Source organism: Elgaria multicarinata, chromosome 18 (genome assembly GCF_023053635.1).
Source record: "Elgaria multicarinata webbii isolate HBS135686 ecotype San Diego chromosome 18, rElgMul1.1.pri, whole genome shotgun sequence".
Taxonomy (NCBI): domain Eukaryota; kingdom Metazoa; phylum Chordata; class Lepidosauria; order Squamata; family Anguidae; genus Elgaria; species Elgaria multicarinata.
In genome coordinates, this window is record NC_086188.1 from 11321202 (window position 1) to 11392901 (window position 71700).

Below are 71700 nucleotides of genomic sequence, written 5' to 3' on the forward strand. Positions count from 1 at the left end.
GTTAATGTCTTAATCACCGTTTCAGACATCTTTCCTATGCCGGCTTGCCCATCTTGCTCGTTTTACTCACTCAAGTGGTCCCATTAAGGCCAATTACATTTCACACTGGGAGGTCTCAGACATCTGGGCCGTGTCGGCAATGAGGGACCGTCGTGGGTGGGTGGGGGTAGCTGCTTGCAGAATGGGAGATGAGAAGGTGCAGCCATTTTTTCCCTTCTCCCAGCCTTACAGCTCAGTGTCGCAACCTCTAGTACTTTGGGGGCCATCAAATCTGTCAGCTTCACTCTCTCCTGCATTCAAATGTTGTAGATCTCAAGTTCTTTCTCTCTCAAATATGAAGCCCTTTGCAAATTTCGGTAAATTGCAACCAAAACGGACTGAAATCCCATATTTGCCCATCTTCACTGGCCAAATTCAATAGGTAAGCTATTCCCACCACCAAGAGGACCAATTTTCTTAGGCAGCTCCCAGGGCCCAAATCCAACAGTGGGCTCACTAGTGCTGATGTCTCCTTTGCTCCTCCCACCCTATCCCCCCACATGGCACACACCAGGCCGTTGAATCTGTGTGCCGCCATTTTGAAATCCCCTCAAAATATCCTGAAATGGTGTTATGTTGGAGGCTGCCAGGCCAAGAGGGTCCAGCAGAATGTGCACCATGACGTTGTCATTTTTAAGGGTGTAATCTTCTGTAAACTGCCCAGAGAGCTTTGGCTTTTGGCTGGTATAGAAACACAATCAATAAAAAGAAAGAAAGAAAGAAAATTTGGAAATTGAAACACGGAACAATGGAGGATTCCTAAAGTGCATATCAGTTGCATTTTGGAAATGAGGGCACAGAATCTGGAGATCCAAAATCTCCAAGGGGGAAATCAGAAAAATTCAGATATATCCCAAATAATGCCTGACGGAATCTCAGAAATGAAGGGATAGGGGTTGAGTGGAATATCTAAGACACACCTTGGATAGCTCCTTTTGAGTTCTGACCGCTTCCGATTGAAACCCGGAACAGATTTACCACCCCACTGATATCTGGGCCACCAGCCTCCACTGCTTCTTTTCCAACGGGCACGTTGAACAAATCAGACTATTCCCAGTTGATTTGACTTTTCCGTGTGTTCAGTCACAAGTTCATTCTATTCAATTTCCACATAGCATCTGCTTTAAAATACACACACAAAACACAAACACTTCAAAAACATAATGGTATTCAATTTGCTGTCGTGTGCCCTTTTGACTGCCCCTAATGTAAGCATTTTTGTATAGAATTTTTACGCTGCAAGGAAGCAAACTTTGTACCATAGATGGGGAAAGGGTGAGCTTTCCTTAGGTATGGTCGGAGCGGGGGGACGCAACCTCGTAATTTTAGAATCCACTTTACCATTCCCACAAAGCTAAACGTCAAAGTTAAACATCATGGAGCAATATCCAACTGTGTCATTCCGCTAGAGCAAATGATGTTGTCCTAGCAGAAACCAGGCTCCGAACTATGCACAAGGGGAGGACCCAACTAAAGTTATGCTTGTGTAAGTGTGGTCATGCAAGCAGTTGGCAAGGCAGATGCTCAAGGGGATGAACAACAGAAAGAGACGGCACAGCTATGTGAGTGTGCAGAACGTCAGTGTTCAATACTGCCCCATGTATGCACACATGCTTCCAAAACACCTGAAAAAGCGTTAGTTTAAAGCTTCCCAGTTTGGCTGAGATTGCCGCTGCTCATTGCATCTTGCTCATCAACTGTGGGAAACCAACATTTTAGGGCGTTTTTCGATGAGCAAACATAGGCCCTTTCTACACCTAAGGATTATCCCAGGCAAATGGAGGGGTCGTCCCTGCCTGCTCCCGGGATCCCCTGTGGGTTATTTGGATGCTCAGGGATGATCCCGGGATGATCCCGGTGAAAAAGGCAGGTGTAGAAACAGCTGTAGATGCAGAAACCATTACCATCAACACAGGCCACAGCTAGACCTAAGGTTTATCCTGGGATCATCCAGGGTTCGCCCCTGCCTGAGCACTGGATCCCCTGTGTGTCACCTAGATGAACAGGTTTGACCCCTGGACGATCCAGGGATAAACCTTAGGTCTAGCTATGGCCATAGTGTGTGTGTCTTTATGTGTAAGTCTGCAACCTTCTCGCTGCCTCCTGGAAAAGGTTGGAAGAAAAGATAAATGCAGTGGCTTCACCATAATCCAGATACTATGAGTACGCATAATTTCTTACAGTGATGGGCACATGAAAGCCACACACCGCCAATGGTTGCATCACCATTATCAACACTGGAACCGGCCTATATACGTATGTGGGGCTGGTGGGGGGTGGGGGGTTTGAGATCCAAACATATATACTTGCATGCAGGCTGTTGTCCTTCTCTTCCCCAACCCCCACACTTCCAATAACTGAAAAGTAGAAAGATCCCATTTCTTTTAAGGTAATGGTGCTCCCTGCTGGCCTATATGGAGCGGGACACGCTTTGGATGAGAGAACTGACTTCAGAACCTAGATGTTCTTTCCGGGAGAAGTATAAAGTGTTGGTTATCACCTTTAAAGCCCTATATGGTTTGGGTCCAGGCTACCTGCGGGATGGCCTTCTCCCATACAATCCGCCCCGCACACTCAGGTCCTCTGGGAAGAATTTCCTTCAGCCCACCAAAACTAGGCTGACAGGTATTACTCAGAGGACCTTCTCTTCTGCTGTTCCCAGACTGTGGAAAGGCCTGCAGGAGGAGATTTATCAATTTAACAGTCTTTTAGCATTTAAGAAAGCTATAAAGACAGATCTCTTCTGGCAGGCCTATCCTGTGGAATTTTAGGATGCTTTTAAGATGCTTTTAGTGTGTTTTTAGGAAGTTTTAACAATGTATACTGTGTTTTGATTAATATTTTATGTATTTTATACTTGTTTCTCCCCCCACCCTCGATCAGGATGGAGAGGTGGGTTAGAAATAAATTTATTATTATTATTATTATTATTATTATTATTATTATTATTATTATTATTTAAAAATAATAATAACTGCATTCATTTTCTAAATGCAAAGACAAATCAACAGACAAGAACAGAAAATTGCATCATGTTTAAGTCTATTTGTCTCCCCTTTTATTTCACAGGCAAAAATATGGGTGGCATACCCGTTGGCTGGTTGGAGATTTTCTTTGTGATTCTTTATCATCCCAAATTACACCTCGGCCAAATCTACACCTCGTGCCAAATCATTATGATCCCAGCAGGGTAACGCTATAACCCTCTTGTGCGTTTATATCTTGCAGGACACACAACGACATTTGTTGCAGTGTTTTGGATAATATGGAGTGAAAAGCAGAAAATAATGGTATATAGAATGCGTAACATGACCCAACAATTATCAGTGCACTTCAATACCACTATAAAGCAGTTGTGCTCGTTGCTTTTGCCATAACCTGATGCAAGGCTTCAATAAATGCCCCTGAATCAGATTGTGCTATGTTGTATTTAAAAAATCAACTGTTTTCACTTTGCCTTTAACTAGTTTAACATCCATTTTTCTGCCATGGCTCTTTGCCACAGCGCTGTATACCCAAACATCAAAGTTAAAAGTTTTCCAGCTTTTCCACCAGCAATCCAATACACACCCTACACCCTGCAGAAAGGAGCAAATTCAGGCTTTATGCAGATACGTTTCCTATCAGCTTGGATCACACAGTTTTTAGGGAGCATTCCTATACATTTTTAGACAGTCCTACAACTCCCAGCATGCTCCAGACAGCAAATCTCATGCCTTCACTTATTTATGCTCATGCAGCCAGATGTAGTTAAACAGTGTGAGATAGCCTTCTCTGATGATGTGTGCTTAAAAGCATTAATACAGTAAGTTGATTTGAATGTCATTCCAAACTGCCTCTAGCCTGCATTTATTGCCACCAATACCAATGGTTGCACTGCCACGCTTTCTCTCTATAAAGCAACTCTGCCGTAAATCACACCAGACTTCTCAACACAGAGGAGGCCCTGCAGGTCATTTGTGGAATGTCTCCACGTAAAATTTCTAAAGTGGGCCTTCTCCGTGGCACTGCCGACTCTCTGGAAAACCCTCCCCCCTGCAGAAAATGTGTTACAATGTCTCCTGAAAATGCACGTGTCCAACCAGGTTTTCTCTGGCTTCTAAATTAATTGCTATCAGTCATACGCTGAGCCATTTTACTAGTCCTTGTACTGGTTTGCATTACTACTGCAGTTGAAATTGTTCTTAATAGTGTCTTTTAAATGTGTGGTTTTTAAATATTTATATGTGAATCTCTTAGGGATTGGCCCGCTTGCATTGGCTGCCTGTATGTTTCCGAGCCCAATTCAAGGTGCTGGTTTTAATCTATAAAGCCTCACATGGCTTGGGACCACAATACCTGACAGAACGCCTCTCCCGACATGAGCCTACCCGTACAGTATGCTCAACATCTAAGGTCTTCAACATCTAAGAAGCTTGGAGAATGGCAACAAGGGAGAGGGACTTTTTAGTGGTGGCCCCCCAATTGTGGAATGATCTCCCCAACGAGGCTCGCCTGGCACCAACATTGTTATCTTTTTAGCGCCAGGTCAAGACTTTTCTCTTCTCCCAGGCATTTAACAGCATTTAAAAGCATATGCTGAGTTTTTTAACTGACCCCAGTATAGCTGTTTTAAACGGACATGTTTTTATTTGTATTTTATGCTTTTTAGGGTTTTAAATTTTGTATATTTGTTTTTAATGTTCACTGTTTATAACTTTTGTAAACCGCTCCAGAGAGCTTCAGCTATGGGGCGGTATATAAACATAAATAATAATAATAATAATAATAATAATAATAATAATAATAATAATAATAATAATGCAGTATTTACATATGACTAATAAATAAATACATAAATAAAACAAACACCCAAGCAAATAGGTTCTGGATAGTGACTCTAATTCCCATTGTGTGCGGATAGATGAAGTAGTCCAAAACAAAAGCTTTTGAACACAAGCATGCGCTGTCCGTAGGTTCCCACCTATTCCATCTGCCAGAGCTGCGCATCTTACATCTTCTTTTCCTTCCTTTGGAGGTTCAGCTGACACCGCTGCTGAAAGGCAGGTTGTTTTGAAAGCGACGGGACGGATCCTTGTGAGTGCCTAGCTTTGAAGGGTTGATGACAGTCGTGGCTATGCAGGAAGCTAGCTTACTTCTCAAGTCTATGGGTCGAGATATCCCATTTGAAAAGTACAACCAGGAAAAAGCCAGGTTCTCTCTGATCTCTTGCAGTGTGTGTCTTGGAATGTCCGCGCGTCTTATAAATGTGGAATTCGCTAATTGGTTTTCTTAGAATATTTATGTTCAGACATGGGCTGCAATCCTATACCCACATACCTGACCATTCGCTCCGTTGGACTCAATGCAGCCTACTTCTGAGTAGGCAAGTGTAAGATTGCATTGGAGGGAGGAACTGCTTCTTAGGGCTCATCTACACCAAGCAGATATTCCACTATGAAAGTGGTATGAAAGCGGTATATAAAAGGCAGGAGCCACACGACTGCTTTATAGCGGTATTGAAGTGCACTGACAACTGTTGGGGCCCATTGACATATACCATATACTGCTGTCATACCACTTTCATAGTGTTATATCCTGCTTGGTGTAGTAGTTGTGTCATGGGCCCCACCAGTTGCCAGTGCACTTCGGTACCACTATAAAGCAGTAGTGAAGATCCTGCAGTGTACTTCAATACCGCTATAAAGCAGTCGTGTGACTCCTGCCTTTTATATACCACTTTCATACCGCTTTCATAGTGGAATATCCTGCTTGGTGTAGATGAGCCCTTAAACTATAGCCATTAGTTTGGGTCAAAGGTAGGGAACTTGGTGACCTCCAGATGTTTGGACTACAACTCCCATAAGCCCCAGCCAGCATGGCCAAGGGTTAGGGATTACGGAACCTGTGGTTTAGGTAAATGCTGCCAGTTCAGATTTCCTGAGAAAGAAGACCTTTTCCCAACACTTTGAGCAGGGGGATTGTTCGTGGCAACCATGAGTAAGTTGGCCACGCATGACTCACACCCCAAAAAAGAGAGGACAACAATTTGCATCACATTTACCAAGGTGACCTGGGAGTCCACCTGTTGAGTCTGCTGTACAGGTGCTTACTGTCGATGGGCAATCGTCCTTACAGTTCTTTCTCTTTAAACTGAAATTGGACAGGACAGCCCTTCAAATAGAAGACGGTCCTCAGTGGGGGGGGGAAAGGACACATGAGCCCTTAATCATGGATGCTTCAGAAACGGGTTTCCACCTCCCCTCACCCATTTGTGGCATAGTTATGGCCTACACAGGTGCTTTCTTTCCAACAAGCCTTCAATTAGCTCCTGGCCTCTGGTTATAAATTAAGCCAATAAAAGAGCCTGGAAAATAAACAGAAACGGATCTCTGCCGGCCACCTCCCGCCCTCCACTGCTCCATTCAGATCTAGTGAAGTGGCAAGAGACAATTCTGTTCGAAACAGCTCAGGACTTTGTGCTTCGCTGGCCTCACAAGAGGGCATTTACCTGGCCGATATACTCATTTTGCTGACCAGGTCACTGGGGACACGTCGGAGGGTGGCTGGGGTCTTGAAGGTCAATCCGAGGTGACTCTCCGCACCTTTGCCTACAGCACGGCCGCTTAGCTCCACATAATTTACAGCTCGTCTCATGAAACGTGTCCCAGTTAGGAGCGAAAATAGAATTTTAAGTCACGGAGGTTAAGCAAGCAACGTTATTGGGGTGTGTTTTTTTATTACAGAGGCTTTGGCCTACCCCAAATGTCATGAGAGATACATATCACCCAATAGGCCCAAGCCATACTATCACCTCACGTTTTGAACATGAAAACAAACAGTAGCCAGGCCTCAGGACCAAGTTCTATTCCCTCCACAGAAACTCACCATTACAGCTGGCGGGTAGTCATGGCCAACTGAATGAGTGTATTCCTTCATACAGCCAAACACAGGCAGGAAGAATGGGCTTGGTAGAAGGGGTCACCATGTGTCCCCTTTTACAAAGGGCATTCCTCTATTTGAAGGAGAGCCAGAGAACTGGCTTCTGTTCTGAAGGCATCTTTAAGGCTTGTACGATCCAAGTCCAGTTTAAAGATAAAGAACCATCCTGAATCCAGTTTACATCTACAACAATCATAGGGACCTAAGTAGAAACGTGTGGTACAAATGCTTTCAATAAACATGTAGACATTGGTGATCCGGTGGACATTGTCTACTTGGACTTCCAAAATGCTTTTGATAAAGACCCTCAACAAAGACTCCTGAGCAAACTTAGCAGTCATGGAATAAGAGGAGAGGTCCTCTTATGGGTCAAGAACTGGTTAAACAACATAGAATCATAGAATAGTAGAGTTGGAAGGGCCCTATAAGGCCATCGAGTCCAACCCCCTGCTCAATGCAAAATAAATGCTAAATTCTCCCAATGGAGGGAAGTAAATAAGGGGTCCCACAGGGATGTATATTGGTGGGAGATTCAGAACAGATAAAAGGAAGTACTTCTTCACGCAGTGCATAGTTAAAATATGGAATTTACCACCACAAGATGTAGTGATGGCCACCAATTTGGATGGGCTTAAAAGGGGGTTGAATAAATTCCTGGAGGAGAAGGCAATCCATGGCTACTAATCCCAATGGCTATATGCTACCACCGATATGAGAGGCAGTAAGCCTATGTACACCATTCACTGGGGAACATGGGCAGGAGGGTCTGTTGCACCGTATCCTGCTTATGGGTCCCTGGTCGACAGCTGGTTGGCCACTGTGCGAACAGAATGCTAGACTAGATGGATCCAACATGGCTCTTCTTATGTTCTTCATAAAACCAACAGAAATCACCAAACAACTAACTACTGTAACCATATGTGCTTCTCTCCAATTAGCTAGGACGTTCTGGGGTCTTTTCTTCTATTGAAAGTATACCTTCCGTGGGGCCTACTCAAGCTTTGAACGACTTGTCAGCCAACGCGCTCGACGGCAATTTGCCTGGAGGATGCAGCCGTCCAGCCTGACAACTGCTTTGTCCCAACATGACGGATGGCCGCAGGGCCTTCAGTCCAGCTATTGTCCGCTTGGCTGTGGCCCTCGCCTCGGCGATCTTTATCTCTTCATCGTCCATTCAGTGCCTTTAGAAAAGGTGACCGTTGGCCGAGTGTATTCTGCCTCCAGTCTATTGTATTTTCTCTGCAGAGGAATCTTCCGTGCTGGGCCAGGCCAACGGCTGCTTGCCGTTCCGTGATGCCTGAGGAAGAGCTCTCCTGTTTACCGATGTCTGTGGGGCATTCTGGTCTTATCTGTTAGGGGAAGGCAGGAATGAAGGGCTCTTTTCCTTTGCCAAACAATTGCCTGCATGGTCGGTGGGGAAGCCCTCACATAATTACAATTCTTCGGCTATCGCACACCTATCTTATACATTGGCTATCCATCACCGTCAGTTAGGCCTTGTATTGTTTTCGTAATTAACTAGGCAAACCGCAAGGACATTTTCAGGGTATTTCAGCCGTACAGGAGAGACAAAAGAAGACTTGGACAATATTGGTCTGTTTCTTCCACCTCTTCTTCTACCTCCTCCTAACCCGCCCCTTTCTTTTCTAGCATTCTCTCTCTTTTTCCAAAGTCCTAATTCTAAGGTTCACTCCTGTTAGCTTCTTGAAACAAGCAATGATTGTCAAAGCTGCAATCAAATGAAAACGGACGTTCACGAAGAGTTGATCCGCTGAAGAGCATTGGCTAACCTCTCCCATACCTCTGACCCACACTCATAGTCAATGTATTCATATCCTGCATTTTCCACAATGCGTTTTGCGTTCATAGCGGTTCAACATTTCTAGGCCACCCAGCTGTTGGAAAGTCCAGTGTGACTTAGAGCAGAGTTGCCTCTTATAGAGAAAGCGTAGCAACACAGCATTTAGCGTTAGAGGCCAGAAAAAAGAAAGAAAACCTCACCTGTTTAAAAGAAGTTCAAACCGCTTCGTTAGTGCTTTGATACACATCGTCAGAGAAGAATATCTAACACTGTTAATTACATGCACACCCTAACACAGGGTGTGTGAATGAAAGCGAATGAAGGCATGAGATATGGTTACTTGCTTCCACTCTGGAGAGACCACATGGCGCTTGCTGCAAAGGAAGAGAACGAGAAAGGAGGAGGAGGAGGAGGAGGAGGAGGAGGAGGAGGAGGAGGAGGAGTAAGGAAATGTTCAGACCAGAGAAGGGATGAAGACAACAAGCAACACATTCTCTATTGCCCTCTAGTTTCTGGAAACATGTGGTCCTGCTCCTATTACCCAACACCATTAACCCACACTCTCTTGGTAGTTCACAAAACGAAACTGATCTCTGAATTACCCCGCCCCGCCCTCGTGGATTTTCTGTACTTCTGCCTCTGTCTTGTGGGCATACATTGCCATTTTGGCTCCAGATGGACAGGCACTTGGGGAATTGAGTTGGCTGTAAGGAGACATGGTATCAAATCCCTCTCCATTCTTGCCCTGCTTCAGCCAAGAGCAGAAGCCTCCAATGGTTAGCTAAGGTCCAGGGAGGCTACCAGAAGGAGGGCCTTCTCTGCTGTGGCACCCCGGCTATACAATGAGCTCCCTAGAGTGGTTCGCCTGACAGCTACGTTATACTCTTTTAGAAGCCAGGTGACCTTTTTATTTTCTTACTATTTTAGCATCTTACCATCTTAGTGGTTTCACTTTGCTGTCTTAGATTGCTATTTTGAAATCTCTGCATTCTGCTTGGTTTTATTCTTGGTTTTGGTCTGGTTGCAATTTTATATTGTGTTTCTATATTGTGGTTTAAGTTTTATACTTTACAGCTTTAATTTTGGTGAACCACCCAGAGAGCTTCAGCTATTGGGCAGTACCGCAATGCAATAAATAAATAAATAAATAAATAAATAAAATTTGAATGGGCACACACATTTTGCACCCAAATGGAGACAGGCGTCTCCCCAATCCTGACCATGTCATCACATTTGACTGAAAGATCATGTGACTAGAGCAAGGGTGGTAGCTCATTGGCAGAGCACTCTGGTTTGCTTGCAGAAGGTCCCCGGTTTGATCCCCGGTGTGTCCAGTTAGGGGTGTGAAATCGTCCTGGTCCACATAAATCAGCCTTCTCCAACCTGGTGCCCATGGCAGGCTGCTGGGAGTGATGGGAGTTGTACTCCAACACATATAGAGAGTCCCAACTCATTGGAAGCTGATGTAGACAAGACTGAGCTAGGAAGACCAGTGGTTTGATTCAAGATGAGATGGTCTCCTACGTTCCCATCAGGGCCCGTCCGTGAGCATGTACACATGGATGCATGCACATAAATGCAAATCCCGATCCAAATTGGCAGCTCCTGGATCTCAGAACTATTATTTTCCTCCCAGATTTGGAACTACACCATGTAACAGGGGGCAGCGGTCTTCCCCCCTCCCCGTCTCCTTTCTCAGCCCGCTCTCGACGCTGAAACTTTTCTTTTTCTGTGTCACGTTTGGTGACTTTTTGCTTATTTTTCTGTAGTCGGGAGAGATGCCATGAAGCCGGAGCTGGGCCCTTCCACCCATTAATCAAACGCGGCTAACGCTCTGCAGGGAGACACAAAACCTCTGTGTGTTTTTCTCCCCGATTTCTGAAGCAAGGTCAGCGGGAGGCCGGGGTGGGGAGCAGAGGCCTGGCCCAAAGAACCTCCCCACCCCACCCCAGTTAGATTCACATTTTATTCAGAAGCCTATTTATCAAAGTCAGATGTGATGCCCCCACCCCTGTTTAAATTGTGCTTGCCTCAAGTTGCTCATGCTCCGTCACACAACCGGATAGATTGCATATGTCACGCCTTCCAAGGCTGTCCACCATGAAATATGTGCTCCTCTTTTCCTACAGCTTTCCCCAATCTGGCTCCTTCCAGAGGTTTGGGACTAAGACTCCCATCATCCCCAGCCAGCATGGGCGATGGTCAGGGATTATGGGAGTTGGAATCCAAAACATCTGGAGGCCACCCGCTTGGGAAAGGGCAATTTAATATGAAGCAAACATTGTGGAAGACCCAAAATAAAATCCCCACCACACCGCATCCAGAAAAAAGAGAACCTATCCTGATGACATACTTCTTTTTGTCTATCCTGAATCGCCCAACATTTAGCTGAATTGGATGACCCAGGTTCTAGTATTACGAGGGCAGGAGAAAAATGAATGGGCTTACATTAGGGTAGATTTCAGTTGAATACCAGGACAAAGTTCTTGGCAGTAAGAGCAGTTCAACAGCAGGACCGTGTCCTGCTTGTGGGTCCCTGCTCAACAGTTGGTTGGCCACTGTGGAAACAGAGTGCTGGACTAGATGGCCCCTTGGTCTGTTCTAGTATAGCTCTTCTTATGACTAGATGGACCCTTGGTCTGATCCAGCATGGCTCTTCCTATGACTAGATGGACCCTTGGTCTGATCCAGCATGGCTCTTCCTATGACTAGATGGACCATTGGTCTGATCTAGCATGGCTCTTATGACTAGATGGACCCTTGGTCTGATCCAGCATAATCCTTCTTATGTTCTTATGGGCACACACTTGATTTTTCCCAAGATGCTCCTAACACAACCTTGGAGTTCAGCTTGCCTTGTTTCCCTTGTGCGATTGTGATCTGTTTAACTTCATTCAAAGGGGGAAAGTGTGGCTCTTCCTATGACTAGATGGACCCTTGGTCTGATCCAGCATGGCTCTTCCTATGACTAGATGGACCCTTGGTCTGATCCAGCATGGCTCTTCCTATGACTAGATGGACCATTGGTCTGATCCAGCATGGCTCTTCCTATGACTAGATGGACGCTTGGTCTGATCCAGCATGGCTCTTCCTATGACTAGATGGACCCTTGGTCTGATCCAGCATGGCTCTTCCTATGACTAGATGGACCCTTGGTCTGATCCAGCATGGCTCTTCCTATGACTAGATGGACCCTTGGTCTGATCCAGCATGGCTCTTCCTATGACTAGATGGACCCTTGGTCTGATCCAGCATGGCTCTTTTTATGACTAGATGGACGCTTGGTCTGATCCAGCATGGCTCTTCCTATGACTAGATGGACCCTTGGTCTGATCCAGCATGGCTCTTTTTATGACTAGATGGACCATTGGTCTGATCCAGCATGGCTCTTCCTATGACTAGATGGACCCTTGGTCTGATCCAGCATGGCTCTTCCTATGACTAGATGGACCATTGGTCTGATCCAGCATGGCTCTTCCTATGACTAGATGGACGCTTGGTCTGATCCAGCATGGCTCTTCCTATGACTAGATGGACCCTTGGTCTGATCCAGCATGGCTCTTCCTATGACTAGATGGACCCTTGGTCTGATCCAGCATGGCTCTTCCTATGACTAGATGGACCCTTGGTCTGATCCAGCATGGCTCTTCCTATGACTAGATGGACCCTTGGTCTGATCCAGCATGGCTCTTTTTATGACTAGATGGACGCTTGGTCTGATCCAGCATGGCTCTTCCTATGACTAGATGGACCCTTGGTCTGATCCAGCATGGCTCTTTTTATGACTAGATGGACCATTGGTCTGATCCAGCATGGCTCTTCCTATGACTAGATGGACCCTTGGTCTGATCCAGCATGGCTCTTTTTATGACTAGATGGACCATTGGTCTGATCCAGCATGGCTCTTCCTATGACTAGATGGACCCTTGGTCTGATCCAGCATGGCTCTTCTTATAACTACATGGACCCTTGGTCTGATCTAGCATGGCTCTTATGACTAGATGGACCCTTGATCTGATCTAGCATGGCTCTTATGACTAGATGGACCCTTGGTCTGATCCAGCATAATCCTTCTTATGTTCTTATGGGCACACACTTGATTTTTATAATTCCCAAGATGCTCCTAACACAACCTTAGAGTTCAGCTTGCCTTGTTTCCCTTGTGCGATTGTGATCTGTTTAACTTCATTCAAAGGGGGAAAGTGTGCATTTCAAGCACATAATGCACATCTTTCTAAAACAGAATGAATAGTTGTAAACTTTCCCTCTATCGAGTGTGAAAGATGTGCATTTTCAAAGGAAATTTGCATTTTAAAAGTGTAGAATGTTTTGAGGTGCACATTGGAAAATGCAAGCTCTTTGTGTATGGGGGGGGGGGGGAGTGCTCCTGCATGCATCCACATTCACAATTGTGAACAGGACACACCCGCATGGTTTGCAGAAACAAACAAAATGTATATACATCCCTGTTTGACAATGTAGCAAATGACCTAGAGGTCTACTGATGGGATCTCCCTCACTGGAGGTCTTCTAACGGGAGAAGGATTTGGTGCATTCAACAAGGCATTGGACAAGATGGCCTACAGGGCCCTGTCCAATAAGTCTGTGATTTCTCAGCTGGGCAACATATCTGGTACTGGTTTAAATTTGTAATGTGAACATGCCCCTAGCATAGAGGGCATGGGGGAAATGTCCAGGGGTTTAGTGTTTACTGGCTGAAAGGGACACAAGTTGCTAACTAAGGATGTTAACTTACAAGCAGGGAAATGGCATGTTTAGCCTGGAGAAGAGAAGATTGAGGGGAGACATGATAGCATTCTTCAAATACTTAAAAGGTTGTCACACAGAGGAGGGCCAGGATCTCTTCTCGATCCTCCCAGAGTGCAGGACACGGAATAACGGGCTCAAGTTAAAGGAAGCCAGATTCCAGCTAAACATCAGGAAAAACTTCCTGACTGTTAGAGCAGTGCAACGGTGGAATGAGTTACCTAGGGAGGTTGTGGGCTCTCCCACACTAGAGGCCTTCAAGAGGCAGCTGGACAACCATCTGTCGGGGATGCTTTAGGGTGGATTCCTGCATTGAGCAGGGGGTTGGACTAGATGGCCTTGCAGACCCCTTCCAACTCTGCTATTCTATGATTCTATGATTCTATTAGAGGAAAGTTTCAAAAATGTGTTATATTAGGGAAATTGCTTGCAAACCTGTTTATATTAGGCAAAAAATGCATGTGTTGGGAGAAATGTACATAACAACTGTCATGAATTTTCTTGGAATTTTAAAAAAGACGTTGCAACTTTGGGAATGAACTGAATTTAAGACTGGAAATCTCAAAGTGAGAACTGGATTTAAGATTGGAAAAATGGGGGGTGGGGGTGGGAATGAGAGAATCCAAAATGGAGACATTTGTCCATCCCTACTTTACCAGTCACAAATATGCCATGTTGCGACAGAAAAGATGGTTCACTCTCTGAGAGTGTAATTGTCGCGAAATACGGGGTTTAACCCCAAGGCTGTTATTATAAAATAATGCCCAGTGCTTGGTAGCTGTTCATTTATCACACCCATCAGTGAAATGTAAGCATTTGTAATCCATCTCCTCTGTCTGCTAGTAGGGAAAAATCCAGACAGCCAATAATAAAATATAAAAATTGTCATGTGAAAGGTACAAAACAAGCCCTTCACTTCATTGACTGGCTTTGGCACAGAAGGGATTATGGTTTTTCATATAAGAGGACCATTGTCCTGGAAATAAAATCTCCATTTCACCTTTCTTTTCTGGCCATGATCAATAGAACGAAATTAAAGTCCATCCTGGGAAGAAGGAGGGTGGAGGACCCAGTTTGCTAAGACTGTGTTGAAAGATCAGGTAATACAGAAAGGAAAGCTCAGGTGAGGTTTGAGCGCCATCTCTTGGACACAGCAAGGAAGTGCTAAGAAGAGGATCCAACTTAAGACTCCCAGTAAAGCTTTCAGACGCTCAACCCGCATGGAAGAAAAACTCACAAAATAAACAGAACAAGGGCAGTTCAATCACAAGAGGCAAAGCTAGTTTTACACCACAAATGGTCCTGGGAGAGTCTGATCACCGCACAATTAACTAGGGTTAAAATGTGATGTGAATAAATTTCTCCCTCTTCACAGTTCAGGTGTGCTGAGATAGAGGCCTTAGCTAGACCTACCTGAAAGTCCCGGGCAGAGGAGGGGAGATCTCCCGTTCTGATTAATGAGAGATCACTGTCCCGTTTATACGTAAGGAGCGACGACCTCAGGAAGAGAGGTGTCACGCCCGCCATTTTTTTTTTAAATAAAAATAATTAAAAAATAAAAATCCGCCCCAGGATATAGCCTGGTCTAGCTAAGGCCAGAGAGAGGGAGGGAAGGAAGACCTCTAAATTCACTGAACTTCAAACAGGAAGAGTTGCTGATATTATTTTTTATATAGTGCAACAAGTTGGTTCCCAATGAACACAGATGATGAAGAAAAATCTAATGAAAGCTTTACCTTAACTAAAGGTGTACAGAGACTTTTAAATGTTACTTTGTGAAACTGAACAGCTGGGGACTTCCTTTCTGAGTAAGAACTAATCTTGACTGGGTTACTTTTAACTGTATGTGTCTCTTAATCCCTTCATGATTTGTTTACAGGTCATATGATACTGGCATATCATTGTACTTCGGCCTGCATCTATCTTTATAAAGGTTTACAGAGACTTTTGGGGGGGTGTTCACATTTCGTTTTGCTCCAACTTGCAATTAAATATGTTTGTTTGATTATACTTGATGTTTTTGATATTAAAATAAAACTTCATAGCACATTTTTTATAAACTCCCAACTCTGAATGGTGGTGAAAAACGCTATTTGTGGAATCTGCATGTCAAGAGCTTTTCAATGAAGTATGTTTTATGAGAATCGGTCAACAGGAAGGCAGTCAAAAAGGATCGATTAACTAACTCCTGAATGAATCCTATACATGCCTACTCAAAAGAAAGTCCCATTGGCCCCATTCAGAAGACACCTTAAACCACAGCTTTAGCCATAGTGGTTAAGCCAGAAAGCCAGGCTGTGTTCAGAAGACCCCTTAAACCATGGCTTTAACCATGGTGAATAAAGCAAAAGGCCTTGTTCACCATGGTTAAAGCCATGGTTTAAGGAGTCTTCTGAACACGGCCTGGCTTTCTGGCTTAATCACCCCAGTTAAAGCCATGGTTTAAGGGGTCTTCTGAACAGGCCCATTGAGTTTAATTGGGCTTACTCTGAGATAAGTCGGCTAAGATTTCCAGCCATATGGTCTCTTTCCTTCTGTGTTTTTCACAGCAGCCCAGAAAGAAAGAAAAACCTTTCTCCACCATTGGCCCAATTCAATATGATGCCTTCCTGGCACCTTTTCTAACCCCCCTTGGACCATAGACAGCCTCCATGACTCGAGCATGAATCACCCCATGGCCTAGAATAGTTTGAAAGTCCCGACAAGGCAGCATAGCCATAAATCTTCATGGCTGCACTTCTCCACTCGTCTCAATGCACACAGGGCACATCGTCTGTCATGCTTCTCTGGCTATGACAGGTCAGGCAGGAAGGGCTGCTGATTTGAAAACTACTAATTCAGTCACTCAGGTAGGTGTGATTTATCCTTTAATTTTGCAATGAGCGAAAGAATGAAGGATTCACAAAGGGGTGGATTCAGTCATTCATTGATTTATTTTGAGAGAGAAAGATCCTAAGTAAAATAACAAAAAATACTTTCCCCCCTAACCTCTGACATTTCGCAGATGATAGAAGAGTGGCATTTGTAAAGCTCCCATCCTTATTCCAAGACTTATTGCTCATTGCTGAAGGCTGAACAAGGTCTGCTGTATTCATTGATTTGGCCATGGCTCAACTTACTCTGTTTTGATATCCAAGAAGGTGTAGGGTGAAAATATGTTGGAAAAACACAATTTTCTTACTGTCTGTCATTGGCGGTACAAAATGGCAAGCTGAGTGCCGGGTGATGCCTTAAGTGTGTGTACGGCTGCATTTACAAGGATACCTGCTAGAGACAAGATGCAGCCACCTTATCCTTCTAAAGCAGGGGCAGGTAACCTGTTGCAAGGGATCAGTTCAGGCCTTGGGCAAGAGTGGTTTGTCCCTGCCCTATGTGGCAGTCTACTGGGCTGGGTGGGAGAGGCAGAAAAAGAAGGTGCTGGAGGAAGACAATAAGAAAGGGTGGCAGAGGGAGAGTGAAAAGAGGTGGCACAGAGAGAGGGAGAGGGAGGGTGGCTGAGAAAGAAAAATGAGAAATGGATGGCAGAAAGAGAAATGGATGGCAGAAAGAAAGAGAATGAGGGAGGGAGGGAGGGAGGGAGGGAGGGAGGGAGGGAGGGAGAGAAGAGGGAGAGAGGAGGAGAGGGAGAGGGAGAAGAGGGTAGCTGAGAAAGAAAAATGAGTGTATGAGAGAGAGAGAAATGGGTGGTAGAGAGAGAGAGAAGGGGGAGAGAGAGAAGGGGGCAAAAGAGAGAGGGGGGAGGATCTCACGATATGCTGATAGCGAGATCCTCCGCCTGAGTTCACACACGGTGCATGACATCCAGGGAGGAAGGAGGACATTGCGCCCACCATTTTTTTAAAAAGAAGGCAAGACCTGGAGTTCACCTGTGCTCCAGTGCAAAAGTAAGTGTCTTTTTTTAAAAAAAAGCGCTGACCCTGCTCCCCTCCCCCACCCACCCCGATGGGCACAGAGCGCTTGAAGAGCTCCATGCCTGGTTCCCAGCTCCTCGCATTTACTCATGAGGATCTAGAACGAAACCGGGACGGACGCCCACACCTCCCGTGGTCTGGGGGGGGCATGGTAGGGAGAGAGGAGAGAGAGAGAAGCGGGTGTCAGAAAGAAAGAGAATGAGAAGGAGTAACAGAGAAAGAGAGAAGGAATGGAAGAAAGAATGTGGGGAGAGAGGGAGAGAGAGGGGGAGAGAGAAGTGGGTGGCAGAAAGAGAGAATGAGAAGGGGTGACAGAGAGAGAGTGAGGAAGGATGGCAGAAAAAAGTGGAGAGAGAGAGAGAGAGAGAAGGGGTGGCAGAGAGAGAGTGAGAAAGGATAGCAGAAAAAAGCGGAGAGAGAGAGAGAGAGAAGGGGTGGCAGAGAGAGTGAGAAAGGATGGCAGAAAAAAGTGGAGAGAGAGAGAAGGGGTGCCAGAGAGAGAGTGAGAAAGGATGGCAGAAAAAAGTGGAGAGAGAGAGATAGAGAGAAGGGATGGCAGAGAGAGAGTGAGAAAGGATGGCAGAAAAAAGTGGGGAGAGAAAGAGAGAGAGAGAAGGGGTGGCAGAGAGAGAGTGAGAAAGGATGGCAGAAAAAAGTGGGGAGAGAGAGAGAGAGAGAAGGGGTGGCAGAGAGAGTGAGAAAGGATGGCAGAAAAAAGTGGGGAGAGAGAGAGAGAGAGAGAGAGAGAGAGAGAGAGAGAGAGAGAGAGAGAGAGAGAGAGAGAGAGGTACACAGCTCCAGACAGATTACCCAAGGCAATGCAGCTGTCAACAGGAAAAACATTCTAGAGTACCGGGCGGGGGGGGAGACGAGACAGCTTAAGCCATTCACCCTGCACGACTTTGGAAACAGCATCCCCAAATCTCCCCCAACGGCAGGAATAGGCATACTGATTTTCCGTATCATTAATTTTATTTAGAAATGGCATGTCCCATTATGCTATGCAGGTTACAAAATCAAAAGACATGAGGACCTCGTTCTGACCGAGATGAACCAATGGCCTCTCACAGTCTAAGGCAGCTTCCTCCCTTCCAATTCTCCGCATCCGTTGTGCAAAAGGGGGGATTTCAGCAAAATGTGCATCCAATTATTTACATACAGTACGAGTTTTTAGTTACAATAATCTGGTATTTATTGGATTTTGGCCCCACCCCTTTTGCCTCTGGCCCCCACCCTCTTTGTTTTCGGCCCCGCCCACTACTGGAACACAGCCCCCCAAGAGCTGCTTTGAAACAGATTCTGGCCCTCGGGTTCCCCACCCCTGCTACAGACGAGAAGAGGAAGTTTGTGGCAACGCCGCTACCCGAGGCTGATCTTCAGTCATCACCATGCATGTCCGGAGACCCCCATGGGCCCACCTGCTCGTAGAACTCAGCGGTGGTCCTCGTGGCCTCCTTGGCTATCCTCTGGAACCTGCGCACGTAGACGAGGACGAGGAAGAGGAGAACCACTTGGACCAGGATGAAGACGAAGAGGCAGATCTGGGAGATGAGGGCCATGCTGCAATACCAGTACTGGCACGTGGCAAGGATCTCATCCTCCGACAGATAGGTGATGATCCGGTTTTGGAGGTGGGCAGGAGACCAGCAGACAATGTTTCGGTACATGGACCGGTTCTGCTGCGCCTGGAGCCAGGAGCGCAGGTAGAGGATGTTGCAGTTGCATTCCCAAGGGTTCCCCCACAGGTAGACCAACTGGAGACTCTTCAGGTTATCAAAGAGCCCGCTGGGGATGAAGGTGAGGTAGTTGTTGCTGAGGGAGAGCTGCCGAGTCGAGGGGGCGAAGGAGGTGGGGATGGTCTCATCCGTGAGGTCTGTCGTCCCACAGTCGATGATGTCGGTGGCACAACGGCAGTCCTCGGGGCAGGTGGGGGCGACTAGAGGGAGGAAGCCGAGGAGGAGGAAGAGCCAGAGGAAGCTCATCTTCCACGCTGAAAGACATGAGAACGCGAGGCTTAGACTGAACCCTCTGTGATGTCCCTCTGTGATGACTGACTCAAGGAAATGGCAGGATGAGAGAGAGAGAGAGAGAGAGAGAGAGAGAGAGAGAGAGAGAGAGAGAGAGAGAGAGAGAGAGAGAGAGAAGAGAGACATCCCAAAAGGACATTCAGACTTTCCTAACCATGAGGCCCCAGGTGTTATTGGACTGCAACTCCCATCATCCTCGCTGATTGGCTATGTTGGGTAGGGATGGTGAGAGTGGTAACCAACAGCATCTGAGGACCCCAGTCTAGCCAAGGCAGGGACCTCCCGCAAATAGTTGGCTGTTTTACAGAGGTGGGATGCTGCACTGAGCAGCCTGACAAGGACAACCTCTATCAGGGCCTTGGTCAACGGTAGGTATGGTTGGACCTTTGCCAAGGGTTCACAACAGGGGCCCACTGCCAAGTTGCTCCTCTTCTCCACCATTGTAACCTGCTTGTTCATCTGCCTCTTGCTCTGGCCTGGACAACGGTGGTGAGAATGAGCAGTAGATGCTGACGTCTACACTTGTTCCCTGGCACTCCGCCTCTCAGGCGAGCAAGTGGCAGCAGTGAGGAGGAAGAGGAGGATCAAGAGCAGCAGGTGACATGGCTGGTGAGAAAGTCCCAGAGTGCAGGTCACGGAATAATGGGCTCAAGTTACAGGAAGCCAGATTCTGGCTGGACATCAGGAAAAACTTCCTGACTGTTAGAGCAGTACGAAAATGGAACCAGTTACCTAGGGAGGTGGTGGGCTTTCCCACACTAGAGGCATTCAAGATGCAGCTGGACAACCACCTGTCAGGTATGCTTTAAGGTGGATTCCTGCATTGAGCAGGGGGTTGGACTCGATGGCCTTGTAGGCCCCTTCAACTCTACTATTCTATGATTCTATGAAAGTCGACTCACAAACAGAGGGGACCCGCAGAAAGCGTCTCCCCCAAGGGCCTTCAAAAGCCTGGAGTTGGCACTGCTCAGGATGTAGTTTTTTAAAATCAGAATTGGCAAACAATTTTGTCATTCTAACATATCAGGCGTGTAGAAGCAGTTGTAAAGCATGGAATGGAGGTTGGTGGGCAGAAAAGAGGAATTCTAGTCATGTGCTTCAAAATCAAAGTAAAATACATGGCCGTCTAAAGCAGAAACGTAATAACATGCTGTGCTTGTAAAAAGTATAGATCGGCATGAGGTTTTTTGTGTGTGGGGGGGGGGTCATTTTACTGCCCTGAGCCATTTCTCAATGTATCCTGGGTGGTAAAATGTCCCCACAAACAACCATGTGTCTGTGTTTTCAAAAGAAATATGTTATAAACTCACAATATTGGAAAAGAAGCATTGTCATGATAAACCTTTGGGTAACTTTTGTAAACCGCCCAGAGAGCTTCGGCTGTGGGGCGGAATAATAATAATAATAATAATAATAATAATAATAATAATAATAATAATAATAATAATAATAATTTTATTACTTAGACATAGTGTTTTGGGGGTGCCCTGGGGTGTTTTCTAACCCCATAGCAAACCCGTCTCTGTGAGGTCAATGTTCCCCAACAAAATCCCATGATTTGTGCAGCGTACTTAGGGTGCAATCCTATGCGTCTTTAGACAGAAGAAGTACTGCAACCCCATGCTGCAAGGGTTGGAGTAGCAAGGGATGTGAAAGGGCAAAGGGGCAACAGAAATGATTAAGGGGCTGGAGCATCTCCCCTATGAGGGAAGGTTACAACAGCTGGGATTGTTTAGCTTGGAAAAAAGGAGGCTAAGGGGGAGACATGATAGAGGTGTACAAAATGATCCATGGTATGGAGAATGTGGACAGGGAGACATTTTTCTCCCTCTCTCAAAATACTAGAACCCAATGGGGTCATCCCATGAAGCTGATTGGTGGGAGATGCAGGACAAATAAACGGAAGGACTTCTTCACACAGCACAGAGTTAAACTATGGAATTCACTAGCACAAGCCGTAGTGATGGCCACCCGTTTGGATGGCTTGAAAAGGAGGCTGGATAAATTCCTAGAGGAGAAGGCTATCAATGGCTACTAGTCCTGATGGCTAGGTGCTACCACCAGTAGTCGATGCAGTAAGCCTGTGTGCACCAGTTGCTGGGGAACATGGGCAGGAGGGTGCTGTTGTACCATGTCCTGCTTGTGGGTCCCTGGCCAATGGCTGGTTGGCCACTGTGTGAACAAAGTGCTGGATTAGATGGACCCTTGGTCTGATCCAGCAGGGCTCTTCTTATGTTCTTACGTTCTTATCATTCTCTACCTGTGACCCTGAAGACAGTCAATGTAGACGATTCTGGTCTGGTTGGGCAAAATGTTGGAGAAATCCACAAGAAATCAAATGAGTGCAGATTTCTCAGATTCTGTAGGAGACCAGCTTTTTCTGAGTCACATGGATTCCATGGACTTGCTGACTAGGTTTTCCCCTCCAGAATTTTACGCAAATTTAGTTGTAGAAAAATACGAACAATAAAAAAACACCATCCGAAATGTGCATTTCCTGCATTGGCTAAAGCATGAAAATGGGTGTTTGGGGGAGATTTGCACATTTTGCCGGGGGGGGGGGGCGTGAGATCTGCGCATTTTCGCAAACGCAAATTTGCGTAAATTTGGGAAATGGGGGGGGAAATCCAATTCTCTCAATGAGTGGATGATGGGACAAAAGTCACCTGACAATCTGCCTCATTCCAGACAAAATGGATTTTACAAAATCGGTACAGTCCTAGCTTCTACCATTCTAGGCTAAAAAGGTTTCAAGCTGGTAAAACTGGAACCACAAGTAAAGTCATGCTACATACGTAGTTGTCCATCTGCTAAGGTCATCACCTAAAAGCCTCCTCCAGGTACTCTGCCATCCTAGAGACAGAGAGCCACCCCCTTCTTTGCATACAGAAGGTCCCGGGTTCAAGTTCCCCCATTGCCAATTAAGGATATCAGGTAGCAAATGATGGGGAAAGTCCCTTCTCTTCCTAAGACCCTGGAGATTTGGGGGCAATCAGAAGAATCATAGAATCATAGAATAGCAGAGTTGGAAGGGGCCTACAAGGCCATCGAGTCCAACCCCCTGCTCAATGCAGGAATCCACCCTAAAGCATACCTGGCAGATGGTTATCCAGCTGCCTTTTGAATGCCTCTAGTGTGGGAGAGACCACCACCTCCCTAGGTAACTGGTTCCATTGTCGTACTGCTCTAATGGTCAGGAAGTTTTTCCTGATGTCCAGCCGGAATCTGCCTTCCTGTAACTTGAGCCCGTTATTCCATGTCCTGCACTCTGGGATGATCGAGAAGAGATCCTGGCCCTCCTCTGTGTGTCCACCTTTCAAGTATTTGAAGAGTGCTATCATGTCTCCCCTCCATCTTCTCTTCTCCAGGCTAAACATGCCCAGTTGTTTCAGTCTCTCTTCAGAGGACAGCCCCATGGTCCATCCTGCTATAAAGCAGCTTCTGGTGTACCTGAAAGAAAAATGGTTTTCGACTTACTGCTCTGGGATTGCTCTTCTCTGGGATGAGAACCAAAGCGTTGCTAGCCAGCAAGGCAAGAAGCAGCAAATGCACACAGCTGAGCAATCTCCAATACATCCCTGCATGTACCAGAAAGATAAGACACGGGGCGGGGGAGAGAGCCTTCACAGCTGACAGAAGGGACTTCACATCAAACAACACTTGAAAATAGCGTTTGCCGCAGGAATGTTCCGGTTTTGGCAACATCTGTTCTCAGAGTGATAAAAAAACCAGAAAAGATTCTCTGAAGTTTATTTATTCTTTCTTTCTTTAAAGTATTTTTAACCAGCTCCTCAACCCACCCACCCCCCAAAAAGGGGGCTTCCCAGAGTGGCTTACAACCAATCAGCAAAAGAAGAAGAAGAAGAAGAAGAAGAAGAAGAAGAAGAAGAAGAAGAAGAAGAAGAAGAAGAAGAAGAAGAAGAAGAAGAAGAAGAAGAAGAAGAAGAAGAAGAAGAAGAAAGCCCCACAATCTAAAAAGACACGGCACAGAAGGAAGAAGGAGTGACGAGGGTAGAGGAAAAAAATTAATTGATTTTCAGCAGGGTTGGTGGAATGGCTCTTCTGCCTCTCATCTCTCGAGTTAGGAGTAGTCCAACTGGAGCAGGCCCTGGTGTTCTCATTACCGGCTCCTGGCTCCTTTGCTCCTTCTTCTTGCCCACAGGGCAGTTCATGCCAGTCAGCCCAATGGGTGGGGGGGGCATCCAATGGGAGCAGGCCCTGATGTAATTGCCTCCTCTTGCCTCCATGTTCACTGACTCACAATGCCCTTCTCTACACATTGATTCAGACGCTGCATTCTGCTGTGTATGATGCAGCTTCCTCTCTAAGTAAGTTTGTTGAGCTTTAGCCTGCAATCCTGAAGAAACTCCATTGCATTCAATGTGATTTTCTTCCAAGAAAACACGCCGAATATATCCGACAGTCTGCAAGTCCCTTCCTCCTCTGGCCGGGTCAAAAACGGTTAGAAGAAGAAGGTAAAGTGAATGCCAAAGTTCATGTTGCTCTGGTACAGGCCTTGTTTGATTTTATCTACAGCAGGGTTAGGTAATGTGGCACCTTTCAAATGTTTTGGACTACAATTCCTACCAGCCCCAGCTAGCATGGCCAATGCACAGAGATTATGGGGGTTGTAGCCCAAAACATCTGTAGGACACCAGGTAACCTAACCGTGATCTATAAACTCAAGGCCAAAAACGATTGGAAAGGCAGCCTATAAATAAGATCAATATACTTATCTCTGCCACATTATTGATGCAAGTACCTATTTTAAAAATGCAGGTAACAACCAGAATGATGGGGAACTTGCAGCTTTCCAGAGGTTGCTGGGACTACAGCTTCCATTTGCCCTGATCATGGGCCGTATTGGCTGGGACTGGTGAGAGAACCTCTAGAGAACTGCAGGTCATCCCCCCACCCAGCCCCCATGCTATGGATAAGCTAGGCTCTGAGCAACTTGTACCCCACTGCTCTTCCCTTGCCTGTTTTTGACAGGGCACACTTGCTTCTGTTGTCATGAGCTCAGTGATCTGAGCACCTCATGGGCCAATGGAGGAGACCAAGCACACTGCAGAACTGGAGATGCCTTCACCACCACCAAGGCACCCAGAGACTTCCAAGATTGAGACCCTTGAGCCTGGACCCAAACCTGCCACCCCCGAGCCCAGTTCCTGAAATCATAGAATCATAGAATAGCAGAGTTGGAAGGGGCCTATAAGGCCATCGAGTCCAACCCCCTGCTCAATGCAGGAATCCACCTTAAAGCACCCCTGATAGATGGTTGTCCAGCTGCCTCTTGAAGGCCTCTAGCATGGGAGAGCCCAAGACCTCCCTAGGGAACTGGTTCCATTGTCGTACTGCTCTAACAGTCAGGAAGTTTTCCCTGATGTCCAGCCGGTATCTGACTTCCTGTAACTTGACCCCGTTATTCCGTGACCTGCACTCTGGGATGATGGAAAAGAGATCCTGGACCTCCTCTGTGTGACAACCTTTCAAGTACTTGAAGAGTGCTCTCATGTCTCCCCTCAATCTTCTCTTCTCCAAGCTAAACATGCCCAGTTCTTTCAGTCTCTCTTCATAGGGCTTTGTTTCCAGATCCCTGATCATCCTGGTTGCCCTCCTCTGAACACGCTCCAGCTTGTCTACATCTTTCTTGAAATGTGGTGCCCAGAACTGGATGCAATACTCAAGATGAGGCCTAACCAGGGCCGAATAGAGGGGAACCAGTACAGCCCAAAATAGTGTTTGCTTTTTTGCAGCCACATCACACTGTTGTGTGATGTGGCTCATATTCAGCTTGTGATCTACAACCATTCCAAGATCTAAAATGGTCCAGCACACCCACCTCCGAGAACTTCAAAACCCATAGAACCAGTGCACCATCCAGTGCAGGCAACTTTGGAGAGACACAGGAGTGCTAACGTGCCCCTTTAAGGCTTCGCAAGGAAGGGGCTGGAGTTCAAGTAGGGTCTCTGGCTGTCCAGGTATTAAAAGCTTCAGTCCAGTCTCAGACTTTGCCAGAGCAAGTTGTTCTCTAGGAGCTTTCCTTGGTCTTGCGATGGCTGGCCTGCCATGCTGTCCTCAGCCCCATGTAGACCTAGTTGGAACTGGAACATGACATCAGGGCTGTTTGGGCTGACCAGCAGATCTCCACTCCAGTTCTTGAATTTGACCACCTGGAGACTGAACATTTTTCAGGGCTAATCGTAGTCAACTTTCGGCAGGGTTCCTCCTCTCATTATGGCACACCTAGAACCTGGAGGGTGGATGTTGGGTGACCTAGAACTCTATGAATGTTGGCTTTTTATTTTTATTTTTAATTTATTTAAGGATTTTTATGCCGCCATTCAGCCAAAAAAGGCTCTCACGGCGGCTTACAAAAGTATTTCTTGACAAAAGTATTTTTGTACGGATTGGCAAAATTTTCTGTTCCCGGTCCGGATCACTTTTGCATGCTTTTACCTATAACTCAATTCCGTTTCTTTTTCTTCCTTTTTTTTAAAAAGAATCCTCTCAAAACACTATTTAAATGTGTCTTTTCTCCCAACATGCCTATTTAAATGTTTCCATATGTTTAAAGGTGCCAAGAACTGCAGTGCAACAGTTATAACCTGTGCATTGGTCTAACAAAGGAAGATCAGCTCATTTTGTGTAGCAGGGATGCAGAAACTCCGACAGCTAGGGTGTTGTTGTTGTTTTTCAATTTTTATTCTAGAGTAGGCACAGAGGCTGCAGTTTGGATCTGGAACCCAGAACAGAGGGCGGGGGGTTAAAAAAAATCTGGTTTCGGGGCCCTCTGCTTACTGTTGAGTAAAAATGAAAACAGAAGTCATAGCTGCTAGTTACAGATTGAAAGTATTGTCTGTTTTGCCCCTGAGTGCGTGTAAAGTGGTATAGAAACACACAGGTATAATCTGGAAGAGAACGCATCATACATTACTTTTAGGGTGGAGCTCAAATTAGCAGTGGAGGGAGGTAGAACTTCTTCACACAGCGCATAGGTAAGTTATGGAACTGACTACCGTAGGATGTGGTGATGGCCACCAATCTGGATGGCTTTAAGAGGGTTGGATAAGTTCCTGGAGGCAAAGGCTATCAATGGCTACTAGCCCTGATGGTTGTGTGGTATCTCCAGTATCCGAGGCAGTCAGCCTGTGTGCACCAGTTGCTGGGGAACATGGGTGGGAGGGTGCTGTTGGCTGACAGTTGGTTGGCCACTGTGTGAACAGAAGCTGGACTAATTGGACCCTTGGTCCCACATATTTATTTCCCTTAATTTTAGCCATATTGAGCACCCACAGCCATGCCCCACCCTGTGGCCACACCCCCTCCTTGTAGCCACGCCCCTTACCCCAACCACAGATCATTGGGTAGTTTCTCACTTGTTGTGCAGTCCACGTCCCTCCCCCCCAGTTGAAAAGATTAAAATGTTTCTCCCAGGGCTCAGTTACTGGCAGCAAGAGCTAAAATAGGTTGGTATTTTGGTCCTACCCCTTCTGCACAGCCCGCTATTGGAATGTGGTCCCTGAAAGCTTCTCCAAAATTGAAATCCACCACGGAGAGCGATTCCCGACCCCTGCTGTACAGGAATTCCCAAAAGGTCCAATTCCGTGTTCTGTTACAGATATTCATTCAACAGCATGACCGACAACAGTGATGGATTTGTTTTCTTTTTAGTTTACTTCATTGATCAGTTCAGGTAGTAAACATTATATTAATAATAATAATAATAATTTTAATAAAACGGATATATTTAAAAGGTTCTGTTCTCTTTGATCACAATGACAAAAAAAAAATGTTCAACAGAAATTTACAAAACCAAAACGAACAAATAGAAAGGACGGAGGGGGTGGGACCGATACAGAGCAAGGCAAAACGCGGGCGTCACAAAAGCAGGACCAACGAGCCGCAGTTTACAAGGTGGCTGCAACAAGGGTGGTGTGGAAACCTGAAAAAAGGCAGGAGCTGTCACACGGCACGGGGAACAAACCTTCCCTCCCCCTCCCCCTTGCCAGGAAGAAAAATAAAATAAAATAAAAGGCCTGGGAGAAGAAGCACAAAGCTAGTACCGTAAAGTAGCCGACCGCCGGAGCAAGATGGCATATTGGCACAAAAAAAGGTTCATCACCTCTCCTTTCCTGCCCACAAACTATTCGTGAAAGTGCAGGCCTTGCCCCGACCCATTCCCAGAAAAAACAGTACAACGCCGGCCGGAGCGCACCTTGAAAGCCGAGACAGACGTCCCTTTAAATGTGTGTCTAGCACAGCCTTCCTCAACCTGGGGCGCTCCAGATGTGTTGGACTACAACTCCCAGAATGCCTCAGCTGGGGCATTCTGGGAGATGCAGTCCAACACATCTGGAGCGTCCCAGGTTGAGGAAGGCTGGGACTCTAGCAGCTACGTATTGGTGTGTTTTCGTTTCCATTTTTTACTCCAGAGTAGATTGCAGTTCAGATTAGGAACCTAGCATGGAGGCAGTGCAGGGCAGGGGGAGTTTTTAAAAATCTGGATTGGTCCCCCTGAGCCTACTCTAGAGTAAGAATGAAACCCCAAAAGCGTAGCTGCTGGATACAGATTGAAAGCGATGTCCGTTTTGGCCCTGAGTGCATATGTAAGGTAGTGTAGAAGTGCACAGACATAACCTGGAGGAGAAAACATCAGACTTTGTTTTCAGGCTCATCACATTTAGGTCAATGCTCAAATTAGCGGTGGGGGTGTGTGGGGGGGAGGTAGAAGGACCTTAATCAATTCCACGAAACCCACCATTTGCTTCCCTTCCTTTTGGCCACATTGTTCCACTCACAGACGGCTTTAAAAAAGAAAAACAAAAAAAGTCAGTAGCTAAAGGGGTCAAGGCCAGTGCAACAGGTAAGGGGGCCTGCCCCCTGAAATCCCAGCACTGAACTATAGCCGACCAACCAAACAATGTACTAAAGGCCATCAGGATCCATGCAATCTGCAACAGACTTTCGCCATTCTTCACGTACAGCTAGGGAACGGTGACTTTTGACAAATCGACTGGGCTTCCTTTTTTGTCAAGCACCCAGGTCATTTTCCTGGCTTCCACATCGTCGGCTGAGGACCTTATCACCATTTCTGGTGCAATTCCATGGAAAAGAAAGGGTAAGGCATCTTGCTTCCCTTAAGGCAGCATCTCTCAAACTTGCTTTTTAAATTCAGACCAAAGCACACCCACAAACACTCTGCATTCTGAATATCCAAACCCTTTCTGGGCAACCTTCTCCTCGAAAGCCATTCCCGACCAAGGCCATGCCAACAAGAACACGCGCACACACAGAGAAATCCTCGCACACAGTTGTTCCGAGTGTCAACAGCTGCTCCACGCTAGGAAAAAGAATCAGCTCCGTTTTAGGGCAGGGAATGTCTTTTGATTCAAATACAGGGACAGTTTGCCATCCTGCTTCTATGTCACAAATAGGGCTGCTCATTTTGTTTTTGGCTCGACGAAGGTCCACAGCGTGCCTGATATGGTTGGCATTTGCGGGCCAAGCCATGTGTGTGTGTGTATATGTATGTGTGCCCAGCCATAGTTCGCACAAACAGCTATTAGCCCAAATTGGCAGCTGCAATTTGCACAAATTTGTGTGATTTGTGAAAACTGCAGACCACATCCGCGTAAATTGCAGCCAAAATTTGCACAAACGGGGGCTGAAATGGGCACAAATCTGCGCAAAATTCAGCCATAATTTGTGCAATCAAAACACAAGGAACATCCATGAACTAAACCGATCCACTGTAGACCGAGTTGGGCTCCGTGGCAGAAAATGGACCAAACTCCAGGGGCTGAAACAAGGAAAGCTTCTTAAGTTCTTCCCCCTAAATGGATTCCTCTGACATCCCTAGTCAGAAAGATGATGCTTAAGTTTCCGGGGTCTCCAAATGCACAGAATTGGCTGCATCACCCAAACCTCGGCCATCAAATGAAAGGATTGTTGACAGGGGCATTGCTAGGCTGGGACCACAGGGCCCGGATGTATTTCCCAGGACTATACATGTATTTTACAAATCTCTGGGTGTCCACTGGTGCCAATGGAAGGCAGTGTTCTTTTCTCAGCTTAATTGCCATGCGGGGGGGGGGCATTTTCAAGGCTGATTGCAGTTTAAGGAGCACATTATAAAAGAAAACACATTCTCAATAGATTCCAACCAATCAGGGACCAAACCCCTGGCGTGACGGCGTTAAAATGCCATATAACCAATCAGATTTGGCTGTGTGACAATGTCATACACGCTGCAAAACATGCTTCCCCTGCATGGGAATTAAGCTTAGAAAGAAACTTTCTCCACTGATTTGGAGGTCAACAATCTCCAAGTATTGGCCATGCTGACTGGGGCTGTTAGGAGTTGTATTCCAGGACAACTGGAGGGCACCAGGTGGCCTAACCCTGTTCTACATACATCATTATCGTCAGTGCAGAACAGCAGTTGCATCAACACACAAAGCTTGTCTCTTCTGTTCATCAGCTGCCTGGGCTTGAATCAGCAACCTTTTAGGCCAAGTCAATGAAGTCTCCATCACCAGAGAAGGTGGTGATGATGACTGGCAGCTTGATTTTCTAGAAGAAAATACAGGAATGACTTGTCAGTATAAGAATACTTTGCCCTGACCAGAATGGTTCAGCTGAGAGTAGGTAGCTCCCATAAGTCTCATCATGAATCAATGCTACAGGATGATCTAATACAATGAATGCATTCCTTCTTACACAGTCTGGTCTGGATGGGCTCTTATCTTACAAAAAAAAAGAAGAAGAGATCTTTCATCAAATTGTGGAGAATAAAGTCGCAACGAATGAATCAAATTGGAGACAGACACTTAAGAAACTGACTATACCGTACGATCTTAGTGTACATACAGCTATGAACACAAACTGCATGGATTCTTAAACAAGGATACACCCAGTATGTTTACAGATGAACGTATTTACATGAAAGGGCTTTTGGGTGGCTCCAAAAGCGTGCCTTTATTTGTTTGCTGCCCCTCCTAGCAGCTGCTTTGTCATCTTGTTTTTATTATTATTTTAAACATCTTCCCAAAAGAGATCCCAACCAATCAGGGATCATACAGCTAACGTGATGGTATTATGATGCCATATAGCCAATCGGATTTGATGGTGTGACAAGGTCATGGAGCCAGTTCAGAGTGAAGACAATGCTATCTGCCCTTACTCTGAACGGGTGAACATTTAAGCCCCTGTTTGCGCGTGCACACACACACACACACACACACAGAAGGTTTGTTTTCAGAGAGGTGCTTTTTTGCAGGGAGCACAAGTGACTCTTAAGCATTTCCTGTTTCAGACTGGCCTTACTGTTAACCCCATGGATTCAAAGGGGTTCAAAGTTCTATGAATCTGACCTGCAGCTTTTTCCGAATCACGCGGATTCTGTGGACTTGCAAACTGGTTTTTCATTTTGAGGCAGGGATTTGCGCTAATTCGCATCAGCGCTACTGCGCACTCACACTACTGTGAATTAGCACTAATGCAAAATCATGCTAATGCGAATTAGCACCAGTCGAGCAAAATTCCGGTTTTAAAGAGAGCCAGGGTGGTGTAGTGGCTAAGGTGTTGGACTGGGAGTTGGGAGATCTGGGTTCTAGTCCCCACTCAGCTACGGAAGCTCACTGGGTGACTTTGGGCCAGTCACAGACTCTCAGTCCAACCTACCTCACAGGGTTGTTGTGAGGATAAAAACGGAGAGGAGGAGGGTTATGTATGCCGCCTTGGGTTCCTTGGAAGAAAAAATGTGGGATATAAATGTAATGAAATAAATAAATAAAATTGAACCTAGGACTTTCTGCATGCAAAGCAACGGCTTTAACACTATGGTCCCTTCCACATGGTTGGGATACTTGGTAAGAACCATACTACCACTATCAATGTAAGAACCAGCCCTTAGACTGGCCTCACGTAACTATTTTTTCCCCTCCCTTCACACCGTATAGCAAACATCTGCCTACAATTGTCATTTATTTGCTTTTTTTTTTCCAGTCGTTTTGCCAACTTTTCGTCATTCTGCCACTGGTTCAACATCTGAAGCATCTAGAGTCTCGTGCAAAGTATTGGCGCGCACTGGAAGGGGGAGGGGAAGCAGAAGGTCAAATGCGCGGCGGCATCTACTCCACTGGATCATCGGGAGAGAATTGATTCAAGGGTAAAGTTTTGCAGAACCCCCTGGAATATAGGACAAAAGAAGCAACCCAACAAGGTTCTAATCACATGTAGACATACGCGGGGCTGTGGCATGGTCATGTGGGTTCCACTTTCAGAGCAGTGCATTATCAGGGAAGATCACCCACAACCAGCCGCTCTCGTCACAGGATGTGAGGTTAGCATTAAAGACGCGCTCAACTGGAACACAGTCACTGCTGCAGAAAAAGAGTGTGCTTATCTCTCGCCAACAGGTTCCTCTGCCTTCCAGGCAAAAACATGTCCCTTGTGGGCTCTTCCCCCTTTCCCTCACCTCTAAAAAAAAAGGCCTGCATGTTGGAGCATCGTATGGGTGACTAATAGTAAGAAACAAAAAGAGAGAATCCTATGAGGCAGTGGCAAAAGCAATGCTAGCCAGGGCCGGCCCTCCCATTAAGCAAAGGGAAGCAGTTACTTCAGGCGGCAGATCCTGGGAGATGGCAGCAAGGTGTTGGAGGAGGGAAATGCACCCCCTAATACCTGCTGGCCTTCAGGTGTGGTGGAAGACGCTGCCTGATCAGCAACATTGACGAAAGGTTTATCTGCTAATCTAGTTAGCTTTTGGACATGGGACTGGAGGGGGTGCCATCTGGCTTCCTGCCTCAGGCAGCAAAATGTCTTGGGCCAGTCCTGTTGGTCTCCAGTTTAAAATGATGCCCACCCCACTCATCACCACCATCATGTATTGGGGCATTTCAACTACGTTTGAAATTAGATGCAAAGGCATGTAACAGAACCCCGTTACCTTAAAAAAAAATCAATCAATCGGAGGTGCAACAGCCATGGTTTTCAGATGTTTTATGCTTTATTTCTATTATTGTTGTTAGCTGCCTGATGGGGTCAGCCTTCCCATAAGTTAAAGCAAGGGAGGAGGACCTCCGGCCCATGGGCCCAATCCACCCTGCAAAGGTTCCCCATCTGGCCTGCATCCTGCAGGGACTGCCTGATATCATTTGGCCCACAGAGGGCTGAAGGAGGGAGGAAGGAGATCATTCACACACACACACACACACACACAAACCACACAACTTAGTTCACCAGCCCTGAAGCAGAGCGAGGCAGCTGCTTCGGTCAAGAGTTGCTGAAAAGCACTGAGGCACCGGAGAGAGCAGGACGTGACGTATAGCCTGCCCTACGCATCCCACCCCTGAACTAGCCTGCTGCCCTCCAGCACGGCTGAGGACACTGTCCCCTCATTGAATTGTGATTGCACCGCCAGTCCAGCCAGGAAGGTGGCCTGTTGTCGTTTGCGCCATGAGCAGAATTTGGTGGAAAGGCCAGACACACATTTAACCAGGAATCTGGGGCCCTCTAGGTGTGCTTGGACTCCAAATGCCATCAACCCCCAAGCATTGACCTGGATGGGATTTGGAGTACAAAATCTGGAGGGCTCCAGCTTTCTCACCCCTGCCCTAAAGAAGGAGAGGGGGAGAGGGAGAGAGAAAGAGAGAGAGAGAGAGAGAGAGAGAGAGAGAGAGAGATGGGCACATGAAAAACAGACATACTCCCATGTCAGTTTGGAATTAAAAGGTGGATCTGGTGTATGAAAAAGCACAACATGCTCCATCATCCCCGGGGGTCCCCAGTGACTTTTCCCTTGTTACACACTGTACACAGAATGGAGGTTTCTGTAGTGTCAAATGTGAAATTTGGGGTGCAAGCTAGAAATGGTCCCTGGCCATAGGAGGATAAGAATGTACCCAACAGGACTGCCATCTTGAAAAACATTTTCCCAAACCACCACAGTCAAATCTGCTAGCCCCGTACAATTTCAGCTGGTGATATCTGCAAGGCCTCACTTCCTATTTTTACAGTCTTGTGCGTCAATCATATGTTTTCACCCACGTGTATTTTGCTTTCGCCCTCACTGCGGTATGGAATTGGTATTTGTAACATTGCTAGTGTCGTCTGCTAGCCTTAAGACTACAAAACCCAAGATGCAGCGCGACTGAGCTAAATCAGCCCGAAGCCACACAAGCATTTTATGGAGACGGTGTATGCACAGACTTCAGCAAGCCTACTTTCCAACTCCATGACACAAATTCCAGATAAGCAGAACCACCAATTTTGATCCAAAGCCTGCTTTAGATGGAAAGGCGGCGAAAACACTCAAGGCAACATGAGAGATTCTCGGGGAAAAGAGAGGCTCCGGGTGAGACTACAGGACAGCATACACACCCATTCATACTCTTCGCTTAGAATCCTGTTTCGCTCTCGGTTTGGCAAGGAAGTAAGCGCGGACGACCAGGACAAGGTAATGCCAAACCTCAAAAAAGCAAATCCTTCCTTACGGCTTAGGAGAGTCCAGCATCCACGCATCCCTCGGCAGTAGCATCCCTCTCCGTAAACAAGACCCGTGAGCGCCATTCTACAATCCCTCACAAACAGATTAATCTTGAGCTGTTTCTCCCCCACTAGTGCAAAAAAAAAAATGCCTCCCATTTCTTAGTTGGAAAAAATAAAATAAAATCCATCAGCCAGGAAGGTTTCGAGAAAACCCGCTGAAGACGAGCCCCGTACCGCCCTAAGCCCAACCAACTTCCTGCTCTTTCTTTCAAAGCGGCTCAGAAAAACAACAACCAGGAAATGCCCCAGGCGCGAGGTTAGGCCGGGCACGGCCCGTCTCGGGAGAACACTCGGCTTAGAGGTACCTTCGGCCTTGCAGGAACTTGCTGTGACCTCTGAAAGCTTGGTTTGGGTTTTTCTGAAAAAGGGAGGTATACAGAGGAGGAGGAATATGGGAGGAGGGTCACAGCACCTTGGTTAGGAGTAAACATCGACGTGCATTTTCCACAGAGTCCTCAAAATTCATATGCCACAGAAACGGAGATTGGCTTTCTCTTGAAAGACCGGAACGCTCCCGAAACAAGAGTTTAGTTACATCTAGGGAAGAGTGGGAAACAGTTTGGAATATTCTGAAGACGGGAAGGGTTTTTTTCAGTGAACTGCAAACTCTCCCAGCCCATCTCTCCGCCATCTTGCAAACAGACATGGCTACAATCGTACGAGAGAGAGAGAGAGAGAGAGAGAGGGTGCCACCCTTGCTCACAAGTCTTTGATTTTCTTTGCTTGGCAATGGGAAAGTCCTTCCTAGAGAGTTCACGATGGCTGCCGAACAGCCTCGACGAGGGGGACCCCCGTTGGCCTTCCGTCCCGGCTTCCTCTCACTGGTCCTGCATCTGCTGCTGCATTTTCTGCAACATCTCTTGCATTCTTCGCAACTGCAACGAGAAAAAAAGCCAGAGAGGCGCTGAAGCTCGGGGTCAACACTTTCGCATCCTGCCGTTCCACTAGTATTAATTGACGATATTTGTTGTTTGTTTATTTATTTATTTATTACATTTATATACCGCCCCATAGCCAAAGCTCTCTGGGCAGTTTACAACAGTTAAAAATTGTGAACATTAAAAAGTATACAAAATTTTAAAACCATCAAAAATATAAAAACAACACTATAAAACAGTATCCATTTAAATAACAACAGTTCCCTGGGGTCCATTAAAAAGCAAACTTAGCATATGTTGTTAAATGCTGTTAAATGCCTGGGAGAAGTGAAAGATCTCTCCCATACTAGAGGCATTTATTTATTTATTTATTTATTTATTACATTTCTATACCGCCCAATAGCCGGAGCTCTCTGGGCGGTTCGCATTCAAGAGGCTCATCTGTCAGGTATGCTTTAGGGTGGATTCCTGCATAGAGCAGGGGGTTTTACTCGATGGCCTTGAAGGCCCCTTCCAACTCTGCTATTCTATTCTGTTCTATGTCTTGACCTGGTGCCAAAAAGATAACAATGTTGGCACCAGGCGAGCCTCATCTGGGAGATCATTCTACAGTCGGGGGGCCACCACCGAAAAGACCCTCTCCCTAGTTGCCATCCTCCGAGCGTCCCTCGGAGTAGGCACTCGGAGGAGGACCTTAGATGTTGAGCGCAGTGTACGGGTAGGTTCATGTCAGGAGAGGCGTTCTGTCAGGTATTGTGGTCCCAAGCCGTGTAAGGCTTTATAGGTTAAAACCAGCGCCTTGAATTGGACTCGGAAGCATATAGGCAGCCAATGCAAGCGGGCCAGAATCGGTGTTATATGTTCGAACCTCCTTGTTCCAGTTATCAATCTGGCCGCTGCATTTTGCACAAGCTGCAGCTTCCGAACCGTCTTCAAAGGCTGCCCCACTTAGAGGGCATTGCAGTAATCTAATTTGGAGGTTACCAGAGCATGGACGACTGAAGCTAGGTTATCCCTGTCCAGATAGGGGCGTAGCTGGGCCACCAAACAGAGTTGGTAGAAGGCACTCCATGCCACCGAGGCCACCTGGGCCTCAAGTGACAAAGATTATTTATATACCGCCCCATATCTAAAATAGATTCTGGAACAGCGAACGTAAGAAATCAAAAGAGTAAAACTGCATATTAAAATGGCTCATTTTAAAACAGAACACCGATAAAAACAGTGGCTGGTCAGTTGAGCAATGCTTCCTGGAAAAGAACTGTTTTCAGGAGGGGCTGGAAGCAGCACACTGTTGGCGCCTGCCTGACTTCCAAAGGCAGGGAGTTCCAAAGAAAAGGGGCCACCACACTAAAGGCTCTTCTCCTGGTGGACTCCAACCAGGAACTAGGTCCATGTGGAACCGCCAGGAGCATGCCCTCGGTGAAATTAAACCTCAGTGAAATTAAATGCTGCCATATGCTCAACCAAGTAGAAAATGCTTTTAGCTAGGGTCTTAAAGATGGCTGGATTGAAGAACATAACAACATCAGAAGAGCCCTGCTGGATCAGACTGAGGGTCCATCTAGTCCAGCACTCTGTTCATGCAGTGGCCAACCAGCTGTTGCCCAGGGATCAACAAAGCAGGACATGGTGCAACAGCACCCTCCCCACCCATGTTCCCCAGCAACTGGTGCACCCAGGCTTACTGCCTCGGATACTGGAGGTAGCACACAACCATCAGGGCTAGTAGCCATGGATAGCCTTCTCTTCCAGGAATTTATCCAACCCCCTTTTCAAGCCATCCAAATTGGTGGCCATCACTACATCCTGTGCTGGTGAAGTCCATACTTTAACTATGCGCTGTGTGAAGAAGTACTTCCTTTTATTTATCCTGGATCTCCCACCCATCAGCTTCATGGGATGACCCCATTGGGTTCTAGTATAATGGGAGAGGGAGAAAAATGTCTCCCTATCCACCTTCTCCACACCAGGCATAATTCTGTACACCTCCATCATGTCTCCCCTTAACCTGGGCAACATCTCAAGCTACCCAGGGCAACACGGACCCTTACCTCTTCGTCCTTCATCTTGATCAGCTTCTCCGTTTCGGCATCCGGCGTCGGAAGGGGCAGGATCGGAATGGGGCTTTCTATCCTGTTGTCTTGAGTCAGTTTGCTGAAGCAGTGGGTTAAAGAGAGAAGAAGAGGAACACTTAATCCCAGCTGGACAGGAAGTTGCTCCACAACAACATCATCATATCAGCCTTCCCCATCCTGGGGTGCTCCAGATGTTCTGGATTTCAATGCCCATGAGCCCCAGCCAATATGGCCAATGCTGAAGAATACTGGGAGTTGCAGTCCAAAATATTTGGAAGGCGTTCATTTGGGGAAGGCTGCATTATTATTATTATTATTTATTATTATTTATTTATATAGCACCATCAATGTACATGGTGGTGTACAAAGTAAAACAATAAAATAGCAAAACCCTGCCGCATAGGCTTACATTCTAATAAAATCATAATAAAACAATAAGAAGGGGAAGAGAATGCACCAAACAGGCACAGGGTAGAGTAAAACTAACAGTATATAATTTGAGGACGGGATAGTGTCGCCTTGACAGCGCTAGCACCAACTCACCACTAGATGTCACTATTATTTGCAACTAATTATAATTTGGTTTCCCCCCCCCCCCCGCTCTGTAGCCCACCACAGTGGGCTGTTCGATTGTGCGAACCAAGTCATTGTTTTGTTTTCTAAGAAGCAGCAGAGTATATATAACAGCTGTGTCTGAAAGCTCTGGATCCACGCATACATGTCCACCGCCGGACGGAACAGGACATCTCCAGGGGGACCCACCTGGTCATCTGCTGGATGCATTGTGCTCGGTAGTTCTCGTACTGGACGTCGCAAGTGACGTCCTTCAGGTCGTGCATGTGCGTTCGGATCAGCATGTTCCGGAGCTTGACGAAGTCACAGTGCGCTTGGTTTTCCACTGGGGATGTGGCGCAAAAGAAGAGACAACACTTGAATTTCATATCTGGCGACAGGCAATATTTATTTATTTATTATATATATATCCCACTTTTTTTCCTCCGAGGAATAATAATAATAATAATAATAATAATAATAATAATAATAATAATAAATTTATTTCTAACCCGCCTCTCCATCCTGATCGAGGCAGGGAACAACAAGAAATATAAAATACATAAAATATTAATCAAAACACAGTATACATTGTTAGAACTTCCTAAAAACATACTGAAAGCATCCTAAAAGCATCCTAAAATTCCACTGGATAGGCCTGCTGGAAGAGATCAGTCCTTATAGCTTTCTTAAATGCTAAAAGACTGTGAAGTTGACGGATCTCCTCCGGCAGGCCCTTCCACAGTCTGGGAACAGCAGAGGAAAAGGTCCTCTGGGTTACACCTGTCAGCCTAGTTTTGGCTGGCTGAAGGAAGTTCTTCCCAGAGGACCTGAGTGTGCGGGGCGGATTGTACGGGAGAAGGCGATCCCGCAGGTAGCCTGGACCCAAACCATGTAGGGCTTTAAAGGTGATAACCAACACTTTCTACTTTGCCCGGAAACTAATTGGCAGGCAGTGAAGAGATTTTAAAGCTGGTGTAATGTGGTCACCCCTAGGTGTACCAGTGACCAGCCTGGCTGCCATATTTTGAACTAGTTGAAGTTTCCTGACTAGGCACACAGGTAGCCCTATGTAGAGCGCATTACAGAAGTCGCGCCTCGAAGTTACCAGCGAGCGCCAAGGCGGAGTACGTAATCCTCCTCCTCTCCATGTTATCCTCACAACAAAAATCCTGGGAGGTAGATTGGGCTGAGAGTCTGGGACTGGCCCAAAGTCAGCCAGTGGGTTTCCATGGCTGAGTGGGGACTAGAACCCGGATCTCCCGACTCCCAGTCCAACACCTTAGCCACTACGCCACACTGGCACAATACCTAGGGCCGAAGGTGTGGAGGGAGGAAGAAAAGAAAGATGGAAGGAGTGAAGGAAGGAGGAAAGGGAGGGAGGGAGGGAGGGAGGGAAGGAAGGAAGGAAGGGGAAGGGGAAGGGGAAGGGGAAGGGGAAGGGGAAGGGGAAGGGGAAGGGGAAGGGAAGGGAAGGGAGGGAGGGAGGGAGGGAGGGAGGGAGGGGAGGGAAGGGAAGGGAAGGGAGGGAGGGAGGAAGAAAGGAAGGAAGAAAGGAAGGAAGGAAGGAAGGAAGGAAGGAAGGAAGGAAGGAAGGAAGGAAGGACAAAGAAAAACAAATGGTGCTATAGATTAGGTTCAAATCCCTACTCCGGTATGATCCTCACTGAGTGACCTTTGACAGTGTCCCACCCCCTCTCTTTTTCTCTCTGCTTAACTAACTGATTTCTCCAGTTTGTGGCAAGGATAAAAGGGGTGGCAGGGCGACCCCTTGAGATCAATATAAATGAAATAAGTTTACACACACACACACACACACACACACACACTCTTTAGATTGGGGTGTTGCACTTCCTTCTGCCGAGGGCAAAATTCAATTTCAGAGAACTTCTGCCCGCCATTGAAGAGGTGGGCGCAGCTGAAAACAAAAGAGACCGGGCCAAAACTAAAAATAAATAACTAAAAATAAATACCAGCATCTTTTCAGTTCAATCTCTTCCTGCCATGAAATAAACCTGGAGAGAAGCCTTTCGGTTTTTTGGACTAGGGAAAGAACTTGCATGAGAGCCAAAAAAATTCATTCCCCGCCCCCAGCTACTGTGAGGATGGCAGCTAGACTCAGAGGGAAACGATGATGCCAGCATCTGCGTTAACAACGGAAGTGCTGACGCTGTGCCCCTCCGAGCCCTGATTGCACGATGCCACGGACTTCTCAAAGTCCTCGCGCTCCCAGGAGAGCTGCCTAGCTTTCAAGTCCACGACTTACCTTCCACAATGCCCCACGGGTAGAGGCGGCCCCGTACTCTCTGCCCCTTGGCTTCCACCACCGTGTTACTGCCGATGACCGCGAAAGGCGCACTCTCCTAGAACAGGAGGAGAACGGGAATTCATCACCTGATTTTGGTGGATGGTTTTCATGACGTGTCTTCGTGGTTTTGTTTTCTGATGTTTACCTAATTGATAAAACTCATAGGTGGCCTCGCACACATCACCCACGGTGGGGGCGGGGAATTCATTCCAACTTAGAAACTGCCAAGCTTTCTCCAAATTGTATTCACATCCATTCTTTTGTTACTAATGATGGCACCCATTTGGATGGCTTTAAAAGGGGGTTGCGTAAATTCCTGGAGGCGAAGGCTATCAATGGCTACTATTATTGCATTTGCACTTCTACCCCGCCTTTTCTCCTCCGAGGAACCCAAGGCGGTGTACATAATCCTCCTCCTCTCCACGTTATCCTCACAACAACAACCCTGTGAGATAGGCTGGGCTGAGAGTCTGGGACTGGCCCAAAGTCACCCGGTGGGTTTCCATGGCTGAGCGGGGAAACCGGATCTCCCGACTCCCAGTCCAACACTTTAGCCACTACACCACACTGGCTCTGATGGTTGTGTGCTATCTCCAGTATTCGAGGCAGTAAGCCTGTGTGGAAAATGAAAATAAAAATCCCATTGCTCCTTCCTCACCTTCAACTCTCGATCTTGTTGCTTGAAGTCCTCGTCTTCATCAGAATCGCACTCTGGAAACTGGTAAACTTTAATTCCAAATTTGTCAATCTCTTCCCGGATCTGCAGAAGGCGATCCAGTGGGGCGTCAAATAAAGAAGAAGCACAGACAGACGTTAGCCTTGGCTTGGTCTGGCAAAGGCACGCTTTCAAGGGTCCGCCAAAATGCTTTGCACTCAACATTCCAATAACTTCGGGGGCAAACTCCAGATACAGGCAAAGGCTGCTTGTGTGTTGTAGCCTCTGTAGCCTCCAAATGCTTTGGACTACAACTCCCATCATAGCTGACCTTTGGCCATGCTGCCTGAGGCTGATGGGAGTTGTGAGTCCAAAACATCTGGAGAGAGCAACGAGTCGGGGCAAGTTGGGAATTGCAGGGCTTTTTTTCGGTCGAATCATGCATATACGATTGCGTCCTTAACGAATCAAATTCAGAGCCCCCCTGAATTTTCGGCTCTGCTCACCCGCTCTTTTAGCTTCTTGATCTCGGCGGGAATGAGGCAGTCGGCTTTGGCGATGAGGGGCACGATGTTGACTTTTTCATGCAGCGCCTTCATGAATTCCACGTCGACCGGCCTCAACCTGCCGCAAAGAGAGGGCAAGTAATGAAATCAATCGCCCTGCTTCGTCCGACTCCTCTTCGCAGGGCTGTTATCGGAATTGTTTTTAATATTGTAATTTAAATGGAATATGTCTATATGTGAACCGCTTAGGGATGTTATTATGTTTACCGGTATATAAACGTCACAAATAAAGAAATAAAATAAATAAAGTAGGGGTGGGGGAAGAAGCAGAAGATCAAGAGGTGAAGCGATCATCATTTTCTCCTGCTATGGCAATGGGGACCTCCTTTATCATTTGTGCCAAAGAGAAAGCAATAATAATAATAATAATAATAATAATAATAATAATAATAATAATAATTTCTCACCCGCCTCTCCATTTTGATAGAGGCAGGGAACAACAGTAAATATATAGTCAGTCCTTCTCCAGCTTCATTGGCTGCCAGACCAGATCCGGGCCCGATTCAAAGTGTTCGTATTAACATTTAAAGGCCTAAATGGCTTGGGGCCAGGTTATCTGAAGGAACGCCTCCTCCCACATGTACCTGCCCGGACCCTAAGGTCATCCTCAGGGGTCCTTCTCCACGAGCCCCTGCCAAAGGAAGTGAGGCAGGTGGCTACCAGGAGGAGGGCCTTCTCTGCTGTGGCACCCCGGCTGTGGAATGAGCTCCCTAAGGAGGTTCTCTTGGCACCTACATTATATGCTTTTAGACGCCAGGTGGAGACCTTTTTATTCTCCCAGCATTTTAACAGTCTATCAATAAATTTTAACTTGGTGTTTTAAATTTGCAATTTTGCATTGCTGCTGTTTTTATCTGGTTGAGCTTTTATATTGTATTTTGTACTATGGTTTTATACTGTTGTTTTATACTTCGAATGTTTTTAATTTTTGTGAACCGCCCAGAGAGCTCCGGCTATTGGGCGGTATAGAAATGCAATAAATAAATAAATATAACATATAAAACTGAATTAAGAACATAATATACATTGTTAAAACATCCTAAAAACATTCTAAAACATCCTAAAATTCCCCTGGATAGGCCTGCCGGAAGAGATCAGTCTTGATAGCTTTCTTGAATGCTAATAGACTGAAGCTGCATCAGCATTTGCTTACCCACAATGCACCTGTGAGAGCCCATCTTACCCATGGCCAAAGGGTGAGATGAAGTAGAGGCAGCAGTGCACTCGGTTGTCTTGGATATTCTTCCGATTCAAACCACTCTCATCGCGGAAGTACTGCTCAAACTGCTGGTCGATATAATCCGTGATGGGCTTCCAGCTGGAGCAAAGTGTGGTGAAAAGGGGATGTTGATCAACGGTTTAGATGGTTTGGGAGAAAAAAGATGTTAATATAAATCTTTCGTTCCGTCGTCCGCTCATTGACAGGATTGGATTTTTTCCCAATGGCCTGAATTCGCGCCAATTCGCAGTCACAAAAATGTGCAAATCCTTGAAATGCGCAAATCTGACTGCTACTTTAAGATGATTACCTCAAAGACATATATATCTTAGGGGGCCCAAGTAACACTGGGAAGAAACTTGAAATTTGGCACGCTGATAGGTCTGGCTGTACAATGTACCAGAAAAATCTAAAAACATGAATTTGGGGGGGTTTAAGTATTTTTAAAGAATTTAATAAAAACCTAAGTTTATGCTTACAACTCCCAGCATGCATTGGGTGGAATTCCCAGCATGCCGTGGGTAGGAGGCCAGACTTACTGGTCTTTGGCGGCCATTGTGATTCCTAAAGTCAGTCAACCCAATTCCACATAAAACAGAACAACCCACATAAATGGGATGCATCTATTTGCGGTGCCTCCTCCCACCTGCTATGCGTGGTTTTAAAATCATAACTAGATACAACAGTGTGACTTCAAGGCAGCCCTGGACAGACGTTTGAGGGAGAGAGAGAGAGAGAGAGAGAAAGGAGGAGGAGGAGGAGGAGAAGCCACTATTATTATTATTATTATTATTATTATTATTATTATTTATTTATAAAGCACCATCGATGTACATGGTACTGTACAGATTACACAGTAAATAGCAAGACCCTGCCTCATAGGCGTTTTAAAGTTACCTCACAGGCCTAGGACTGCTCTACTTTACAGGGTTGTCGTGAGGGTAAGAGTAAAAAAAGAAATGAATTTAATTTGTTGAAAGGTTAACTCACAGGCCTAGCACCGGCCTGCTACTTTAAGATGATTACCGCACAGACATATATATATATATTTCTTCAATTCTAAGACACACCCCGTTTTTAGAGATGTTTATATGGGGGGAAAGTGCATCTTAGAATCGAAGAAATACGGGGGTTGAGATTCGCTTCCCGACTATATGTTATTCAGATATTTGGGCAATGCTGGGTATATTTTGAAAACATATTCTTAGGCTTGCATCTTTTTTTAGCTGGCAGAAAGGGTGTCGTGAGTCCTGACTGTTTTTGAAGTTTAGACAGCTGCTCCAGCCAAGGCATGATGGGGGGTGTAGGCATTTCAGGTAAAACAAAAAATGCGGTTTATCACAAAACTCTAATTTAAAATACAGTTCTTATTAAGACAATTTTCCATTTATTGTAACGAAACAATTTACTAACTCAACCAAACTAAAAAAAAAAACACCAACCAACCTAAAGATGAATAAGTTGCAGAGAAATTTATTATTTATCAAATAAATGCTATAAACATTATTCACGGACCCGAGCAACGCCGGGCATGCAGTAATAATATATTTATTGTTTTATATTGTTGTATAATGTTATCTGCACACTGCCCTGAGATCCTTGTGATATAGGGCAGGATACAAATGTTTTAATAAATAAAAATAAATAAATAAACGTCTTGGAACGTCTAACCCTGTGCCCATAGACACTTCCATTGGCACCCACCCAGTTCTTTGATCCTCTGCGTTTCCATTTTGTTTTTTAGATTTCATTAAATAAGGAGGCCGACATGCTGCAAAGTGACACTTCAGCCTGCAGAGCCATCTTTATTTCCCAGAATTATCCTGGGCCCCACGTGGCACTTTTGGCCAAGTCCCTTGTCTCCTGAGTCTCCTCAGTTTGCTTTCTGTGAAATGGGCATTGTAGCAGACAACTGCGGGGTCAACAGAGTGCTTTTGTGTTTTGGAACTCAGCTCCCCATCTCTGCCTTGTTCTTCACTTCTTGGGCAAACTGGGTAGTCTTCAATCGTAGTCCTACGTAGACTAATCCCATTGAAATGAATGGGTCTACTCTAAGTAGGACTAACGTTGGATGTTGCCCAGATGGTTTCTTTTAGCCTTGTGGTTTGTGGGTGGCCCCACCCACCACAGCAGCCATTTTATGAATGGGCAGGTCGCCCCGCAGCAGCCATTTTGTGAGAGCGCCTGCAACATTCTCTCAAAACTCCAAATGTGCCCACCGGCGGCACGCCCACCCAAAGGATTGGGCAGCTTTTGATCCAGTCCAGCCCTACAGCTAGGCAAAAGTTGAAAGCGGTTTCAAACTTGGCTAAGCGTCCGCGTTCCAAAGGGGTAGGGATCTCTGACCAGGAATTCCTTGCACCCTCAGAAAGCCACAGCTCCCAGGGTTCTTTGGTGAAAACCACAAGGGTTCACCCAGCTGAAGTTTGGCCTGGCAGATGGAAGATGAGTCAGATAAAAGAGAGGGATGGGTAATTAGAGGGAAGTCAGGCCAGGCCTCATAATTTACCCCTACGGCCGAAGCAGCTAGTTGAGGCAGGGGAGAATGACTCACCACTCAGTATTGTTAACGGCATCTCCAAAACCCGGGGTGTCGACTATCGTTAGCTTGAGCTTTACTCCCTTCTCCTCGATGTCCACTGTGTGTTTCACAATCTCTACTGTCTGACTGATTCTTTCTTAATATACGAAGATAGAAGAAAAATAATAACAGAGGTTAGCATCCGAGAGGGCTTCCCCCAGACCCAAATCACCTTTGCTATTTATAGGGTGACCAACTGTCAGGATTTCCCCGGATTTGTCCTGGTTTTTGTTCTTTCCATGGTGTCAGGGGGGATTTTCTATCATTTTCAATAATGTCCTGGAATGACACACCTTCCCCTTTAAGGCTGCCATTAGCATGGCAGGAGGGAGTGACATGCTTTCTTGAGGCACATCATTCCCCCACCCCGAGCTCCAATTGAGGTCTTAAAGGGGAAAGTGGGTCATTCGTGGACATTATAGAAAAGGCCCCAATTGGAGTGGATGGTGGTGGTGCAGAATGAAATCCTTTCCCCTCCTCCGCTCCAATCGGGTTCTTTAAGGTGGCGGGGGAATAACGTACTTTCTGCAGGACTCAGAAAGCTGCTTCCCCACACACACACTAGGTGTCCTCTTTTTTGGTTTCCCAAATATGGTCACCCTACTATTTAGGATCCATCTCCAGCCCCCGCCCCTCCTCTCCTCCCCAAAAAATGATTCTAGGAGCTGAAACGCCTCTTTCTGAGGCTTCACCTTCAGCCACAAATTCACACGGCGGCTTTAAAGCGAGTCACCGTCTCTTGGTCTTTCGGTCTTTCCCCTGCGAAATCTGTACAATGGGGCTAATGTAACTGGCCTATTTGATTTATTTTGGCAGAGCTGGAGAAAGGAAGAATCCCAATTGGTCCAGGATTCCACCTGACGTGTCAGTACGTGCAGTGGTTCCCACAGCCACCAAATATACAGCTGGCAAGGGGCGTGGCCAGGACATGCAGCAGCAAGGTGAGGATGGTTGTGTATAGGCCCCACCCACTCAGGAACATTCCCCAAGGCTCCTCTGCCTAAGGAAGAATCCTGATTGGTCCAGAATTCCTCCTCACATGGAAGGAAGCCCACATACACAGGTACCTCCCCCCCCCCAAGGGGTAACCCCCAAGACAGAACAACAACAAGATACTAAATCTTAACTAAACACTATGGATATGGAACAGCGCCACCTCTTGGCTGGAGGTGTGCCTTATGCAAACATGATGTTACCCTCTGCGTTGAGAAGCTTCCGGTCTTTGTAGAGGTCTGTCAGGAACAGGCTGTTCACCAAGGTAGATTTACCCAGGCCCGATTCTCCTGAGACACAAAACACAAGCACTGGGTTAGAGGACTTCCTGGGATAAGCTTTTTGATGCTGAATCCCACGACGATGCATTTGTGACCCCTTCTGGAATGGCACGCAGGAGTTACATTTTGTTCCGCAAGCAGGAGATGTTCTCATTCGGAATGTCCTTGGACTGACGGAGCCTCTTGGCTCTTTCCGTCTATTCTTCGATGCTCCAAGAAAATGCTCTTACATTGGAAAAGGATTCAGACACACTGGGCCCATTCAGAAGACACCTTAAACCATGGCTTTAACCACGGTGGTTAAGCCAGAAAGCCAGGTCAGTGTTCAGAAGACACCTTAAACCATGGCTGTAACCACAGTGAAGAAGGCTTTTTGCTTTATTCACCATAGTCAAAGCCAAGGTTCAAGGTGTCTTCTGAACACAGCCCAGCTTTCTAGCTTAACCACCATGGTTAAAGCCATGGTTTAAGGTGTCTTCTGAATGGGGCCAATGAAGTCTCCACTGGGGCATTAATGTGAATGAGGAGACACACACCGTAAGGCTAAAGGCAGAGGAGTCAAGACATACTTAGAAAGAGCCCCCCACTCCCCAAGAATGGCAGGGCTCAATCGTGGAGCATGTGAAGATCAAAAAGGACCCCTCCAAACATGTACAAAGTGCCTTCCCTTGCTAGTGATTAGGTCCAGCTTGCTTCCGCCCATCACATGCTAGAATGCAGGGAGTTAGATCCCAAAGTCTTGGGGGGAAATTCGGAGATGCAAGAAATTTACCTGGGCAAATTCAGCCATGGCAGTGAAGAGCAGTGGGAGACACAGAAAAGATGAAGAGGTCCACGTGCCATATATTCCCCACCCGGGTGTAGCAGAATGTGCTCTAACTTGAGCTTCATTCATCTGAATTAACATTTTTATAAGCAACAGAGATGGAATCAAGGTCATGTCAATACCAGGCGTGGACAATTACGCCCTCCGTGCTCACCTTGGTGAGCATGGCACAGCCCTCTGGCGAGCGTGTCCATGACAAAGCCTTCTTCCCAGCTTGGAAGCTGCAAAGGGAGGCAGGGATAAGTCCTGCAATTGAGGGGGGGCGTATGAAAGCATCCAGGAGAGAGAGGGGGTGTGGACAGGAGGCTCTAAGCACCACCGCTAAGCATCAGCAGAAGCTTGCGGGCTGTCGATGACGATGATCAGGGATCTGGAAACAAAGCCCTAAGAGGAGAGACTGAAAGAACTGGGCATGTTTAGCCTGGAGAAGAGAAGACTGAGGGGAGACACAATAGCACTCTTCAAGGACTTGAAAGGTTGTCACACAGAGGAGGGACAGGATCTCTTCTTGATCCTCCCAGAGTGCAGGACACGGAATAATGGGCTCAAGTTACAGGAAGCCAGATTCCAGCTGGACATCAAGAAAAACTTCCTGGCTGTTAGAGCAGTACGACATTGGAACCAATGACCTAGGGAATGACCTAGCTCTCCTACACTAGAGGCCTTCAAGATGCAGTTGGACAACCACCTGCCAGGGATGCTTTAGGGTGGATTCCTGCATTGAGCAAGGGGGGGGGGGGTTTGGACTCAATGGCCTTATAAGCCCCTTCCAACACTACTATTCTATGATTCTAGTATTCTGCAAATATAAAGAAAATTCTGTCAAGTTACTCGGTAAGAAGTAGTACTGTTAAATAACTTTAACACATAACTTGCTATCAGTATTTCTTTTTTAGCTCTTTCGCAATGATTCGTTGCACACACCCTTGGAACCCCTGCCCACAACATTTCTGGAGAAAGGCCAAGTGAATTGTCTCTTGACTGGGCTCCTGCAAACACATCCTAGCTGCTCTGGGCATTATGAATAAATACTTCACTGTGCAAGGGGGGGGGATGAGAGTTCTACACCAAGGAAACCCACTTTGTATCAAAAACTTCATGCACACTGTATGCTATCCTTGTGTTCATCATTTAAGCATTTTGACAACTGTAAATGTTAGCCCAATAGGCTGAACTAGAGGGTTTGGGTATTAAAAGAATGTCTTTGCACTCAGAGAAGAGGACATCAGGAAAAACTTCCTGGCTGTTAGAGCAGTACGACATTGGAACCAATGACCTAGGGAATGACCTAGCTCTCCTACACTAGAGGCCTTCAAGAGGCAGTTGGACAGCCATCTGTCAGGTAGGCTTTAAGGTGGATTCCTGCATCGAGCAGGGGGTTGGACTCGATGGCCTTGTAGGCGCCTTCCAACTCTACAATTCTATGACTTCTCTTTCCCATGGGTGGTTTCAGAAACGCCCCCATCCTGGCTTTCCTGCAGGGAAACTTGGGTGGGGAGTCCTTGGCTGTTGAGCCCATGCCTCCCTCATGACTCCCACCTGCCTTCCGCCAGCAGGCGATAGCGGGGAAACCGACAGCCAGAAGGTCTGGCATGGCTGGCAAAGACAGCTCCAAATTGCAGACCTCTGTTCGATCCACAGAAGACTCTCATAACAACACAAGAGTCCAAGGAGGAACCAGGAGGAATCCTCACCTGCCACCATGAGGGTGAAATCGAAGCCCTTTTTCACAGATTTCCGGTGCACCTGGTTGGGTAGGGTGGCAAACCCCACATACTGCTTTTCGTGGTCCTGCAAGAAGCAGATAAGCAGCCATTGGTCACAGAAGATACAGGATTGTGTTACATCGTTGGTAAGTGATGACAAGAGAAGGTAAGTGACGGAGAGAGAAAGGAAACTTCTCTTTCACAGAATGCATCATCCACATTTGGCCACAGAATGTATCATCCACATTTGACCTTTGCTGCCACGGCACGTGGCTGTGGCCACTGACTCAAATGGGCCTTAAGGGGAGTTAAAAAATATTTGCAGAGAAGAGATCTATCAACTGGTATTAAATTGTTCTTGTTTTTTAAAATCATTTCTCTTAGCTGACTTGCAGAGACTGTAGTCGAAAGTGCAGAGCATAAATACATTAAACAAAATAAAATGCATTTATTTATTTATTCGTTCATTCATTCCACATCTGTAATTGCCAAGAGGCAAAGCTGGGCAGTTCACAACAGTTAAAACCATAAAATACAACCGCATGACAAAACACAAATAATAATTAAAAAAACACTTTTAAACGTTTAAAAACTATAGTATAAAATCAATGTCAAAACCAGCAGCAGCATAAAGATCTAAAAATACAAGAACAGATTTAAAACAATAAAAACTGAAGGACTTAAAATGAACGGCTCGAATGATAAGAACTTCTGGAACAATGTATCCGAAGACTAGGCTTGAAGTTAGGAACCAAGTTACTCCTGAGCTCTGTACAACACATGAACACCATTCTATTCACACAGTGGCCAAGCAGATGCCTACAGGAAAACCACAATCAGAACTTGAGTGCAACAGCCTCTCCTCCTCCCTCCCAATCCCCTTTCCTTTTGTGTCATGTCTTTTAGATTGTAAGCCTGTGGGCAGGGACTGTCAAGAAATACTTTTGTAAGCCGCCGTGAGGGCCTTTTTTGGCTGAATGGCGGCATAAAAATCCTTAAATAAATAAAAATAAATAAACAGCACCCTCCCACCCATGTTCCCCAGCAACTGGTGCACACAGGCTTACTGCCTCTGAAACTGGAGGGAGAACATATTATAGAGCTGGAAAAAATGCAGAAAAGGGCAACTAAGATGATGAAGGAACTGAAGCATCTCCCCAATGAGGGAAGGTTACATCAACTGGGATTGTTTAGCTTGGAAAAGAGGAGGCTCAGGGGAGACATGATAGAGGTGTATTATTATTATAATAATAATAATAATAATAATAATAATAATAATAATAATAATAATAATAATAATATCTTGCTCGCCTCTCCATTTTGATCGAATAAAATTATGTACGGTGTGAAGATGGCGGATCAGGAGACATTTTTCTCCCTCTCTCATAATACTAGAACCCAGTAGGGTCATCCCACGAAGCTGATTGGTGGGAGATTCAGGACAGATAAAAGGAAGGACTTCTTCACACAGCGCCTAGTCAAATTATGGAACTCACTACCACAAGATGTAGTGATGGCCACCAATCTGGATGGCTTCAAAAGGGGGTTGGTTAATTCCTGGAGGTGAAGGCTATCCATGGCTACTAGCCCTGATGGTTGTGTGCTATCTCCAGTATTCGAGGCAATAGGCCAGTGTGCACCAGTTGCTGGGGAACATGGGTGGGAGGGTGTTGTTGCACCATGTCCTGCTTGTTCATCCCTGGCCACTGGCTGGTTGGCCACTGTGTGAACAGAGTGCTGGACTAGGTGGACCATTGGTCTGATCCAGCATGGCACTTCTTCTTATGTTCTTATCAGGGCTAGTAGCCATTGATTGCCTTATCCTGCAGCAATTTATCCAACCCCCCTTTTAAAGCCATCCAAATTGGCGGCCATCACTACATCTTATGATAGCAGATTCCATAGTTCCCATAATTCCACAAACACCCAGGTTCCTTGCCAGTACTCCAGTTACGATGGAAACGCATTTTTGCAATGACCAAGGAGGAATACAGGTATAATGGTGGTATAAAATCCGCAGCTAAAAGCTAGTCGAGACCAAAAATTGCTTCTAACAGCCTCCTCACCATGCTAAAGGGCTAAGAAGGGCTAAAATACGAAACGCAAAGCTACCGTCTCCTCAGTGTTTACTTTGGCTTCAGAATGAGGCAGGCCACTTCCTGATGGCCTCAGGGGTAGGGCTGGGGAGGCAGACAGGAGCTTCATGGGCCTACTTCTGCCCATGGAATTCCAAATTTACTCAGCAGACAGTCTCTGAATGCACCATTCATAGCTCTCGAGAATTCGAGGAGGTCCCGTTGGCCGCTCTCTGCTCCTGCTACACAGAGGCTTCTTTCTCCATCATGGCTGGGTTTTTCCAATATCTTCTGAGCTTGCGTCCCACCCAAGTGTCTCCATCCATCATTCCTCCACTTCCTCAGTTCCAAAGTTTAGGAAATGGGCCTTGGTAAATGGACAGGGCTGGCTCTAGTGGGTGGCATAATTGGGCATTTGCCAGGGGGCCCAAGACCAGCTGAGGGCCCATCAGCCTAACCATTCTACCCTTTCCACTTGGCACACCATATCCAAGAAGAATTCTCCATTTGCATGTTCCAGGTTAGGGAGGCCCGACGCCCCCCTCCCCAACCTTAAAGCCAGCACGGCAAACAGACTCTAAAGATGGACATGCAATGTTTACTTTCTGAAATCTGTACAAAGAGGACATGACATTTCAAACAACTCTAGAGCTCAGATCTGCCTGTGGGTGTGACTGAGGAAGCTGATTTATGCTGAGTCAAACCAGTGGGCCATTTAGCACACCCCCAAATTCTGGGAAGGGGTGAGAATTTCAGAGAAATTTCTCAGCGGGGTGGGAAACGAAGAGGTGGGTCTAGTGTCAACACATGGCAACTGTGGGCAGCTGCCAGTGCCTCACTGCCCCCAACAGGGTCCACCAGCACTAACATATCTCCCTGGTCCTCCATGCCAGGAAGCTGGGTCTGCTAGCCTCCATTTTGATTTCCCATAATGCCCCAGAGTGATACAAGGTCAGACGGTTTCACTAACGTTTAGGAGATTTCGACATTCTTGTAATTCGAAAACATTGTTTCAGGTCCTACCCTGTAGAGCATGGGTTTGAATCTTGTAGCATTCCAGCAGTGGTTGGACTCCAACTCCCATCAGCCCCATCCAGCATAGTCAGGAATGATGGGAATTAGAGTCTAACAACGTTCCTAGTATTATATATAGGAATCACTCCTGGTTTTAGTTCTGCTGTGGGTGATATTTTAAAGTTTTCAAATTCGATTTTTAAACTTTTCAATTTTGCTTTTAAACTTTTCAAATTTGTTTTAGGTTTAAATTGTAAATCCCCTTGGGGCTCCCATTTGGGCCAAAAGGTGACTCATACATTCATAAACAAACAAAGCAAACATCTGGAGGGCCACAAATTCCCCCGGCCACCACTTTGGTTGTAGAGCAACAACAGAGAACAAGTTTGCTCCAACATCTGGACTCTTAGGAATTGACTGGGCTCTTATTTCATTTATGCTGCAATGGGCCTGTCCAGCAATGGCTTCAGAAACAGGGGCGTGAAAGCAAAGAGGCTGTAAAATACTTCTTTTCATCAAGTTAAGACTTTTTAACAGAATGTAAATGTTTGCAGCCTGAACTTCTGCATGCTTGCTCAGAAGGAAGCAAGAATAGAACTGCATCCTTGGTAACAACCACTACAACAAGAGAGGCAGTGTGGTGTAGTAGTTAGAGTGTTGGACTTGGGAGACCTGGGTTCTAGTCCCTGCTTGGCCATGGATGCTCACTGGGGGACTTTGGGCCAGTCACTGACTCTCAACCTAACCTACCTGGCAGGGTTGGCTGCGGAATGCTGCAAGTTGTAAGACTTTTTTTTTCCTAACCGTGCATAGGATTATGCTCTTAGAATAAGGGGAGAAATGCACAGAAAAGCCAGGAAGCCACCAAACCATCGGCACTAGGGGAAAGGGGGTGTGGCCAGGGAAAGGCAGTGTGGCCAATTAGCAAACCCCAGAGGGCCGAACTGAGACCCCAGCTGGTCCAGAGCGGCCAATTGGCCTGGGGTTCAACACCTCTGAAATAGGGATTCTTCCCTGCTGGATAAGGACAGCTGCAGCGCACGCATGATGTTTCATTTGAAATATTATCAGCCACCCTTTTCCCGTTACATTTTATCTTCTCACGCCAAGGCCGGTACGCCCGGTGGCCCTCAAGGGCAACATTGTCAATGGGTTGGAGAGTGGTGGTTGTTTTTAGACAGTGCAGCCTCAGTGTTAGAAACGCTAGAGATGATTCAGTTTTTAAATCAGTTCCCTTCCCTGATTTGGCAGTAGAGGCTGGTGGCTCCGACAACAGCAGGGGCAGTAAATCTGCCCCGAGTTTTAGTCAGAACTGATCAACTGATCAAGTAGTAGATGATAGCGCTTCTCTGCTTGGTGTGCTGTTGCCAGTCAGAGCTGGGAACACGGGTCTAGATGGCCAAATAGTCTGAGCTGGTATCAGTGGAGACTATTGGTACCTCTGATGCCAGTTCCAGATTTCAGTCAGAACTCTAACGGAGCTATCCAAGGTGTGAAGGACCTTGGAAAGCTCCTTTAAAGTTCTGACTGGTTCTCACTAAAACCCAGAGTGGATTCACAGCCCCACCGGCATCGGAACCACTGATCTATACACATTAGGGAATCAGCAATTATCTAGAAAGGTGGTGGGATTTCCCTCGCTGGAGGTCTTTAAGGAGCAGCCAGACAGCCATCTCTTGAGGAGGCTCTAGGCCTTGATTTCCAGCATTGTGCAGGAACTTGGACTCCCTAGTTCAGGGATGCGGAAATTTTGAGCTTGTAGGAACTACTTTGTTGTTGTTGTTTTACTCCTGAGGTTATCTGAAGGAACGCCTCCTCCCATATGTACCTGCCCGAACCCTAAGGTCATCTTCAGGGGTCCTTCTCCATGAGCCCCTGCCAAAGGAAGTGAGGCAGGTGGCTACCAGGAGGAGGACCTTCTCTGCTGTGGCACCCCGGCTGTGGAATGAGATCCCTAAGGAGGTTCGCCTGGCACCTACACTATATGCTTTTAGACGCCAGGTGAAGACCTTTTTATTCTCCCAACATTTTAACAATCTATAAATTTTAAATAACATGGTTTTAAATTTGTCATTTTGCATTGCTGCTGTTTTTATCTGGTTGAGCTTTTATATTGTATTTTATATTATGGTTTTATACTGTTGTTTATACTTTGAATGTTTTTAATTTTTGTCAACCGCCCAGAGAGCTCCGGCTATTGGGCGGTATAGAAATGTAATAAATAAAATAAAATAATAAAATAAAACCCGGAAGTCCACGAATCAGCTGCCACATCTCATGAGCCACACACCATCTCTACCAGCCAGATGTTTTGAACTACAGGCCCCATAATCCCTGACCGCTGGCCGCAGCTTGCTGGGCGCTACACATGAAGGGAATGCTGAACAGCTCTCCCTGCTACACGGGAAAGTAACAACCAATAAGAAAGCCCAGACAGGTACAAAAGAGAGACATGGAAGAGAGGAGGAGAAACCAGGAAAGATGGTAACCAAACCGCAAAACACCAGGAAAAAATGGACAAAGATGGTTTCTCCACCACCACTCTGTGCTTTTCAACTGCTTCTACATTCCTGACGTGTGGGCCTCCTCAGATTTTTTTGAAAATACTTTGTACATGTGCACTCCCGCATTTTAAACTTACTTAAACCATAGCACCATCGTAACGGCAGTTCTAAAATGGAGTTTGCTTCCTCTGCCCTGATGCTCAACATATTTATTTAGGAATAAACCATTGTTTTGTTGTAGACAAAGATAATCTATATATGTTTTTAATGAATGTAAGAAAATGGGCATTTGTAACCATGTAAGAGCCACCTTGCTGGCCATACCCTTGATCATAACACCAGGGTTTTTAAAAATAATAATAAGAAGAAAGGTAATTGTGAGAGCCGCATCAGCCCCAGTAAATCCTACTATTTCATCATAGGTCCCCACTAGGCCCCAATGTTCAGTCCAATGTGTGCACCCCTGGGATTAAAGGGCCCTTCGCCCCTTCATCACACTTCTGACGCCTTCCTTTCTGTCAAACGCTTTGGATGACCGGCGAGGCATAGAACAAGGAGGCCTCCTGAGACGCGCCATGTAAATTCTAGCCGCCTGCCATCTGTCTCGTTCTTAGCAGGCAACTTTTGTGGCTCTCTCTAGCCTCTGGACCACAGCCTCCAGCCAAACCGTTCTCCGTCTGGCTACCTCCGTCGGGCCTCGATAGCATTCTATAGGAAAGCTAGACTCAAACCAAAGCAGCCAATGACAAAAGGCAGGAAAGCTATTGTCCACCTCCCACCCAATTCCCGGCGTGCAGCGAATCCAAATTAAATGCACACGCATCGTCCATTCCTGTTTCGCACGCCGGTGAACATCAAACGCCCTGACACCAATATATGCATATAACACACATACACACACACACATAATAGTTGCCCCCAATTGGCTCAGAAACACACACTCATAACCCTATCTCTCTACGCATGAATGTCCACACACACACACACACACTCATTCACCATCCCCACATCACCTGAGTCCGTCCAGCTATAGTGTGCAAATGATATGAAAACACACCACTGGTCAGGATCCCCCACAGCAGAAGGAAACAGAGAGAGGGGAACCAAGTCACACACACACCCCACACACACATATATACACATGATGGCTGATGAAATGGTTGCCAGTTAAATAACACACACGCAGGGGAAGCCATTCAAGCATGGCGTGCATGCGTGTGTGTGCCCGTGTACGTGTGCATTTTATTTTATTTTTCCCACCCCCGTTAACCTCAACCAACCTGAGCAGCAGAGAAAGCCCTTGGCTAGGACAGGAACACAGACACAGGCTGGGATTTCAGGGCTTGCCTTTTACAACCCATCACCGCTCCGTCCGTGCTGCCCACCCTCCCCGCGTCCCAAATTCCGGGCCTTGAGCTCTTTCTCTTTTTTTTTTAATTTCCTCTCTCCTTACCGGCTTCTTTCTGCCGTTCCGCCCTTCGGGAGTCTCTTCCTGAGCGAAGTGCTTCGCCTCGGGCACCATGCCTGCCTGCCTGCCTGCCTGCCTGTTCACCCCCCTTCCTCCCGCTCGGATATTACTATAAATATATCCCTGTACCTTCAGCTTGGCGGAATGACTTCGCTGGGTCTGAGTCCGGGGCGAAAGCAGCCTCTCTACTAATCGCTCCTGAATAATGATTGAATCCATAATAACCAACGGCAGGCCAGAGCGGGAGTCACCATCGGCCAAAATAAAGAGAAAGCCCAACCCATATGCTCCCTCCCAGCTTTGACTAAATCCATAAGGCCACCCCCGCCCACACACACACACACAGAGAGAGAGCCTGGGCCTTTTCTGCAAGGCACAGAGCTCCAGGAACAGCCAGCTGGCTAGAATTTCCTGTGCTTCCTTTGCAGCCTTGCTCACAGCAGAGGGTGGAGCAGGAAAACTAAGTGAGGGGGACACAGACATCTGCAGCTGAGAGACGCTTCGCAGGTGATATTTCACACCCAGAGAGAGAAAGAGGACGCTAACAGCAGCGTGGTGCAATGGTTAGAGCGTGCTGGGCAGAATTTGGACAGAAGAGCATTTTGACCAAAAAGGCCCAGGTTCAACACAGTGGCACCGCTGGGATAGCAATGCCCAAGGGCTACACTTCCCTGAGGGACGGAGAGATTGGTAAAACCATAAAATCCACAACCGTAAAATTACCTAACTGTATCACGGGATGCAGAGCTCTACTCCTCCCTGTTTCCTTTTGTGCTGAATTTGCGCAATTTGCTCGGGAATTTGCGTAAATTGTGGAACCCATGGGGGGAAATGCACAAAATGTCAGGAATCTCCCATCACGGCTAGCAGCCATTGATAGCCTTCGCCTCCAGGAATTTATCCAACCCCCTTTTAAAGACATCCAAATTGGTGGCCGTCACTACATCTTGTGGTAGTGAATTCCATAATTTAACTATACTATGTGTGAAGGAGTACTTCCTTTTATTTGTCCTGGATCTCCCACCCATCAGTTTCATGGGACGACCCTGAGTTCTAGTATTTTGAGAGAGGGAGAAAAATGTCTCCCTCTCACATTCTCCACACCAGGCATAATTTTGTACACCTCTATCAGGTCTCCGCTTAGCCTCCTTTACCTGCTAAAAAGACACCAATTTAAAACAATAAAACCTGAACACAATTAAAAACAAGAACATTAAAAAAAAAAGTAAAACATTTTTTAAGAAATCCTAAAGAGAGCAAGTCAGATGAACAGAATGTTAACCCTTTGAGAATTTGTCCTCACGTGACAAGGACAGTGATTTTGAGCAGGAAATTGGAAGGTCTGGAGCACATGTATTTTTGACAGTCATCTGGAAATTAAGATGGATAGACAGACAGATATAGTGGGTTCGCACAACATGCTGACCCACACTCGATGGTTGAGTGTGGGTTGTTGTTGAACATGGGTTGTTTGTTGAATTGTCCGTTAGTGTGTTGTCTGAACTCAGGACGTTTTCCACACAGTGGCTTGTAAACCATGCAGTGTGGGTTGTTTTTCTCAAACAATCTACCTAGAGCAGGGGTCCCTAACCCCCGGGCCACGGACCAGTACTGGTCTGTGGCCTGTTAGGAACCCGGCCACGCAGGTGAGCTGCTTTCACACCCCCACCCGCACCCCAGCGTACCTGGACGCAGGGCGCCATCTTGCCTGCCCAGCCAAAGCAAAGCCAGGACGCTGAGGTGGGGCGGGCGGCTTTGGAACGGCGCACCCAGCTGGAAGCCACTCTGGGAGAGTGAATTCCGGGCGCGCCATTCCGAAGCCGCCCGCCCCAGCGTCCTGGCTTTGCTTCGGCTGGGCGCCCACCCAGCCGAAGCGAAGCCAAGGTGCTGGAGTGGGGGGGAGGCTTCCCAAAACCATCTCCTCAACCCCCCCTCCAGTCCGTGGAAAAATTGTCTTCCACGAAACCGGTCCCTGGTGCCAAAAAGGTTGGGGACCGCTGACTTACAGAATCCATGGTTTGTTGTTTGGTTGTTGAGGGTAGTTAACAAGCCACTCTGTGGAAAACACCCTGGGTTCAGACAACACACTAACCATGCTTCAACAACAGCCCACACTCAACCACTGAATGCGGATTTGTGTCTTGTGTGAACAGCCCCAGTGAGAAAGAAATGGTGTCTATTTGCAAATCAGGCCCAGGTGGGAGTTTCAGGAGCATTCTAGATCCAACAGTACCCCATACAAGAATTTCATTAGGCCAGCCTTCTGCAACCTTGGCCTTCAACTTCCATCATCCCCAGCCAGCTTGTCCATTTGTCATGCTCTTTGAGAATGATGGGAATTGTAGTCCAACACATTTGGAAGGAAACAGGCTAGGGAAGGTTATAAATTTATTAGGTTATAAATCTAATGGACTCAGACAGCTATGTGAATACATCTGTGATGTCTCTCAGCAACTACTCCACTTTGGGACGTTCCTCAGCCTTCTTTGACTTGGCTAACTTGGCTGCTCAGTAACCTGGCCAAATCACAGCCTTGACGCCGAGACAGCCTGTGAGTTCGAGTCTCGTTGAAACTACGACAGGCGTTTTCCTAACAGCCTCGATCGTCCAAACCAAACATAATAAATCAATCCGTTCCAGAGCCTGCCTCACCAACGAATGCACAGAAAAAGAGACATTAAAGAAAGAACAGACCTAAACAAGATACACATTCAACCTCAGAGTGTAATGAGGATCTGTCTGGCTTCTCCCACAAAGACTTTTTTACTGGTGCATTGTGGGAAAAGCAAGATGGCATCCAGAAAGCGCCAAGGGCCCGAAGCAACACAAAAAGTTACCTGCTGCTAAGAGGCAAATTTGGCCTTCCAGGGCTCCCCAGAGAGCCACGCCTCCTTTCCTTGGTCCCGCCCCCTTTACCCCTGGCCACCAATTGCCCAGCTTTTGTGTAACTCCCAGCACCGCCACTTCTAAAAGCTGGAAGGTCTTTACTAAGGCTTCACTACTGGCAGTAAGAGCATTAAGGTCACTCAAATAGGCAGGCTATTTTGGTGTTTTGGCCAGAGAGTGAATCTGGGGCTTTCCCCATGCACATAGAATCATAGAATCATAGAATAGCAGAGTTGGAAGGGGCCTACAAGGCCATCGAGTCCAACCCCCTGCTCAATGCAGGAATCCACCCTAAAGCATCCCTGACAGATGGTTGTCCAGCTGCCTCTTGAATGCCTCTAGTGTGGGAGAGCCCACAACCTCCCTAGGTAGCTGATTCCATTGTCGCACTGCTCTAACAGTCAGGAAGTTTTTCCTGATGTCCAGCCGGAATCTGGCTTCCTTTAACTTGAGTCCGTTATTCCGTGTCCTGCACTCTGGGAGGATCGAGAAGAGATCCTGGCCCTCCTCTGTGTGACAACCTTTCAAGTATTTGAAGAGTGCTCTCATGTCTCCCCTCAATCTTCTCTTCTCCAGGCTAAACATGCCCAGTTCTTTCAGTCTCTCTTCATAGGGCTTTGTTTCTAGACCTCTGATCATCCTGGTTGCCCTCTTCTGAACACGCTCCAGCTTGTCTGCGTCCTTCTTGAATTGTGGAGCCCAGAACTGGACGCAATACTCTAGATGAGGCCTAACCAGGGCCGAATAGAGAGGAACCAGTACCTCACGTGATTTGGAAGCTATACTTCTATTAATGTTAATATCTACTCTACCTCTCAACTAGCCCACAGGATTTCTACAGAAAGGCTCTCTCTTCCATTATGAGCATTCACAGATTGGGAATGTCAAGGCAATGAGAATGGAGCCCTGCCTTTCTTTAGATGTAACAAGCGGGACCTGCAAAACAAAACAGTCGCAAATGTATCCTCATCTCTTAATAGAAGTTCCCAGCCGGCCATGCCCTTCTCCAGTACTCCATTCCAATTTGCGCATTCATTTTTCTTTCTTTCCCAACTGCCACTGCATATCCCATAACTACTGGGTGTGCTCAGTCTTCACAGGGCTGGTTTTTGGAAAGTTCTGCTCCATTAGGTTTTGCACCAAGATTTTGCCCAAAGCCCTTTTCCAATACTCCATTACATTTTGCACATTTTTTTTCTTTCCCAACCGACGCTGAATATTCCATGGCTACGGAGCATGCTCAGTTCTCACGGAGCTGAATTTTGGAAGGTTTTGCTCCATTACACTTTTTCTTGCTTTCAGTTCCCCCAAGCATGTCAATATCCCCCTCTTGTTTCACACCAACCTAGTTTTCGGCTCTGTTTCCATCAGCACTGCCAACCCGCGTTTGCTATTGGAGGGATTACTCCCAGCTTATGAGAAGTCGTCTATAACAAACTGAATTTTATAAGGTGCGAATGGAGACTGTTGAAGGGATCGGAAGAACAGAAAGCCCAAAACGCCAGCAAAATTGTCTTTCCTGACAACACATCATCAAGGAAGTTAAAAATAGACTTTTTATATAGAACTAGAACGGCTGTTCAGAAATCAGAATGGGAGGGGAGCTGGGAAATGTTCCAAGAGCCAGAAACTTCCGTTTGCATGACAGCTGTTGCATCACATAATTACCCTCTCCCGATTCACAGCCCCAAACAGCTTGGTTGAATTACAACAGTTTTGGAAGCTGGGATTTGCTGAACTGTGCTCTGAAAATACCTGCCCCTTTGGGGATGCTCTAAACTTCAATCTTCTGAATTAATGGGGGGATATATACATTGTCTCCTGCCCCCCATCAAATGCTGCTGCAGGGATCGCAAATTTCTCATGATTTGGGCCACGATCTGGTACAGCCTCGTGTGGCGCAGAGCGGTAAAGCAGCAGTTTCTGCAGCTGAAACTCACCCCACAGCCTGAGTTCGATCCCAGTGGAAGCTGGTTTCAGGCAGCCAGCTCAGGTCGACTCAGCCTTCCATCATCCCGAGGTCGGCAAAATGAGTACCCAGTTAGCTGGGGGAAAGGTAATAACGGCCGGGGAAGGCAACGGCAAACCACCCCACTATAAGGCCTGCCAAGAAAATGTCAGCGAAAGCTGACGTCCCTCCAAGCGTCAGTAATGACTCAGTGCTTGCACGAGAGGTTCCTTTCCTTTCCTTCCTGGTACAGCAGTTGGCCTGGCTCCAGGTTTTTAAGAGCACTTGGGCCAAGACACCCTGTCTCAGTGAGTCTACCTCCTCACCGCCATCACTGGCTGCTATTGCCCCTCCTCCTCCTCTTCATCATCATTGCTACCACTTGCTTGCTCAACGGGCAGAGAGCCAGGGTTTTAGGAGCAGGCCTGGTCTCCCTCGTGTATATCCCGAACGGAGCCTGAAGAAGAGGTAGACCAGACAAGACGGGAAGCAGCACAAATTCTCCAAGACTCCCCATGAGTCAAGGAGGACTCTTCCCAGGAGCCTATCAAACAGGAGGCCCAGGATCAGAGATCATCCTCCCTACTCCTGGGAACAAAGCCTTTGTCGGAGGAGGAGGGAGCATCAGAATTGGCAGATGCCAGAGAGTCTGCCACAGGGTCAGGTAGGTGGCGTTGAAAGGTGGGAAGTGGTCTACTAGGTTAGCCACTTGCCAGCGCTTACAGCTGAAGGAGGGGTTCAGTATAGGGTGACCCTATGAAAAGGAGGACCGGGCTCCTGTATCTTTAACAGTTGCATAGAAAAAGGAATTTCAGCAGGTGTCATTTGTATATATGGAGAACCTGGTGAAATCCCCTCTTCATCACCACAGTTAAAGCTGCAGGAGCTATACTAGCGTGACCAGATTTAAAAGAGGGCAGGGCTCCTGCAGCTTTAACTGTTGTGACGAAGAGGAAATTTCACCAGGTTCTCCATATATACAAATGACACCTGCTGAAATTCTCTTTTCAATACAACTGTTAAAGATACAGGAGCCCTGTCCTCCTTTTCGTAGGGTCACCCTAGTTCAGTAAAAGCCTGTCAGACAGGGTGGGAAACTGTCCATTTAGCTGATAGGTAACTCTCTTGTCTTGATAGGCTAATTAAGTTTAGAGAATAGCCCATTTCTCTCTCTCTCTCTCTCTCTTTCTCTCACACACACCTAGCTCCAGAACAATGCTAGGCCTGGGGCATTGTGGGAGTTGCAAAATGGCAGATAGCCCATTTCTTGAAGCAGCAACGAAAGACAAATGTTTGGGGGTCAATGAAGCTTTGCTACTGATAGGAAGCTGTTGGGGGAATTTCTGCTCTCATTAGAGCATAGGTGGAGACATTTCACTGCCTCAGCCAGATCTACACCAGGCAGGATATAACACTTTGAAAGTGGTATCTGGAGTGTGTCCTGGGCCTCAACAGTTGTCAATACTGTTATAAACCATTATAAAACAGTAGTGTAGATCCTGCCCTGAAAATAGGGTGGAGAAGTTCAGGAGGCCATTTTTACTCTGCTCTATCATCAGGAATGGGGACTGACAGACACAGGATGTGATGTCACAGCTTTCCATGTAACCCAGCTTTCCCTGTCTCCCTCTCAGAACGTACTGCCTCCCCCCTAAATGACCTTGGCACACAAAGAAAGCTGGTTTTTTGTGCTTTTGTACCACTTGGTACCAAGTTGATTCCATCTCGTGCATCAGATATGCGTCTCTCTAAGGGAGCCCTTTGTCCGTCATATCAACAGCTGCATCAAAGCGGACTAGAACAATCCCAGCATTCTGTGGCTGCCATCTTGTCAGGGCATTTGCTTGCCTCAAGTCAAAAGGACTCTGAAGGATTTCAATCCAGTCTTTAGTGGCGGCCATTCCATCAAAGCTCCAGTCGTTTAGAAGTCCTACATGAGAGGCCTTTCAAAGGAACGTTCCAACAGCAGGTTGTGACTCAAGTGTGATTCACCTGCTCTCTCTGCAGCTACAGAGCCGAAAAGTGACTGGTGGTCGTAGTGAATGCTTTTCTACCCAGCCCTATGGAAAAGGGCCCAGGAAATCATGGGACAGAGTATGGAACAGAAAGAAGGGACTATGATGGCCATTTACAAATCCCCCCCAAAAGAGGAAATGCATCCCCAAAAGAGAGGGCAAACGAGGACGCTGATTTGAAATGTACAAATTTTGTAAAATCCAATCTATTTGCATTTTGTGGATTGTTAGCTGCCTTTCATTCCATTATCCACTCATGGACAGAATCCGTTTTTTTCCCAATGTACAAAATTTACAAATTTGCACTTGCGCAAATTTGCAAATCCCCCCAAAATGCGCAACTCCAGCCCCAAATCCACATTTCCATGCTTTAGTCTACAGGAGAAATGGACCTTTTCCACCAGCATTTTTTAAAAACTTTACATATTTTCTACGACTACATTTGTATACAATTTCAGAAAATAAAAAAGCAATACCCAAGTCCGTAGAATCTGTGATGTACAGATTTTGTAAAAATGATTCTGTCTGCATTTTGTGGATTTTTTGGTGCCTTTCGTTCTGTCGTTCGCTCATTGACAGAATCGGATTTTTTTTCCAATTATCCAAATTCGCACTTTGTGCAAATTTGCAAATCCCCCAAATGCGAATTGATATTTATAGATGCAAAATGTAAACATTGTTGTTATTGTTGAAATAGAAATACAGGACATTTCGCCCTATGGTGGAAGACTCTGATCAGGTTAGCTGTGTCCAGGTGCATTTGATGGGCAACTTCAAGGCACAACGTTTCCTTCTGGAGCCAGGTGTGAAATCATGGCTGAGGAAGGTGGACATAGAATCAAAGGGAAATGTGCCTCTGAGCATATGTTCAGCCCAGACAACTGGAACTCACATATAAATCTCCCCCTGCCAAATATTACCGTTTTTAGCAGCCTACTTTAGGAGTGGTAGAAAAAAGGGTATGTTGCTTTTCCTACTGAAGCCTCGTGTGGCACAGAGCGGTAAAGCAGCAGTTACTGCAGCTGAAACTCTCCCCACGGCCTGAGTTCGATCCCAGCAGAAGCTGGTTTCAGGCAGCCGGCTCAGGTCGACGCAGCCTTCCATCCTCCCGAGGTCGGTAAAATGAGTACCCAGTTAGCTGGGGGGAAGGTAATAACGGCCGGGGAAGGCAACGGCAAACCACCCCACTATAAGGCCTGCCAAGAAAATGTCAGTGAAAGCTGGCGTCCCTCCAAGAGTCAGTAATGACTCAGTGCTTGCACAAGAGGTTCCTTTCCTTTCCTTTGTTTTTCCTATTAGTAAACCACTGGGAGTCAGAAATCCTTGCCAATCTATGGCAAATCACCTGGGAATCTACTGCTAGATCCCAATCTACCTTCTGTCCACTCATGGGTTAGGCCACAGGCAGGGCACAACCATAAATATAAATACAAGAAATGAAAATATGTAACCTGTTAGCCAGAAGGCTCTTAAAGGGGTGGTCAGATAAGGTGAGACAATCCCAAAATAATAACCAGAGGCCAGAAAGGTATAAGATGAAGTTCCACCTGATGTTGTTATAGGCCTGAGTTGACAAGAAGGTACTACCATTAGTGGTTTGATGGTTTCTCATGATATGGCAGATGAAATAAATAATCTGGTCCTGAGCTGAAAAAACAGAAGGAGGCAAGGATCCCAAGCAGGTCAGAAAGAAGATAAATATGTTCTCAGGATGCAAAATAAGAACATAAGAAATGCCATGCTGGATCAAACCAAGGGTCCATCTAGACCAACTGTGTTCACACTGTGGCCAACCAGCCATTGGCCAGGGTTGAACAAGCAGGACATGGTGCAACAGCACCCTCCCACCCATGTTCCCCAGCAACTGGTGCACACAGGCTTACTGCCTCGAATACTGGAGATAGCACACAACTATCAGGGCTAGTAGCCATAGTTTATTTGGAAGAAGCCTGACGCGTTTCAAAAGCCATAATGAACAAGAAATCATAGAATAGCAGAGTTGGAAGGGGCCTACAAGGCCATCGAGTCCAACCCCCTGCTCAATGCAGGAACCCACCCTAAATAAATAATGTTTCCATTATTTCTGAAATGGGCCAAAACAGAATAAATCGATGGGGTGAACTGGGGGTGTCCCCAAATTTTACAAAAATCCTTGGGGGGAGGAGAATGAAAAAGTGTGCATTTAATAGTGGGTTTTCTCCATGGAGGGGGCAGTTTTCCACAACTCTATCAAGGAATTGCCATTTTTGACCCCCAAGAAGATAAGATTTCAAAAGCAGGCATGTGTAAACCAAAAGCGAACTATGTAAGTTTGCAAGGCACACATCCTTCACCGTAGCTCACCCATCCAAGCTATACTGCAACATCACCTACCGAGTAGGAAATAGAGGAAGTGAGACCGTAACTGCATGTCAACTGACTTGGCAGAACGCCCGGCCATCTCATCTTCCAAAATGTAGTCACAGTCCTTTGAAATGAGTTCAATCGGGACAGGCTCAGGCCCATCGCACAAACATCACCAACAAGGAGTAATTTTGCCGAAACCTGCTGTAGAGATTAAAAACATTGTCTCTCCTTGCAGAACTCCACTGATCCACTAGAGGGATGCACCAGACCAATACAGGCAGCTACCACCATCTGTTGGTTGTACATTGGGGATCTGCTGCATTAGCTAGGTCAACCAGGGTCCCACGGAAGCCAGAGTCATATCCCAGGGGCTATGCAAAACGTTGTTAAATAAATTACTCATGGCCGGTTTTCCTTCTTTCTTCTTTTCCTTTGTGCATATCGGGGGAGGGGTTCCGCAGGATAGCGTAAGAACGTAAGAAGAGCAGGGGTGAATCAGACCCAAAATCCCCATCCAGTTGAGCATTCTGTTCATACAAGGCCAAACAGCCACTTCCAGGAAGTCCAGAAGCAGAACAAGCCAACAAGAACAACTCCACCCCACCCCACTCATGTCCTCTAGCAACTGGTATACATAACATTAGCAAGTAACTTTAGTTCTCTACCTCCGAAATCTCTGCTATTCTATGCTGTTTAAAGAACATTTGAACCTAAGAAGAGCCCTGCTGGATCAGACCAAGAGTCCATCTAGGCTAGCATTCTGTTCACACAGGGAAACTCACAAATAGGACACAAGTGCAACAGCACCCTCTCACCCCTGTTCCCCAGCAACTGGCGTACATAGGCATACTGGCTCTGACACTCACACAGAGCCATCAGGACTAGCAGCCATTGATAGCCTTCTTCTCCAGGAATTTGTCTGGCCCCCATTAAAACCATCCCAATTGGTGGCCATCACTACTCATGGTAGCAAATTTGACCATTCAGCAAGGAGCTGTGTGAAGAAGGCCTTCATTATCTATCCTGACTTGCCCACCATTCAGCTTCATGAGATGACCCTGGGTTCTAGCATTATGGAAGAGGAAGAAAAATGTCTCCTGATCCACTTTCTCCATACCAGGCATCATTTTGACACCTTGATCATGTCTCCCATACTCAACATTTTTCTAAGCTAAACAATCCCATATCATAGAATCATAGAATAGTAGAGTTGGAAGGTGCCTACAAGGCCATCGAGTCCAATCCCCCGCTCAATTCAGGAATCCACCCTAAAGCATACCTGACAGATGGTTGTCCAGCTGCCTCTTGCATGCCTCCAGTGTGGGAGAGCCCACAACCTCCCTAGGTAACTGGTTCCATAGTCGTACTGCTCTAACAGTCAGGAAGTTTTTCCTGATGTCCAGCCGGAATCTGGCTTCCTGTAACTTGAGCCCATTATTCTGTGTCCTGCACTCTGGAATATTGTAATCTTCCCCCATAGGGGAGTTGCTCCAGCCCTTTGATCATTTTGGCTATTCTTTTCTGCACCTTTCCAATTCTGCAATATCCATTTTGGGGTTCAGTGACCAGGACTGTACACAGTATTCCAAGTGTGGTGGCACCATAGATTCATAGAAAGGGAGAGTAATTGTGGCAGTTTTATTTTCAATTACTTTTTTACTTATGCCGAACATGGAAATTGCCTCTTCCACACTGGATCAACCTTGGGTTACAGGGATTCTTACACACACACACACACTGTTGAAAACCACAGAACTAGACAATTATGCTTTACAGATTGCTTGGAATTGTGACTTTCTGACAGCTTTCCAGCTGCCTATTCGTTACTGGGCCAGGTTTACGGTTCTGGGACTATTTATTTATTTATTTATTTATTTATTACATTTTTATACCGCCCAATAGCCGAAGCTCTCTAGGGTAAAAAACCCTAAACAACTTGGGACCAGGATACCTGAGAGAGTTCTTCCTCCCTTACCAACCTGCCCAGCCACCGAGGTCACCTATTTCACCTACTACTCTTAGTAAGGATGGAGCAGAAATTTGTTCGGTTCACATTTTAATGCAAACTTACCAAATTTAACCTTTCCAACCACAATGCCAAGGAAAATCCAATCATCCTTCGAAATTCCCACTCCTCTGAATTTCTCCATGGAGTTCTCCCAGCAAACCCATGTGGTAAAAAAAAAAGTATACATTCTGGAAAAAATAACTTCTAAAAATGCATTAGATTAAGAACAACGCTTGCAAAAATTGTACGTTAGGCAAAACGTTAGAAGAAAGATGAACAGAAATGCTTACGAATTTTCCTGCAAACCTAAAACAAAAAAACAATTTTCGAAGTTGGGACAAACTGAATTGAAGACTGGAGAAACTCTGAGATGGACTGAACCTAAGATTGGAAAAATGAGAAAAAGAGAGAACTCGAAATTGACATACTTGTCTGTTGCTAACTTTTAGGACCCTTTTGCCGAAACATTTCAGGCTATGGGCCCATATTCCGATTGGATTCACCCATCAAGGCATTCAAGTCCAAACTTTCAATCTGTCCCTACTTTTGTGCCATGTTCAAAGTCTGTCTTCAGCAATGATGCGACGGGTGTCCTGTGGCACGTCATCCATCCCAGTTTCCATCATGGAGATGCAGAACAGGGAGGCACATCGTTTTTTAAAAAAGCATTTGTCAAGGACACTACAAGACTTGGACTACCTCCAACTGGACCTGCCCTTGACCTCGCCGAGAACAAATTTTGGTTTGAAGTGACAAGTGTTATGTTTCCGTGCCGGGGATATCAAAGTCGCCGAATGACACAAAAGACATATACTCCGGGGGCCCGAAACACAATACCAGTTGTGGATCCTCCTTTCAGACCCGCGGCGGCACTAGGAGAAACAACCACTCCTTTGTCTAATCTCCTTGGCAGAGTGAAATCAAAGGAGCCTAGAGGTGCTTTCTCTCCATTTGACGTGTTGAGTGCAGACACGATTAGGGAGCTTGCAGATTTATGAATGGGTGAATTATTTTGCCCCAACGAGCAGCCCGTCAGCTGAGCTGCACACTCAAGCTCCTTAGCATCAGGGAAACAAGTCGGATTTTCAGTCCTTTTCAGTCCTTTGGTATAGAGAAGCACCATAGCTCAGTAGTAGATCACCTCTTTTGCCTTCAAAGGGTCCTGGTTTGAACCCGAAGCATCTCTAGTTAGGATCAAGAGCTGTTCCCATCTGAATCCCTGAAGAACCACTGTCCATGTAGAGCAGATGTGCAGTATCTCAGGTCCAGAGGATAAATCCAACCTTCCAGGGGTACCAATCTGACCCCAGGTGAAATGTTTAGTCTGTCTTCAGCTCAAAAAGGAGACCATTCTTTATTTCAAGGACCGCACGGGAAGTCTTCCTGCATTTACAGTGTCACATTTTGTCTGTTTACAGCAGGAGTGGGGAGCATGTACCACCCCCACCCCGCGCATGATCTCAAGTGCAGCCCTGATTGCCCCCTGCCAGTGCCGTCAAAATCCCGTGGTGGCAACAAAACTAATCACTGCTGAAATTTGGCAGCAAAGCACTACAGAGACTCTGAAAAGCCACACATAGCTTGTTTTCGAGCTCAGTGTTTGCTGCCAGATTTTGGTGGCAAACCCAGGATATTTTTGTTGGTGGTGTGGTGGCAGGAATGTCCCCCCCACCCCACCCCGGACATGATCAGGGGTGGAAATTGGGGTCCCACACTGCTTGAAGTTGCCCGCCCCTGGTTTTACAGAAAAGCAGAATATAAATATTACTGTACAAGTGTCAGGAGAAGGAAACGCAACAGCTAAAGGCAGAATGAAATGCCTCCACGGGTTTCCAGAGCCATCAGCTAATGTGGCAATGCAAAGTCCCCTCCATGTGGCCACGGCGGAGATACTCAGAGCAATCTAGACGATCCCGCCTGCTGTTTCCTTCTTGCTCCAATCAAGAAAGAAGACGACTAAGGAGCATTTAACTCCCATAGCGACCTCTCGCTTGCTCTTAAAAGGAGTGGGCCAACCCCATATTTTGACAAGCACAACTCGCAACAAAACAGCCAGGGTTGCACTTCTGTACAGTATTTGATTGTGTTGCTTGTATTAAGTTTCAATATTTCTTAAAAAATCCTTTCAGTTGTTTGCAGGTTGATAAGCGACTAATAAATATTAAATAATAACAATACCCAAAAAAACCCACCACATTCCCAGAAATAAGCCTCGGCCAGAGCCAAAACAGACGAGATATGGGGAGGTCTAACTTCAGCTCTCGAATATTTGATTTTTGTTTTCTCAACGTAGGCGCAGCTGTGAAGAACCCTGAATTAGATCAGGCAAGTATCACGGAGGGAGGGTCAACGTTTTCCCTCTAAACCATCTCCTTCCTTATTTTGATCTCCCCCCTCTATTAGCCCTTCAGGGTTAAGAAGTCAGTCACGCTATGCTCTTTTTTTTTCCCCTGGCCTGTAAAGGAAGTCATCCTTCTTACTCAAGACCGGGATTTCACAATTCTGCCAAGTCTTTTGTGCAAGCTAGTTTTCATGTAGGGTCAAGCAAGTTCCCTCTTTTCAACCGATGATGCTTCCTCTTTCATTGGAGTATCATCTCTACTCCTCGTGAGCTCAATTCTCCAAGTGCTGGTCCTGACGTAGCCGAAATGGCATCACCCACACTCAGGACGGAGGTAGCAGCAAGTTCAGGGGAACCCAAAGGTTTGCAGAACTTCCAAATAGCTTAAGGGGGAGAGAGGGGGGAGGATACCCAAAATACCCCCATGAAGGTTGCACGTGCTCAATGGGGACAGAATGCTGGCTGACTGTTGTGGGTGGGGTGAGCATAGAGAAAACCACAGGGAAGGGGGGATAGAATGGACCAATCTAGAAAAGGCACAATTGAACAGGATCACTCCGCGTTGCAACAGTTTGTTGCAGTTCCCACTTCTTCCACGGCAGCCTCGATTGTTCCTGAAAACATCAGAGGCTTCGATAGGAATACATTTTCTAAAAATATATATATATATATATATATATATATATATATATATATATATATATCAGGGTGCTTTGCCGTTGCCTTCCCCGACCATTATTACCTTTCCCCCAGCTAACTGGGTACTCATTTTACCGACCTCGGGAGGATGGAAGGTTGAGTCGACCCAAGTCGGCTGCCTGAAACCAGCTTCCACTGGGATCGAACTCAGGCCATGAGGAGAGTTTCAGCTGCAGAAACTGCTGCTTTACCGCTCTGCACCACACGAGGCTCTCTCTCTCTATATATATATAAATATGAAATAATAATAATAATAATAATAATAATAATAATAATAATAATAATAATAATAGGCCAATACGTTTTCTGCCCCATTGCTTCTTTTGGCCCTGTGTCCCCTCCTCCTTTCTCACCTCAGTAAGGTTTGAGGATGCTCAGAGGCCAAAGAAAGCTGACTTTGGGGCGGAAACGGAATTGGAATGGTCCATCATGGAGGAGATACAGCAACTGGCTGGAACAGCAAAGAGGGACACCCCACATTGAAAGATTAGAGGTCCCACTCGATTTCTCTGAATGCTCAAGTATGGATAAAACATTCTTTTCTATCCCACATGCTAGGATGCAGGGAAGGGCCTTCCCTGTGGCTACACAGTGCGGTGTAGTGGTTAGAGTGTTGGACTGGGAGTTGGGTGATCCGGGTTCTAGTCCCCACTCGGCCATGGAAGCTCACTGGGTAACTTTGGGACAGTCACAGACTCTCAGTCCAACCTACCTCACAGGGTTGTTGTTGGAGGCTCCAAATTTGGAGCCAGAATTCTAACACAGCTATCCAAGGTGCTGAAGTCTGCCCCCAAAAATAGGTTCAGCACCTCAGATAGCTCCTTTAGCATTCTGGCTCATTCTGACTGAAACCCAGAACAGATTCACAGTTCCCCCCCCCCTCAAATCGGAGCCACTGCACCACAGGCAACCTTGGGGAACAGTCAGCAGGTTTGGGAAAACCCCAAGTTTTGCAGAAAGAGAAACAAATCTTTAGGAAATTTAAAAAAAAACCTCACATGAGGAGGGGAGAACTCCCAATGCTGATCAACTGGGAGGGGACAGAAAACATGGGCGGGGATGGGATGGAGGATGGAACAGCTAGAATTCTGAACGGGGGGGGAACACTCCACGCTGCAACATTTTGTTGCAGTCCTCCTTGATCAGCATCTGATGAAGTTCCATCACTTTGCCCTATAAATTCTGAATGCATTGGAATTTTGCCATTGGAATGTCAGCTGCTTAGGAAATGCCGCATTTGTTGTCTGCCATCATTTAGAAACACAACTCGAAAGCATTCAAATATTCAAGTAAAGGTTTCCTCATTCCAATGGCAATGTCTAATTTTGCAGCTCCCTCCAGATGTGTTGGACTACAGCTTCCATCATCTCCCAAACCAGCTGTGCCATTCTGGTAATAAAATTATCGGCACTCATGCCTGAGCATCAGAAATAGAAGGAATGATTGCTGATTTTCTTTCTTTCTTTTCTTTCTTCCCATTCATTTCTTTGACCAGGGAACACAATAATCATATCCACCCATACTATCAGCTGCTGTGGGGAAACGGTGGGTGTGGACCATCTTATTCAGGCTCCGCTTGTGGGGCTTGCCAGAGGCATCGGTCTGGCTACTGTGAGAAACAGGATGCGGGACCTGATGGCTATTCGCTCAGATTCAGCAGGGCTCGTCTTACACCCCGTATTTCCCAAACTGTGCTCCGTGAGAAAATGAGCTCAGCGTAGCCTCAAGTGTCTC

General features: G+C 46.4%; 2 protein-coding genes across 3 annotated transcripts; both read right to left on the reverse strand.

Moving 5' to 3' along the window:
* Positions 1–18392: 18392 nt before the first annotated feature.
* On the reverse strand, positions 18393–23032 carry GP1BB (glycoprotein Ib platelet subunit beta). Its single transcript, XM_063143872.1, has 2 exons — positions 22944–23032; positions 18393–19429 (listed from the first exon to the last, which is right to left on the reverse strand). The coding sequence occupies exon 2, from the start codon at positions 19419–19421 to the stop codon at positions 18816–18818; it is 606 nt and encodes a 201-aa protein (XP_062999942.1). The 5' UTR covers positions 19422–19429; positions 22944–23032; the 3' UTR covers positions 18393–18815.
* Positions 23033–34104: 11072 nt separating this feature from the next.
* On the reverse strand, positions 34105–56206 carry SEPTIN5 (septin 5). 2 transcript variants are annotated; one of them, XM_063143713.1, is made up of 11 exons: positions 55853–56206; positions 48651–48747; positions 46053–46139; positions 44830–44953; positions 42240–42374; positions 40997–41114; positions 40494–40595; positions 39794–39890; positions 37738–37873; positions 36952–37054; positions 34105–34894 (listed from the first exon to the last, which is right to left on the reverse strand). In XM_063143713.1, the coding sequence occupies exons 1-11, from the start codon at positions 56204–56206 to the stop codon at positions 34838–34840; spliced, it is 1410 nt and encodes a 469-aa protein (XP_062999783.1). In that variant the 3' UTR covers positions 34105–34837. The 2 variants fall into 2 exon arrangements, with proteins under 2 accessions (XP_062999783.1, XP_062999784.1); XM_063143714.1 differs by lacking the exon at positions 55853–56206 and adding an exon at positions 55709–55796.
* Between the last annotated feature and the right edge of the window lie 15494 nt (positions 56207–71700).

Bases quoted from the DNA above. Each gene is read 5' to 3' on its own strand.
- GP1BB (XM_063143872.1), bottom strand. From the start codon at position 19,421: ATGAGCTTCCTCTGGCTCTTCCTCCTCCTCGGCTTCCTCCCTCTAGTC.
- SEPTIN5 (XM_063143713.1), bottom strand. From the start codon at position 56,206: ATGTCTGTGTCCCCCTCACTTAGTTTTCCTGCTCCACCCTCTGCTGTG. The intron at 46,140-48,650 runs GTGAGGATTCCT...TTTGTGTCTCAG, and splicing joins TTTCACCCTCATGGTGGCAG to GAGAATCGGGCCTGGGTAAA. The intron at 37,874-39,793 runs GTAAGTCGTGGA...CCACATCCCCAG, and splicing joins CCCGTGGGGCATTGTGGAAG to TGGAAAACCAAGCGCACTGT.